Source organism: Mytilus galloprovincialis, chromosome 3 (assembly GCF_965363235.1).
Source record: "Mytilus galloprovincialis chromosome 3, xbMytGall1.hap1.1, whole genome shotgun sequence".
Classification (NCBI taxonomy): domain Eukaryota; kingdom Metazoa; phylum Mollusca; class Bivalvia; order Mytilida; family Mytilidae; genus Mytilus; species Mytilus galloprovincialis.
Genome location: NC_134840.1, coordinates 53,927,509 through 53,987,037, shown reverse-complemented (window position 1 = coordinate 53,987,037; position 59,529 = coordinate 53,927,509). Strand labels below are relative to the sequence as shown.

Here is a 59,529-nt window from a genome sequence, read left to right as displayed (position 1 = left end):
CAAAAATAAGGCTCAAAGAACTCTTTATATTAATTATATTAAAACAATAACAACGTACACACAAGTTGGCGTATGAATATACAACGTCAGAGTGGGCGTGTCGCCATATAAATTGACAACATTGAAAATAAAACTAATAATTTTAACCAATCAGAAGACAGTAAATACACCAAATTTATTTATTAACAAATAAGCTCGGCACAGGCACAGGTGTTGCTTGGGTTGAAGAAAACGTATGCTCAAAAGTTAATGCAAATTACAGAGGAATAACAACATATATCTCAAACCAATTCCACAAGTGGTTCCAGGAAAGGGAGATCCTTGCCATATAGCAATAGACTCCTGCTCGGATCTTTGATACAAGAAATCAGTTTGAGGTTGCTGATTTCCCTTCATTGGTACCTTCAGATGTTTGTGCTGAAAACTCTATTTCCGTAAAATATGATTGGATATGGAGGATAAGGTTTTTTAAATGTTGATATTGTGGTAAAAACAAATATGAATTTAATAGATATACATGTAAAAAAACAGGACAAATGCGTAATAGTCGATGCCATCCAAATCTAGTTTGTACATAAAATGTTTATTTTTAAAATATTGTGCATAAAATTAACATTTATCAAAAAGATTGTATGCGTAAAAATAGTTTTGATGACAATTTCAGTTTAATTCATATCTCAACCTAAAAACAATTACTAAAACAATACGATAAAAAAAATAATCATTATGCCATTTAATCATGTTAATATTTTAATACTAACTTCATCAACCCGCCCTTGTGGGCTCGCTTGATATTATCAATACTGATACAGTAAATATCAAAAAGGGCTCGCTTGATATTATTGCTGATAAAGTCAGTATCAAAAACAAAACATCAATTATTCAATATATATTTTGCTCATCATTTAATTATATTGTGCTTATCAATTAATTATATTGTGTTTATCATTTCAATATTTTTGTGTCTTTCATATTAATATATTATGCCTAACGTTATACAATATTAAGGGTATTAGTCTGATATGAGCCAGTCCATGAGAAAAGGTACACAAACGAAAATTTTACGAAATTCTAAAAAGTGTGCATAATTATTGGTAGTAGACTTTTGATTTATAAAACACATTTACTTTTCCTCATATCCTTAAGCTGTGAGCTACACGCACCTGCAAGTGTTGAGACCCCCTCTAGTTTTATCAAGATTTTTAATGACTTATTTCATATATTTCAATCATTTTCAAAGTACAGTTTAAATGGCTTGATTTGCCAATTGATAATGTTAACCCCGGTAGCAGTGGGGATAAGGCTCTCGCTAACGATGCAGATACCAATGCAATCAGACCGGGCAACGGTACGAGTCCCGTGCAACGACGGTTGATTTGTATAATATTAAATAACTTAATTTAACTTAACTTCGGTTGATTTATGTAATATTAAATAACTTAACTTAACTTCGGTTGATTTATATAATATTATATAACTTAACTTAACTTAACTTTCAATTTCAAAAACACAAGAGGTCATAGTTTTTGTATTTTCCCTCATGTTTTAATATTGTCTTACTTTCCTTAAACCGGTAAAACTGAAGAAAATTATTGACTTTTGTCTCTCTAGTGTCGTAAAATTTTAAGTTTCTGGTCGGTATAGCATTAGTCCGGGGAACAAATGATTTTACACTTGCTCAAATACCAAAACATTCAGATATTTCTACGTCTTTTGCTGTTTTAATTGACAAATTCGGGATAGAATTGATAATCTTATGAATGTTTACATTAATGTAATATATATATATATATTAAATAATATAAAAACATACAGGAGAAGGGGCTATAAGGGGCAAAATTGACCCCACTTCAATTGATCTCTATGACATGGAGCTTATAAAACATCAAAAATTTTATAGTTATCTCTTGCGGTTTTCTTGTTATGAGTCGTAAAAATGGTAGGCCGACTAAGCTTAGATATCAGATTTTTACGTATTTTATCCTTTTTTTATGTATTGTGTACATTTTACAATAGATTACACCTTAAATAATCAACGTGAATACATTATTACTAGTGAACCATTGTATTAATACTATAAAGAACAAAATTGATATAAAGTTTAACTATTTAATATCAGTAAAATCGTTGCTATGGTAACAACAAGTTAACATTCGTTCTATGTATGACCAATTTATAGAAATTTTTCACCAGAGGAAATCTACAGTTATTGTTTGTATAAAAAAGAAGATGTGGTAAGATTGACATTGAGACAACTGTCCACAAGAGACCAAAATAACACAGACATTAACAACTATAGGTCACCAAACGGCCTTCAACAATGAGCAAAACCCATATTGCATAGTCAGCTATAAAAGGCCCCGATATGACAATGTAAAACAATTCAAACGAGAAAACTAACGGCCTTATTTATTTTTCTTTTAACTTGAATAACCAAAAATGAGTTTGTGTGTACTTTTATGTACTCGGCTGATAAAAACACAAAAAGGTGGGACATATTACGTACTAGTATACATATAATATATGAATAAAGATCGCAATTTCATAAACTATACATTTCAACAATTACCGGCTCAACCTTAATAAAACTATCATGATAATGTGATTTTAAACGTTAAATGTAAAAAATTACGAAACGATGAAAAAACCATTGGATTTGATGAGACTCGTACGTACACCATCATGCCAATTGCGCAGCGTGTAGGCGATTTTAACCACATTGACACAGCAACTATTTGAAGTTAATAACACATATTGATCATTTTGATTCATAAACGGTAGGAACAATTTTTTTTTTTTTTTTTCATTTCGTTTCTTCTTATTCAACTAAATTGTTTATATCAATGATATGGCCATTTCATCATTGTTGATTATGCCATGGTCTAAATTAGTTTTGTTTTACCAAACAGACGTTAATTGTGCAAAATGAAAACTGAAGTTTTCGTCTGGGGCGTGTTTTATTGGTCTCTTCTGCATATCTCCAGAATGTCTTCTGGTGAAGAGTAATATAAAAATTAATGTTAATGTCGAATATAGCAGATTTTTGTTATGTTGGATGACATAAATTAAGTTTTCGATGACTTTTTTTTTTTTAAATTAAGATACGTTCCGTAGACATGCATGACTGTAAAAGTGTGCTCTGTTCGTTACAATTTTTTTTTTGTGCTTTCCTATATCTCAATTTTTCTAAACAAACCAGGCTTAACCTCCCGCTATTTGATTTTTAAGAATAATCTTAAACTGCACGAAAAATCGTCAATGTTTGTCTGGAATATGACTGATCAAAAAGTATATCTCAGTCTATACATTTTTTTTAAAAGTAACAGAACTTTTTTTTGTATAAAGCTAAGATATCTGGAAGTTCTAAAAATCGTTTTTCTATGGTGCTCCTTGAAGAACATCTTCTGGTCCTAACTATTATTTCTAATGCACAATTTTGAAAGTCAAAAACTTCGGACTACCATTTTTCTACAACCTTCCTTGTATATGGATCTATATGTAAGTATACAAGGTATACCAGACGTTTCTTAATAAATAAATCAGTTGGTTGTGTACTGACTGATACTTCATTTTGGGAGAACAAGATTTATCTCAGTACTAGTTGCAACTAGTTTTGAACACACTTCCAGTAATTGCAAATACTCTTAGTTCAATACTCTACTGTCTTAATTCTAGTTTGCTGGGGTTTTTTTTTGTGTTTGTCTCGTACCGATATTTTGAGTTAATCTAATTGCAACTGATTTGTGCAGGTTGTTTTTATATTGTACTGTTACGCTACTGTTTCAGCTTCGGGGAGGGTTGAGCGCTTACAAACATGATTTTGTGCTGTTAAACCACTGTACTAGGTTAGGGGATGGTTGGGATGGTTGGGATCCGCGGCTTACATGCTTATCCCTACCAAATTATGTATGTAAAACACTATATGCTTGTCCCAAGTCAGGAGCCTGTAAGTCAGTGGTTGTTGTGTGTTGCTGTGTTACTTACTTGTTTTTCGTTCATTATTTTGTACATTAATTAGGCTGTTAGTTTTCTTCTTAGTGATTTCGGGGCCTTTTATAGCTGAGTATGTGAAATGTTGTCTCTTTGACACATTCCCCATTTCCTTCCTCAATTTTATTATGCTTATTGTTGAAGAGCATATGGTGATCTATGGCTGTTAATTTCTGCGTCATTTAGTCTCTTGTGAGAAATTGCCTCATTGGCAATCATACCACATCTTCGTTTTAATATTAACCCCTGCCATATTCTTTATGAACCTGTCCCAAGTCAGGAGCCTGCAGTTTAGTGGTTGTCGTTGGTTCATGTCTCATTTTTGATATTTTTAAAATTGATTTGTTATGTATAATTAAACCGTTAGTTTATTCGTTTAAATTGTTTCACACTTTTCATGGACTTTTATAAACGGCTTAACAGTATCGGATATTGTCATTATTGAAGGCCTTACGGTTGCCTGTAATTGCTTACATCCACTTCATATTTGAACTCCAGTGGTTAGTTGCCACATAATCAATAATCACACATCTCTTCGTTTTTATATTATATATATCTGACGTTTAATTTCGTGTTTCCTGAATATGCATGAAATATGTGTCACTGTGCGTTAAAAATTAGCATCAATTTAAAGTTGTATTAAATAAGGGAAACTCACTGATATTTAATAACTTCGGTTGGGGTGGGGACAGGAGTATTTCGTATATATGAATATGGTTGCCTGCTAAGAGTTGAAAAATAGGCATGTTTAGCGACATATTAAAATGATCAATAATGCCCTCTTTCCTTCTTCATTCCTCATCTAATGATTTAAACTGACCACTAGCCAAATCATGAGTGTTGAAAGAAGAGTTTGTTTTGTGCCTCTGCCGTCTAAACCACCTATTTAAAAGGAAGCGGTAGAAGAAAGCCAGAAGCTCTTCCCAATGCAAAAATAAAACAACACGGAAATGGACCTTTTCTTGCTCACTACCAAAGAACAAAAAAACACGCCCCTGCTGTGCTGTGGAATTTTTTACGTGTTAAGTTACATATTAAAAGTTTTTTTAATTCTGTCTGTTAATATCAAGTATTTAACGAATGATACACTGATTTCTATTCCGCTATAAAACGTTTCCTAACAACAGAAACCAGTAAAAATCCGTGTGTCAGTTCCGTAATCACTTACAATAAATATAGACGACCAAGGCTAGGCTGTACTTGAGAGACTATGTTATACTTTAATATGAAGAAAAACACTTTATAATTTACTTTCTATAATGAAACTTTATTATTATCAACCATTGACAAAAAAAATATGTTAAAAAAATACAACTGTTCCCGGTCAACTTTAGTTCGATAACGGTATATATGAAAAACGGACGAAAATTTTGGAACTTTGATGCCGGTTTTGAGCAAGTTTTTAATTAAAATTCAGTATGAGCGCAGCTTTGCCCCACTGAAATATTTCAACATAAGACGCATTTTGTTGGTATTATTGCTCTGACAAAATATTTCGTTGGGGCAAGAATGCGCTGGTACTTTTTCCGTAAAAAAAGTTAGTGAAAATGAGTAAAAAATTGTGAAAAGCCAACAAATATAGCACGTGAAGTGTTGTCAAAACACGGCATTATGACGTCATAACTACAAAAAACATTTTTTTCATAGAGACGTTACGCACGGTAATCCGTTCGGATTAAAATTACGTTATTATATGATTTTAGAACAGCAACCATTTGCCTATAAAAAAAAACACCAACATCCATATATCTACAGAAAGGCCCGGACATTTTTTTCTTATTTTAAGTTAATTCTATAAATTTTTGCACCATACATTTATTTTATTGAACTCACAAATTTTACTTTTGCGTTAAAAATTGCTTGTCCGGCGTAACATTTCAGATTAAATCAAATGCATTTCTCTATGTTCTGTTGTAATTTTGCACATAAAATCTGCGAAATTTAGTATATCAGCTTCCTACTAGATTTATATTATAACATCATGTGACGTTGCGCACGATATTGGTGTCACTTTGGAAATATGGGTTAGAAGGCGGGTTATTCAAATTCAAGCTCTTATCCTATACAATAAATATCCATGTTATGCATATCATTCGAAAGGAAATAAACCACAGAAAACAATAACATAGATGATTTTGTGCTTTGTCTATTTTTTAATGAAAAACTTTGCTCATTTCGATGCCTATAACGTCATTTCAAGGGTGTCCCGCTGTTACAATTTTGTTTTATGTGAGTCTTTAAAATCCCAGTGCGGATTCATTAGTAAGTAGAATGGTTAAAAATTTTGCAATTGTTTTGTATACATTTAACTTAAAATGAAGTAACAGACGGTTTTAACTTTAAGAGAAGGAAGATCGTCAAAAGAGTTTAAATAAAAAAGAGAAAAAATGTCCCAATTAGCTGCTCAACCCGTAAATTTTTTTTCTGTCTTCACTATTATAAGATATAACGGACGAAAATGGATTTTAATAATATCAGAAAAATTATACATGTCCCGAAGAAGCTATTTGAAGTCATCATTAAGTAACTGCGGTCTTATTTTAAAAACATCGTCATTTTCCCCGTGTCCAATAAAATGTCCCGATGGACAAAATAACATAAAGAATAATTCAGAGGCTTTTTATCAAACGAAATTCTACTATATCTCAATTTTTTAACACCTGTTAACTGATATGAATGGAAAATACATTTAATTTCCTTTAAAATGATATGATATGTACTTTTGTTTGATTTGCAGTTAGAAAATCCGAAACGATCTAAGATGTCCAATGAAATGTCCCCGTAACCGTAATTTGACGTTCGCGTTATAATAACGTTAAACTGTATACGAATTTTCTTGCATATTTGTCATAACATAATTTTTTCTATGGTGCTCCTTGAAGAACATCTTCTGGTCCTAACTATTATTTCTAATGCACAATTTTGAAAGTCAAAAACTTCGGACTACCATTTTTCTACAACCTTCCTTGTATATGGATCTATATGTAAGTATACAAGGTATACCAGACGTTTCTTAATAAATAAATCAGTTGGTTGTGTACTGACTGATACTTCATTTTGGGAGAACAAGATTTATCTCAGTACTAGTTGCAACTAGTTTTGAACACACTTCCAGTAATTGCAAATACTCTTAGTTCAATACTCTACTGTCTTAATTCTAGTTTGCTGGGGTTTTTTTTTGTGTTTGTCTCGTACCGATATTTTGAGTTAATCTAATTGCAACTGATTTGTGCAGGTTGTTTTTATATTGTACTGTTACGCTACTGTTTCAGCTTCGGGGAGGGTTGAGCGCTTACAAACATGATTTTGTGCTGTTAAACCACTGTACTAGGTTAGGGGATGGTTGGGATGGTTGGGATCCGCGGCTTACATGCTTATCCCTACCAAATTATGTATGTAAAACACTATATGCTTGTCCCAAGTCAGGAGCCTGTAAGTCAGTGGTTGTTGTGTGTTGCTGTGTTACTTACTTGTTTTTCGTTCATTATTTTGTACATTAATTAGGCTGTTAGTTTTCTTCTTAGTGATTTCGGGGCCTTTTATAGCTGAGTATGTGAAATGTTGTCTCTTTGACACATTCCCCATTTCCTTCCTCAATTTTATTATGCTTATTGTTGAAGAGCATATGGTGATCTATGGCTGTTAATTTCTGCGTCATTTAGTCTCTTGTGAGAAATTGCCTCATTGGCAATCATACCACATCTTCGTTTTAATATTAACCCCTGCCATATTCTTTATGAACCTGTCCCAAGTCAGGAGCCTGCAGTTTAGTGGTTGTCGTTGGTTCATGTCTCATTTTTGATATTTTTAAAATTGATTTGTTATGTATAATTAAACCGTTAGTTTATTCGTTTAAATTGTTTCACACTTTTCATGGACTTTTATAAACGGCTTAACAGTATCGGATATTGTCATTATTGAAGGCCTTACGGTTGCCTGTAATTGCTTACATCCACTTCATATTTGAACTCCAGTGGTTAGTTGCCACATAATCAATAATCACACATCTCTTCGTTTTTATATTATATATATCTGACGTTTAATTTCGTGTTTCCTGAATATGCATGAAATATGTGTCACTGTGCGTTAAAAATTAGCATCAATTTAAAGTTGTATTAAATAAGGGAAACTCACTGATATTTAATAACTTCGGTTGGGGTGGGGACAGGAGTATTTCGTATATATGAATATGGTTGCCTGCTAAGAGTTGAAAAATAGGCATGTTTAGCGACATATTAAAATGATCAATAATGCCCTCTTTCCTTCTTCATTCCTCATCTAATGATTTAAACTGACCACTAGCCAAATCATGAGTGTTGAAAGAAGAGTTTGTTTTGTGCCTCTGCCGTCTAAACCACCTATTTAAAAGGAAGCGGTAGAAGAAAGCCAGAAGCTCTTCCCAATGCAAAAATAAAACAACACGGAAATGGACCTTTTCTTGCTCACTACCAAAGAACAAAAAAACACGCCCCTGCTGTGCTGTGGAATTTTTTACGTGTTAAGTTACATATTAAAAGTTTTTTTAATTCTGTCTGTTAATATCAAGTATTTAACGAATGATACACTGATTTCTATTCCGCTATAAAACGTTTCCTAACAACAGAAACCAGTAAAAATCCGTGTGTCAGTTCCGTAATCACTTACAATAAATATAGACGACCAAGGCTAGGCTGTACTTGAGAGACTATGTTATACTTTAATATGAAGAAAAACACTTTATAATTTACTTTCTATAATGAAACTTTATTATTATCAACCATTGACAAAAAAAATATGTTAAAAAAATACAACTGTTCCCGGTCAACTTTAGTTCGATAACGGTATATATGAAAAACGGACGAAAATTTTGGAACTTTGATGCCGGTTTTGAGCAAGTTTTTAATTAAAATTCAGTATGAGCGCAGCTTTGCCCCACTGAAATATTTCAACATAAGACGCATTTTGTTGGTATTATTGCTCTGACAAAATATTTCGTTGGGGCAAGAATGCGCTGGTACTTTTTCCGTAAAAAAAGTTAGTGAAAATGAGTAAAAAATTGTGAAAAGCCAACAAATATAGCACGTGAAGTGTTGTCAAAACACGGCATTATGACGTCATAACTACAAAAAACATTTTTTTCATAGAGACGTTACGCACGGTAATCCGTTCGGATTAAAATTACGTTATTATATGATTTTAGAACAGCAACCATTTGCCTATAAAAAAAATCACCAACATCCATATATCTACAGAAAGGCCCGGACATTTTTTTCTTATTTTAAGTTAATTCTATAAATTTTTGCACCATACATTTATTTTATTGAACTCACAAATTTTACTTTTGCGTTAAAAATTGCTTGTCCGGCGTAACATTTCAGATTAAATCAAATGCATTTCTCTATGTTCTGTTGTAATTTTGCACATAAAATCTGCGAAATTTAGTATATCAGCTTCCTACTAGATTTATATTATAACATCATGTGACGTTGCGCACGATATTGGTGTCACTTTGGAAATATGGGTTAGAAGGCGGGTTATTCAAATTCAAGCTCTTATCCTATACAATAAATATCCATGTTATGCATATCATTCGAAAGGAAATAAACCACAGAAAACAATAACATAGATGATTTTGTGCTTTGTCTATTTTTTAATGAAAAACTTTGCTCATTTCGATGCCTATAACGTCATTTCAAGGGTGTCCCGCTGTTACAATTTTGTTTTATGTGAGTCTTTAAAATCCCAGTGCGGATTCATTAGTAAGTAGAATGGTTAAAAATTTTGCAATTGTTTTGTATACATTTAACTTAAAATGAAGTAACAGACGGTTTTAACTTTAAGAGAAGGAAGATCGTCAAAAGAGTTTAAATAAAAAAGAGAAAAAATGTCCCAATTAGCTGCTCAACCCGTAAATTTTTTTTCTGTCTTCACTATTATAAGATATAACGGACGAAAATGGATTTTAATAATATCAGAAAAATTATACATGTCCCGAAGAAGCTATTTGAAGTCATCATTAAGTAACTGCGGTCTTATTTTAAAAACATCGTCATTTTCCCCGTGTCCAATAAAATGTCCCGATGGACAAAATAACATAAAGAATAATTCAGAGGCTTTTTATCAAACGAAATTCTACTATATCTCAATTTTTTAACACCTGTTAACTGATATGAATGGAAAATACATTTAATTTCCTTTAAAATGATATGATATGTACTTTTGTTTGATTTGCAGTTAGAAAATCCGAAACGATCTAAGATGTCCAATGAAATGTCCCCGTAACCGTAATTTGACGTTCGCGTTATAATAACGTTAAACTGTATACGAATTTTCTTGCATATTTGTCATAACATAATTTCATGATATGGTCTGATCTATATAAAATAAAGTTCTCGTTGTATTTGCATTAAAATACAGATCTGCAATAATTCATGCATATAAGATGTCGAAATATTTAACTCGGATATTTCATAAAGACAAGGCCCGGAGGCATAACAAAGAGTTAAACTTAGTTACTATAATAACAACACTCCCACTTTATAAAAGCAAGATACATTGAAAAAGAAAATGCGATCAAAAGTGAGATCTTCTTAATTATCATCCTAAGCCAGATAGTATCTGTAATTCCTAGCGTTGCTATTAAAAGATTCGAAGCTATACACATGAATGAAAATTCTCCCAAAACATTTATGAGAAAAAGTACACCTTAGTGACTCGTAAACATTTCAGTAAAACGTGCAATCAATTTTTTTTGTCGCATCGACTCATTTAACAAAACGTTTTATCAGAGAAATACTTGTATGTCATAAACATTTCAGTATAGCTAACGATAATTTTTTTATCTACTGTGAGTAGAAAAATTCCTAGTCATCTACCTACCAATATGTGTTTGAAAAATAAGGTTATTACATTTAGAAGTAGTGTGGCAGAATGAAGATTATTTCCTCGAATCTCCAACAGAATTGCCTGGTACATAGGCATTTGATGAAACTAGTATATTGAAATTGAAACTTTTCTTTTACCATAATTGAGAAAGAACGAAAGAGAGAGAGAGTGAGAGAGTAGTTGTCCGACATGTATGATGGATGGCACACAAACATGTAGCAGCTAGCTCCAAGGTATTAATTTACAGACACTCCCAACTCATCCTAGAAAAAAAAATCAACCAATCAATCTGCGGTGTAAAGTAGATTTTTTTTTATCTTCGCAGAACGCCACATAGCTTGAATTTTTAATTTTTACATCGCGATGACCGTGAGGGCATTCCGATGAATTGTTGCCATAGAGATTTGACTTTCGTTTTTGACTGGTAACCGATCGTATAAATACGCGGATATCATCGAGTGCAAAATAACATTTCTTATCGCTTGTTATAACTTCACTTCTTCAATGAATACTCATAAGAACAGAAATTTATAATACGCAAATATTATGTCGTTACAAATATTTATATGCATTAAAAATGCACACGTACAGAAAAATTGTGTTAACGCATGCGGAAGAATATCACAAGAAAGTTTTTTTGGAAAAATATGAATGTCTTCTCAAATCCAATCTATTGGAAAAATCGAATTATTATAGAAGAGTGTCCACCATGCACTTGTACTGCACTTGTATTAGAATCGTAGAATAGAATGATATACAATTGGATGAAAATTATACATACATGTAACTGCTATATACAATTATAAATATAATATATAACAACAAACAAGAGTATACGTATTTGTATCACCACAATATAATAGATATTAAAGCAGTGAAATTGAATTCCTTGTCATTTATTCATCATCCACGCACGAACTTGTCTCAGAAAAAATATATCTCTGTACATAAACCTCAGTTTTACGGTATAGCAATGTGATTTTTTTTCTGAGACAAGTGCTTGTGACCATCCACAAGAACTTGCGGTCATCCGAGGTTCAGTACTTCAGTACTTTGATTATACTTTTAAAACAATGTAAATACGAAACCAAAAAGATTGAAACCGAAAACATAAAAATAGTCAGATGAATGTCAAAGAAGATTTTGTGTAAACCGATACTCAGTTATATGTTGAAAATGGAAGCGCGGAACCAAAAATATTGTATAGTATAAAAAATGCATGATGCATTCCTGACGGTCCGTAGTTGTTCGCTTGAGAAAAAATGAACTATGCAAACATGCACGTATAGCAGTTACTTAAAAAAATCACATCTAGTAAAAAAAAAAAAGTTGTATTATTCAAAATCGGATTTCGAACTGCTTGTAATCTGTGATGTAGGTATTGGTCTGTGTAAAAGTTTTCCATACGTTGCCAAATTCTAATATTTAAAAAAAAAAATATTGATTGCCGACCCTTTTTTGAAGCTTGAGTTTGTGAAAAAATATCAAATGAAAGGATAGCTTGCAAAATATGTTTCCGAAAGCAAAAACAATACAATACAGAATCACGGTTCTCATTTTCACAATAAAGTAGAAGATGTGGCCGTATAAAACCAATTAATAATTTCTATATGCAAACAACAATGAGCAAAACCCTTACCTTAAAGTCAGCTATGAAAAGCCCCGAAATGACAAATGTAAAACAATTCAAACGAGAAAACTAACGGCCTGATTTATGTGCAAAATGTGTAAATTCCTACATAACATGAATTTTCTTAATTATTTCCCTGGTAAAACAATCCTGATTTAAAAAAATTAATCAATGAAAACGTTTTTTTTTAAATAATTTAGACCCCGACCAACTTTAAATTATTGAAAGTTGGCAACAGCAGCATGAGAGCACGTATTTTTTTTTAAAACATGATGCACATTTATAAAGTTTTTTGTTAGAGATTTTTTAAATAATGATGTAGTTAACATTTTCCATAAAATCGGGATTGATGTTAAGATTGTGGACTTACTTATACGTTAAAATAAATAATATGAATTATGATGTAATTATAAGTCACCGTTTAAGAAAAATTAAATAAAACCAAATTCTCGGACTTTTATATTAACGTTAGTATACAGTATATAGTCCCAGGATTAAAGTATTAATGAAATAAGATTATGAAAAAAATAGCTTGCGATATACTACCTACATCTTTCACATAATCAAAGACAAATCAAGAAGCATTTGAATATTAATTGAGGGAGCGAAATTACCAAATTACAACAAACATATATAAACGTGTAATTGGGGAAAAGAGACAGAAACAAGAAACGAAATATTTACAATTTCACTAGCAAAGATAGGGGACGTCTTCTGGCAGAGAGAGCATTGCTTAATTTTAAGAAATAGAAGAAACTGATTGTTGAAGGCCGTACAGTGACCTATAGTTGTTAATTTCTGTGTCATTTTGATCTCTTGTGGAGAATTGTCTCATTGACAATCATACCACATCGTCTATTTATATATTTAAATCATTTTACAAGACATCAAATTGTCATTTTGTGCTATTGTTGCAGACAATTCTTCGCAAATTAAAAATTGTTCATGTATCAGTATCTAAAATTTTGTTTTAATTCAATGGAATTTTGCATTTGCACCGGCTTGAAAAAATAAAACCATATAAAGAAGCAACTTCGAACATCTCTTTACTTTAAGCGGCATTTTCACATGAGTAGAATATAAGGTCAACGTTTGAAACTTTCCGTGGTACAACGTCAAAATCATTGTTTTATTAGGAACGTCGTGTAACGCTGAGTGGCACCAATACCGTGCGTAACGTCTACCCGTTTTTTGGTATTGGCTGAACTTTGAACCAAGACTTCAACGAAATATTCAGCTGAGGAATCTGTCTTAATGAGTTTTGAGGAAAGTTTATCAAAATTTCAGTTTTATTATTATCCCTATAAAATAATCAAATCATATTAAAACTATACTGAATAGAAAGTTCAGAAAAAGATAAACATTTTCAAAGTTTCAAATGTAAAAAAAAACTTTTTCTTGAAGCAAATTTTTTAAAAATTGAATGTCTAGCCACTATGTCCAAACGTTATTTTTGTCCATTCCTTAGGTGAAACATGTTGTATAAATACTAAATGTGCATTTATAATACAAAACTAACATATTTATAAGATACAAACTATAAGTTCATACAAAAGATTAAATGAGTCGGGTGTTTTCACTAACATTATGACCTTAGATTTTTTTTCGGAAAGTATTCCCGATGTCTAGCCATTAAGTCCAAGGGTGTAGTTTTGACGTTTCTGCACAGTGGCGTCTTTTATACAAATACACACTATTTACGAACTGTTGAGGCAGTTAAATGATGCCGGGTAATGTTCATTCCAAAATGGTCTGCTAAATCAAAATAACACTCAGATTAGAAAAACTTACACACATAAGGATTAAACCCTTTATAGACACAGGGGAAAAGGGGGGATGGGCCGAGGGATAATTTGTTATGGACAAAAGTTTTCACGCAAATCTAAAACACCTTTATAGATTACAAACCGATTAGAATCCGAGTTACAAAGGTCTTATAAATTTTAAACAACTATAAAAAGATCGAGAAATAGTCTCAAAACTCGAACAGATATTGGACAAAATTAAATTGTAATGAGTTCAATCTAAAAAAAAAATCATTTCAACTAAAATCATTATAAAAAGTAATATTGCTGAATTATTATATGACCGATTTTTATGAAATAAATACTATAAATTTTTATGTTCAATTTGTCAAAAAAATGTTCAGGCTAAATTTATCTTCTCATGTATCCCTCCGGAAGCAAGATTTTTTCTAAAGGTTGCTATGTATTCTATCGAAAATAAAATTGGAAAAATTTGTATTTGTTTTCATCTAATCACAGATCAGAAAATAAAAACTATCCTTACGTAATTAATTGCCTTATACATGATAAATTTTGAAACATTTCTTCAGCTTATGGTATTTATTTGATAAAAGTCGATCGAGTATGTACTCCGCTCTTGATAACAAAATGTCAAAGTTAGTATATGGCGTTAAATTTGTCAATTATACATGTTACGTCTTGCGACGCAATACCGTGCGTAACGTCAAAATGAATATGTCCAACGGAAAAAGAAATCCATACACATACGAATAAGTAGAATTTGATAAATTCTCGAAATTGAGGCCAATTTTGCCCCTTATAGCCCCTTCTGTCAAATTTTAGAAAGACACCTTATTATTACTAAACAAACAACCCAATAATTAACAAAAATGAAAAATTTAAAAAGTTGGATAAATGGGAAGACACCGTTATATATTTTAGTATCATTTCAGTTATTCTGTATAATCCCTGACGTTTTTTCTATTGATTATACATAATCCCTGAAAATTGTAGTGATTATATATAATCCCTAAACTAACCAGTGATTATACATAATCCCTGAAAATTTTAGGGATTCTACATAATCCCTGATTATACAAATTCACTGTAACATATATATATGTCAGAGGTGAAATCGAAGGTAACATTTTTTAAAATCTTTAAACAGCAATAAATATATATATATATATATATAGTGATTTTGTTGCCATTGCTGGAAAAATAGAAAATATGTCATTTTCATTAGATAAAGGAAGCCAAATTAAAAACTGTTTTGTTTACACATATCTGAGACTACTATAACACAGTGTTATATAGTAGTCTCAGCACATATGCAATTTGAATATCAAGTTTATAAGTTGACTTTTTTTCAAAAGCAAATTTTATACATTTTTTTATGTTTGAAGCTAAATGATTGTCACAACTAATCACTTTTTATACGACCGCAAAAATTAAAAATGTTTTGGTCGTATATTGGTATCACGTTGTCAGCGCACGGTCCGAAGACGCGGATGGTTTCCGGATAATAAGTTTAGTATAAGTGAATAGAATTCAATAAAAGTTTAACACTATGTTTATGACCACAAAAGAAAGCTTGGGATTGATTTTGGGGGTTATGATCCCAACAGTTTAGAAATTAGGGGCACAAATGGGCCTAAAACAAGTATTTATCTATTTTCAGGACAAAAAGTTGTGTATAAGTATTTTAGTTGCTCTGAAATTATACCACAATGTTCATACCATTAAGTAGAAGGTTGGGATTTATTTTAAGGGTTATGGGGCAAACAGTCTAGGAATTAAGGGACAAAAAGGGGCCAAAAACAATCATTTTTGTAGTTTCAGGACAATAACTTATGTATAACTATATCCATCTGTCTGACATTGTACCACAAGGTTCCATATAACAAAGGCTTGGATTCAGTTTGGGGTTATTATCCTTCAACAGATAGGAATAACGGGCCAAAAAAGGGTAAAAAAGAAGCATTTTTCTAGTTTACAGACAATTACTTTTGTTCAAGTGTATGGATCTCTCTGAAATTATACTAGGTTCTATAAGGTTTCTTACTACAAAGGAAAGGCTGGAATTGAATTTTTGGGTTCTTGCTTCAAGGGTGGAAGTTTCAAGAAGTGAGAGGCAAAAAAAGGGGCCCAAATAAGCATTTTTGTAGTTTTCAGTCAATAACTTGTGTTTAAGTGTATGAATTTCTCTGGAATTATACCACAAGCACAAGTTTGCATACCATGAAGGGATGGTTAGTATTGACCTTTATTTTGGTGGTTGGGAAAGGGGGGGGGGGTAATGGCTCAAACAATTTGGAATTAGGGGCAAAAAAAGGGGAAAAACTAGGTTTTTCTGGGCAATGGACAAATAAGACAATTTAAAAGCAGTGTAAGGGAGGTAACTCAAAAACATTTAACATACAATGTTGGGTATGTGTGGATTTACCTCCCTTACACTGCTTGTAAATTATGTATAAAGAAATGTCAGGTTTTGGAATTATTGCAAAAAAGGGGGGTGGTAGTAGTTTTCATTTTTTTTTCCTCCATATTTCTCAAATTCTACATTTTTTGAAAGTTTGAAGAAGAAATCTTTAATTGCACAACATTGTGCAATAGATTTGTAACATCTTGACTTTTGTTTTGTGTCAGAAACTCATATTATGTCGGACCATATGAGTGTAAAACTCGTTTGGTTATTAAAGGGCCGGACCATATGAGTATTTGGACCATATAGAATGAAATTCAAAACAGTGTGGCTGTGGCCATTGATTGACACATTAAATTCATCCATTGACTGGGACAATTTACGTGAACGTTTGTCTGTAACGACCACTGTTCACGACGTACCTACGATAGACATTTAAACTGTGGGGTCACCAAAGGTTTCTTAACGCCTTTAATTATAAAATAATTCGAAAAATTAATCAGGAATGACCTTTATGTTTTGATTTATATAATTGATATAAATCAAAACATCGTGTTATTTCTGATTAATTTTTCGAATTACTTTATTAAGGTGTTGAGAACCTTTGGTGACCCCATAGTTTAAGTGTCTTTAAAAAGTACATAGTGAGCAGAGGTCGTTACATACAAACGTTCACCTAAATCCCAGTCAATGGATGAATTTAATGTGTCAATCAATGGCCACAGCCACACTGTTTTGAATTTCATTCTAGGTATTTTTTAAAATTACATTATAAAAGTTTCAATAATACAAAAACTTTATCTTACAAACCAATCATGATTACATGACAATGCATTATTTTATAATTCGAATACTACGTAAAAATTAAATATTGTCCGGAACATACACACTGTATACTAGAAAACTTCATATGTAGCACAGTAAGCGACATTTTACACAAATACTGCATAGCATAGACTAGTTTATTTTTTTCCAAAAAACAGGGCCCATAAACAGCATACATACAAGTTTGATACTATAATTTAAGTAATTCAGCCAACTATAAGACTACAAATACCTCGTCCATGTTCATATCCTTTTTCATGTTGACTCAACAAAATATTTAGGACTAAACATCTCGGAAAAAAACTTATCTTAGAACACCTACACTGGTGCTGTAACTAAGAAGGCAAACGACACCCTGGATTTCCTAAGAAGAAACTTCGGACATTGCCTACGAATAAGAATTTTACACCTTCGTCAGACCAGCTGTAGAGTTTGATATCACCTCGAGTTATTATTTGATATCAATATGAAAATCAACGAGCCTATGGCGAGTTTTTTTTATTACTATTACTAAAAAAAGTTTGTTTTTTTACGACTGAAAGGATTGTTTGATGATCGTGCCCATTCAAAACAAAATTAGACAACTATCCAAAATAAAGGGGATTATGACAGTAGTAGGTGACTGTTCGGCCTTCTACATGCATTGAGAAAAAAACATATCATAAAGCCAGCTATGAAAAGGCCCCGACCTGACAAATGTTGAAACAATAAAAATATGAAAAAAAACTGACCAATTAATGAGAAACCGTGAATGAACATGAAAACACAGGTATAACAAACATCATCCAACATCATCCACTGAATTACAAGTTATCAAAGTAATGATGCCCACTAACAATACTATGTATTTTGCTCATAATCCAGCCATTGTACCTGATGTTCATTAGTTTTCGTTTGTTGATATGGTTCATAAGTGTTTCTTTTTCTCGTTTTTATTTAGATTAGACTGTTGGTTTTCCCGTTTGAAGGGTTTAACTCTCGTCATTTTTGGGACCCTTCAAATCTAACTGTTCGTTGTGAGCCAATTTGATAAGGCTCCGTGTTGAAGGCCGTACTTTGACATGTAATGTTTTACTTTTATAAATTGTGACTTGGATGGAGAGTAGACTCATTGGCACTCATACCACATCTTCTAATATCTATATAGTAGGCTTATTAGCCGTATTAACAGGAAATACCGAAAGGTGAAGCTATGAGACACATAAGACAGAATAATAATAATGAGACGATAAAAGATACTGAGTTTTAAACCCAAAAGAGATCATTAATACACGCAATAACAGGATTTTAGAAATGATAGTAATAACAACTTGCATCATCGCGGCATGTTTATGTGAGTGAGGGAGGTCATCAACCGACAAGACATTAAGGTTGACATTTGCTGAATCATGCTTATATCTGTATCAACATATGGATCTTGTAGAAAGTCATTGTATCGGAGTTTAGTTTGACGTCCATTATCACTGAACTAGTATACATATTTGTTTAGGGGCTAGCTGAAGGACGCCTCCGGGTGCGGGAGTTTCTCGCTACATTGAAGACCCATTGGTGGACTTCGGCTGTTGTCTGCTCTAGGGTCCGGGTTTGTTGTCGCTTTGACACGTTCCCCATTTCCATTCTCAATGTTATATACTTATGTCATTTACAATTGATTGTCCTTCATATGAATATCATTTCATTTATAAAACAACGATACAAACAAAATTATCTCATAGTTTTATATTTCAGAGATACGGTATTTTACAAATAGTGGCGTGGTTTAGTATCCAAGAAATGAGAGTGCATGGCTGATTAAATACTTTCCTTTAATCAAAATTAACGTCAACAAAAAAGAAATACGCCCTAAATCGAAGTATAACCAGCAGTCACGTATAGTTTTCCCCATAAAACATAAAACAAACCAGTGCTTGCTTAGACGAGACTGTGAGCGAACAATTTAGAGAACATATCTTTTGGACTATCAACTTAAAGTTACGTTACTTTACGTATCAAGATTTCCATACATTTCCAACAGGCCAAAAGGATATCAAGATCTATAAAGGCTATTACCTCAGTTTATATGTTCTTCGTTTTTTTTTCTATGGTTGCTAGTTTACTGATATACATACAGTTACATACATAAGTATACAGGTGGGTGGGGCAACACATTCTTGCACCGCCGTTTAAACGTCCTCAGTTTTTTTATTGATGTTTTCAAGATAAGGAATTAAAAAAAAAATAGCAAAAAGCAACAAAACAAACAAAACAAACAAAACAACCAGAAACGTATTATCCTTTTGTTTGTTTTGTAACAACAAAATTTATATAGTTGCTACATAATGAAAATAAAGGTTAAATCATATATATATATAATACATTATACGACTTTGTTTAAATCAATATATGTCAGATTTTGTATTCATTCTTTGAGATTAAGTATCGTTATAACCACATGAGACATCTCTCCCAACGCAACAAGTCATTACGTGTATTTATTAGAATTATGTTTCTAAAAGATTCGCAAAAATAAAGTTCACTACAAACATAAAACGTAGGTGTCTGTTTTTATAAAAAAAACCAAATGATATTGATACTATTAAAGAAAACAAAGGGTATAAGGGTATCCATCCACAATTTATAACTGTCTAAAAGGTTATTACAACTTTTTTGTATAAACAAACTGTTCAATTTCGAATAAGCCTGACATAACACTACTTTAGGCAATTTTAAACATGAATGCAGCCGTCCAATGCTCCTGCTTACATAAAGAAAGTGATATAACAGCACTGTTAAATCATTAGAACAATCAATAATCAAAGTACTGAAGAACTGAAAATCAGATGACCGCACATTCTGGAGGATGCTCATATTATCTGTACTTGAAAGTAGGGTTAAGATACATACATATATTTTTTCTGAGACAAGTTTATTAAACGTCTGGTCAAGATCCTGTGAATCGTGGATGGAAATTCAAATTTTAATTAAAATTTGTAAAAAAAAATAATTTGATCACGACAACAATCAGATAGTGTTCAGGAAGCGTCGATATTCAACCGTTTCCAAGCGAATATGTCCCGATAATCCCGTTGTGAATCCGCTTCTCATCCGATTCGTATTTTTCGCCAGGTAAAATCCGACCGAGTCTGTCACGACTGCGTCCCGACTCTACCGAATTTTATCCGACAGAAATCAGTGACCAGACAGTGAACCGACGCTGACGGAAGTTATCCGTTCGAAAACTGTCGGCATATTCGGGATGATCAGGTACTGTCGGAACGTAATCCTATCAAGGTCCGCACTATCGCATTCACGCGGCAAACGGCTTTGTCTGGTCTCAGTCGTATTGTTTTCTGTAATTGTTGGGACTCTGACGTGGGTATCATTGACGAATTTCGTATTAATAACGGGACTGTTTCGGAACGGTTTCGGCAAAAACGGTTCGTAATCGACAAGATCTGGATGCAATCTGGACTCAATCGACAGAAAAACAGCTATGAAAAATTACTCCAGATCATTCCCGTTCCACAGGACACCGTCCAGAATACACAAAACATTGTTCGGAATTCGATCCGATACAGCAGAAACTGTCACGACATGGCCACGATTGTAATCCGACTAGACAAGATCGGCTGAGTTGCCCCGAATGTTACGGGACGCACCTAACTGTCGGGGTGCTTTGCCGAACTATTCAGACCCTTCCCGACCCGTAGGAATCTGTTACGAACTAAAACGACTGCGTTCAGACAATGATAGGACATTCCAGATAATTGAGGATACTAATCCGACTTTTTCACTTTTCGTGTCGTATTGCTGTCTGATCTCAAACGGGAGCAATAATCGGCAATGTGTGAACCCCGCATTAAAGACTAAAACTCAATAGGTTATTGTCCGTCAGTTTAAAAACATCGACGGATTTGACGGGTGTGAAGATGCTTAGCAATATATTTAGATGGATTTTAATTTAATGATTTCAAAATCAATATTTATACTGAGGTAAAACAATATTTAAAGAACCAATTACAGTGCATGAGTAGTCATTCATATTTGTACCTTTTAATCCCACGACCAAACCTAAAATTAACATTTGTTTATGAGTAATGCACCCATTTCTGATTTCTTGTATGATGGAATAAACTGAAACGAATATCATGTATTCTAATATGTTCTTATTTTCTAATGGCATTCCAAACTTCTCCGACCCTTCATCCCTGAAGGCCCTTCCATTGTAATAATTATTCAGTTATGTGTTCTTGTCCTGGCTATTGTAATATATTTGTCACTTGACGTAAAGCAAACAACAATCCATTAATCGTATTAAGAAGATACGTACGTATGTCAGAATATTGGATATATGGTAATATTGCAAATGAGGCAGCTGTCTCTCAGAAAACAAAAGGACAAAGATAACTGAATATACTTTAAAAATAAAACATATGTAACAATTAAAAAAACATACATTTTGATGGTGTCAGTTTTAGAAAGTTCAAGACACTAACAACAATAGCAAACACATCAGTTTAATACCAATAAAAACCATTAAATCGAAATATACGATAACTTGACAGTAATACGGCTTTGTAATGAAATGTATCTTGTCTATTTAATATCGTTATGTTTTGACAGTATGAATAAGGTTGGTCGAGTGTCTTCCGCCGCCTTGGATCGGTAAAAATAGCAGAAAGCAAAAGGTCTAGATCTTTTATGAAATGTACAAATTTTGAGAGAGGAATTTCATGCATTGTAAGACTTTTCACGTAAAATAACAAAAATGTATGTAACATAAAAATATTGTCCCCCATGAAATATTGTCTGTCGGACACAATTTCATATAAAATATTGTCCACTGACAGTATTTCATAATGAAATATTGTCCTTGTCCATGAAATTTTGTCACCTCCTTCTGGACAATATTTCACTATGAAATTCTGTTCATGACAATACGTACTTCACTATAAAATACTGACTTTGAAAATATTTTTTAATCTAATTATTACACAATTAGAAATAGTATACAAGCATGCAGCATGCAAATTTTAAGATTTATAATTGAAATTGTTTGTATAGTTAGGATTTTGTATTCGATTACAAATAGTGAGTTTCAAATTTGCATAGATACATGTACATTACAAATTGTTAATTATAAATTAAAGAATTGTCTAATATATGTCAAATTTATAACATTATACTGTACAAATATAAGTAAAGTACTGTCGATCGTTTGTTTTGTAAATATATACACAGGCACGTGTTGCAAAAAAAATAAAAATCCTATATACCTTCTCTTACATGAATATATGTTGATTACCTCCCCTTCATGAGACAAAGTTCCATGACAATCTGTCTATGAAAAATTGTCTCAATACTCACAAAATATAACCAAATTATAACCTCCCTTTAATAGGACACAATTTCATAATATTTATCTGTGAAATATTGTCTCAATTCACACAAAAAATAACCTCCCTTTAACAAGACAAAATTCCATAGTATTCATCTGTGAAATATTGTCTATGTATCAAGGAATTGTATAGTCTGAGACTACTATATAACACAAATCTCTGTGTTATAGTAGTCTCAGGTATACTATACTAATCCTTGTCTTTACAGACAAAATTTCACTATGAAAATTTGTCCTTCTCTTGACATTTTTCCATAGACGCGGACAATTTTTCATGATACGTAGTTATGAAATATTGTCTTGTGGTACAATGATTCATAGGACAATATTTTGTTTACGCCCTGACCCTAGTTTTGCGGTTTCTTCTCTGGGGGCACTATATTAGAGCTATCTTCTCATATTTGTTAGAAAAATTCAACAGGCTAGAAATCCCACATGTAAATGTGTGTTGGTTTTTTTTTTATGTTTAATCAATACAAATTCTGCACAAATGTATTGATTAAAAAAGAGCCCCTGATAAATACTTTTAACAGAGACATATAGTGCAGTGAATTTGTATTATTTGTCTTTTATTCAGAATTCTTTTGAGGGGGAAACTTCATATATATTTCAACATTTTGACCAAATTTAGGGTATTTTCAGAAACAATATCATGCAGTCTGAGTATTGTGGCCGCCATACCAAGGATTTGTATATACATTTGTATCTCAATATATGGCCAAACGTAGTCTTTTTGTGTTGTCGGAACTAATTGCTTGCTGTACCGGTATACAATCTAATTTTAGAGTTCATGATAGAGTTGTCGCCCTTCTGTTATTATTTGACGAAATTTCATGTGATTATTATTGGCTTTTTGTTTTTCTGTTTTGCGAATATGATATGACTGTCATGTAGATTAAATACAAACCCCATTGAGCAAAACACACAGAAACTCGGAATGTCGTGTTATGGATGTGGAACAACTTTCAGTTTATTTAAAAAAGAGGTATAACAGAAAACACATACATTCATTTGACATTTAAAATACATGTAGCTTCATTTAATACATTACTGCCAACCTTTAAAACCTTCAAAAAGGGAGATAGATCTCCCCCTAAGCTATGACATTTTATTGTGAGTCTCATACTAAGCATGCTTTCAAACATCGTATAGAAAATCAGAAGAAATCGAATATGTGAATGAACATGATGTGCAAAAAGATTAATTCTCGAATCATTGTCAAAGGAACTTGATGTTGCCGTTGGTGGTAAAAATTGAAAATATTTCATTCTAATCTGCTTGACTTTTCGATTTGCAGTTTATTTTTTATTTTTTACACTGCCACTTTGTCCAGACAAAGATCTCTTTCTTGTTGGAGATGACAAGCATAACTGAATTTCTATTTTATACTCTCATGCCGAGCAGACCTGAGTGCCAAGCTGGAGATTTATAGACTTCATTACTTAATTTAGAAGTTGTGTTCCTCAAATCTATATATTACCATAAATACAGGTTCAAGTCAAATAGACACCCAGTCAAATAATGTACTAAAATTGAATTCATATAAATCAATAGATCACTAAATGCCACTTTCACAATATTTCTCAAAATAGGGTGAGAATTACATAGGACAGATATGACAACAATTACATTAAGGATTGACATTTAACATAGATGTTTATATCGTAATGCATCAACACCCAAAATTCTGTTTAGTGAACATATTGAGAAATTGATTGAGTCCTTATATTTTTGTGATAATCAACATTCATGAAACTATATCCTATTTAGTGTGATTATGTCCCTAATTGCTAAGCTTTATTGGATACATATGATCAATATGATAAATATGAATATGATGTATAAAAGTTATTATATGTCATAGCATGGCCTTCACCACAGAGCCTAGGTTCATCCTGAAAACTGCAAGCTATAAAGGCCCCAAAATGACTAGTGTAAAACAAATCAAAACAATGTTATAATCTAAAGTAAATACAAAAAAAAAAGAAGAAAAAAAACACCTATGAACCACAATAACAAACAACAACCACTGAATAACAGGCTCCTGACTTAGGACAGGTGCATAACATGCTGAGGGTTTAAATGATTTAACAGGTTCAAAGCAATTTATGAAGCGCAATAACATATATGAAAAAAGTATAATATATAACATATATGAAAATAGTTTTATATATAACATATATGAGAATAGTTTAATATCTTTAAGTTATTGCCAGTAAAACAGTTTTCACATTGTTTAAATTTCAGCATGGCTGTAAAAATTGTGGATTTGCCTTCTGTAATTCCTGTCTAAACAAGAAGATAGCTGTCCCCAAACTGAAGAATGAAAAACACCATGTGTGCAATAAGTGTTTCAACATCTTAACAGGGTTTGTGCTTCTTTCATGTAATTTTAGTTTTGTTAAGGTAGTACATGTAGTTAGTACAAAGTGAAATATGTGGTAACTTTTAAAGTATTAAAAGTCAACCATATTTAAAGTTGTAGTCACATGAATGGGAACTGGAAATTTAGTGCATACTAGAACACACCTGTGATATCGCGGGTCCGTGACTGAATTAAAGTATATAACTATGCTCATGCCTTATTTTAGTATTGATATTGTCATCTGATAAAGTCATGCCGATTATAAGATGCACAGTTTTCTCTGCTTTCAAAATCTTTCTGTTTGAACCCGTCGACCTGGAACCTATCAATTATTGGTAATATTAATAATTTGGAAAAACAAAAGGGCCTGGAATAGAGTATTTTTTACTCAACAGTATACAGCAAAATTCTAAATACACCGTTTGGTGGTGCGCCTGTCAGATGCGGAACGTACAGATAAGGTAATAGGTAACAGGTGAATATACTATTGGTATCGGTGTCGGACTCGATACGAACTTCTTAATTATTAGCAATATTAATAACGTAGAAAACAAATGGGCTTTGACTGGTGTAATTTTTAATCAACACTATTGTACTATATTAGTTATATAAAAAGTTGAATTCTTTGATTCATCGTTTTTCACGTGATGACAGCTGGCAAATTGGACCTCGTTATTTTAGTGTTATAGATGCTTGTTAAGGTCTGAACATTTCAAGATATTTACTAAACTAGGGATGACTCATGATCAGAATTTGAAGTTCACAAAAACATGGAAGTGCAATAGTGTCTAACTGTCAATGAGACATTGTGTCCTATTGACACATGCTTTTGTTATATTTTGATTTTTACAGAAATTAAAAAAAATATTGGTTTTTATTTCACTTGTAACATTCTATACCATGTATATTTAAATAATTATCAATCTGTCAAAATTCTATACTGAGGTATTGCTTTCCTAAAAGTTATGTCCTTATAGAAACACATGCAATAGATCTAAAACAATTATACTGTCACTCTACCAGTTTGTGCTATATAGTATATTGCATTTACCTGATCTATCTGTTCATCCCTCCATCCTTTGTTTTCGTCTGCACAACAAATATTTCCGTCACACTTTTCTCAGGTCCTACTGAACAGAATGACTTCCGATTGGTCAAAAGCTTGACCATGATGAGTTGTAACCTTTGACTACTTTTCATATCTGTCTGACATGTCCTTTCTGTTTTATACTCTTTTTTTTAAATATATTAAATGAAACTAAATTTTTTGTCACTCTTTTCTCAAGATATGCGTAAAACAGAATTACTCTATTTTCACAATAGGAAGAAAAGAGTATTGTTGACACAATTTTTGAAAAAATTCTTATTTTTTTGTAGAAAAATAAAACCTCAGGATGATTCTGGAAGATATTCTCCTCCTGAGGCATACAAAAAGTGAGTTTTAGTAACTGAGTAATATACTGGTGACGGTATATAATTTTGATAATCTTCAATCTTTTAAACACTTTCATACAAAAAATATATAATATTTTAATCATCATTTCAATATATGTAAGGGCTATTCCAGAAAAAAATGTATGGGGGGGTTGGAAGGCACATTGTATAAATAATACATGGGTGATGGGTATCAGAGCAACTTTTCACACTATAATGCACTATAATTCTAAATTACAATTGTCTGGGTGGCAGGTGCTGACAAAAACTGCCTTCCAACCCCCCCATACATTTTTTTCTGGAATAGCCCTAAAACATTTCTATGAGGCTTCAGAGTTATTTAATGTTTTTTTGTGTCAACTGGAGAATTTAAGAATTCTTTTGAAGCGTCTTGTTCTGTAATTTTTAACAATTCTCAATACTACATATTCCAGTATTCATCAAAAGTTAAAAAATCAATTTTAGTTAAGGGGAGATAACTGTTAATTTTCATTATTTTGGAGTGTTGTTGATATATACCAGTAAATCCTTTAATGAATTTAAAACCTTATAATTCGTAGTTTTAAGCCTTCAATAAAAAAAAAAAAATAAAAGATAATTATTTACTTATACAGTGTAACCTGTGTAATTCAACACACTGGGGGAGTATTGAATACTCAAGTGTCGGATTAGGCAGATTACAGTGTACTTTCCATCAAAATATCAAGTATTTTGTATTGAGGTTTTTGTAAGAGGATTGGTAATAAACAGAACAATTTTCAAATTTTGCCTTGGTTAAAATCTGTAGTTCATCATACAGTGTACAAATATTTATATATTGTTATATTCAAGAGCAGACTATTCAAGATTTTATATTTTTTTAAAATTTTTATTATTTATAACTTCCAATTTGCAACATAATATACACAAATATAATAGCAATATATAATATATAAATCTAGATATTATCTTATCAATACATCTTTCTATTAGAAACTTTTTTTTTTTAATATATACAAATATAAGATAAAGAGTAAAGCAGTTTAATTTGAACACCGGAGAGAGAGAGAGAGAGAGAGATAGAAAGGGGCAGAGAGTGAGAGAGAATAGTGTGGTGAGTTTTCAATATAATTCAATTCATCTATCAAGATTTTATATTGATTTCTGATTAGGCGTGTGGCAGCATTAGAAGAGAGAGAAAAGGGTGGTGGCAGTCATGGTAGTAAGCCACATCATACAAAACCAGCTGGCAAACCAGAATATAAACACCTTGCAAAACCTGAGAGGGAAATACAAGAAAGATTAGATAAGTTAAAGGAAGATAGAATACAAAAAGGTATAAAACAGTTTTTAAAATAACTCTTAAGAGAAACATTTTTGCAGAAATGTTAATAAAGTTCAAATAATATATGTTGAAATTATTTAATTGAATTGCAAACCCTAACGCACAATTATAAAAATTGTTAAATTTAGAAACATGCATTAGTTTTATGCTGATAGGACAAATATTGCTTTATTTAAATGATTGCAAGTTTCAAACAAATAGATAATGGCCCTTCTTTAATGTAATTAACTCATCTATTTAAAATAAAAATCTTTATTTCAGAAAAAAACAGTCCATCACAAAAAAATATAGAAGAAAGACTTTCAAAGTTAAAAGGAGAAAATGCAGCCACAGCAGCAGTATCTAAGAAACCAGTACGATGATTTTAAAGTAGATAGACCTTATTACAGTGGTCTCTATTATGTTCACTTAATTTACCACAGTCGAAACAGAGGATACTGTCATTACATGCAGAAAGTTATTAAAACAATGATAAAATGCATGCCATTCAGGAGAAAATGCATTATTTTTGTTACCTACCGTAACTTATTCATGTAATTAGTAATGATGAAATCAGAACATGGAAAAAGCATACCGTAGTTGTATCAGCGACTTATAAAAAAAGCATACCGTAGTTGTATCAGCGACTTATAAAAAAAACATACCATAGTTGTATCACGGACTTATAAAAATAAGGACAAGCGGTGTAATGTACCATTATTCACCAGAGACCAAAGGAAAAGGCTGCTAACAACAATATAGCACTTAACAACTTTCAACAATGAGCAAAACCCATACCATATACAGAACAGACAGCAACCAAAAACAAAGCATGTATTCAGGGCAATTAAATAAATATATATTGAATAATAGTATGTTCTTTTATACATTTTAATTAACTTTCACACTATTTCAAAAACAAAACAATTTTTGAGAAAGAGGAGATAATCATGACGTATCATATAATACATCTGGCTTTGTCATCTTCAAAAAACAACCTAATTTTCCTTTTCTTTAGGCATACCATGCTCCAGACAGAAGAACACAACAGGATCAAATTAATGACTTATTGGATGAAATTGGAGAGGAAATAGAAATAGATTCACATAGACCTGACCCTGTAAAGGACATTGAAAATAGACTAGCTGGTCTGAAAGGAAATCCAGGTATAGAGAATACTTATGTTTTTATACGACCGCAAAAATTTAAATTTTTCGTCGTATATTGTATCACGTTGGTGTCGTCGTCTGCGTCGTCGTCGTTCGAATACTTTTAGTTTTCGCACTCTAACTTTAGTAAAAGTGAACAGAAATCTATGAAATTTTAACACAAGGTTTATGACCACAAAAGGAAGGTTGGGATTGATTTTAGGAGTTTTGGTCCCAACATTTTAGGAATTAGGGGCCAAAAAGGGCCCAAATAAGCATTTTTCTTGGTTTTCGCACCATAACGTTAGTATAAGTAAATAGAAATCTATGAAATTTAAACACAAGGTTTATGACCATAAAAGGAAGGTTGGTATTGATATGGGAGTTTTGGTCCAAACAGAATAAGGGGCTCAAAGGGTCCAAAATTAAACTTTGTTTGCACTATAACTTTAGTTTGTAAATTGAAATCTATGAAATTTTGACACAAGGTTTATGACCACAAAAGGAAGGTTGGGATTGATTTTGGGAGTTTTGGTTCCAACAGTTTAGGAATTAGGGGCCAAAAAAGGGCCAAAATAAGCATTATTCTTGGTTTTCGTACAATAACTTTAGTATAAGAAAATAGAAATCAATGAAATTTAAACACAAGGTTTATGACCACAAAAGGAAGGTTTGGATTGATTTTGGACGTTTTGGTCCCAACAGTTTAGGAATTAGGGGCCAAAAAGGGGCCCAAATAAGCATTATTTTTGGTTTTCGCACCATAACTTTAGTATAAGTGAATAGAAATCTATGAAATTTAAACACAAGGTTTATGACCATAAAAGGAAGGTTGAGTTTGATTTTGGGAGGTTTGGTCCCAACAGTTTAGGAATAAGGGGCCCAAAGGGTCCAAAATTGAACTTTGTTTGATTTTATCAAAAATTGAATAATTGGGGTTCTTTGATATGCTGAATCTAAAAATGTACTTAGATTTTTGATTATTGGCCCAGTTTTCAAGTTGGTCCAAATCGGGGTCCAAAATAAAATTTGTTTGATTTCATCAAAAATTGAATAATTGGGGTTCTTTGATATGCCAAATCTAACTGTGTATGTAGATTCTAAATTTTTGGTCCCGTTTTCAAATTGGTCTACATTAAGGTCCAAAGGGTCCAAAATCAAACTTAGTTTGATTTTAACAAAAATTGAATCATTGGGGTTCTTTGATATGCTGAATCTAAAAATGTACTTAGATTTTTGATTATTGGCCCAGTTTTCAAGTTGGTCCAAATCGGGGTCCAAAATAAAATTTGTTTGATTTCATCAAAAATTGAATAATTGGGGTTCTTTGATATGCCAAATCTAACTGTGTATGTAGAAATATCTAATTGCACAATGATGTGAAATAGCAATCAATTTTCAATTGGAGTTATCTTTCTTTGTCCAGAATAGATATTTGTGCTATAGCAAGATATTTTCAATATTCTTTGAAAATTTGAGTTATCTTTCTTTGTCCAGAATAGTAGTTGAATCAACTTAAATCATTGTTTTATACAATATACAATGTATTTTCACTTTTCTACCAACTGATAAATTAAAACAATCTTTACCATTCAGTGATAAAAAGCACTTTTTTTTACATTTTAATATTTTATGATGTATTTAAATGAGCAGTTATTGTTGCAAACTCCATTAGAAATTTGAATTGAGATCAGTTTTGGAATAAGGGAAAGGGGGATGTGAAAACAAAATTAGGGGGGGGGGGCAATTTTTCTCATTTCATATTTCATAAATAAAAAGAAAATTTCTTCAAACATTTTTTTGAGAGGATTAATATTCAACAGCATAGTGAAATTTTTTTTTTAAAGTTCATTAGACCACATTCATTCTGTGTCAGAAACCTATGCTGTGTCAACTATTTAATCACAATCCAAATTTAGAGCTGAATCCAGCTTGAATGTTGTGTCCATACTTTGCCCAAATGTTCAGGGTTCAACCTCTGCGGTCGTATAAAGCTGCGCCCTGCGGAGCATCTGGTTTAATGCTTTTGTTAATGTGTTTGTAACAAATCATAATACAAGTTTGGACTATAAATAGATAATATAAGTTTAGCCTTATAAGAAATAAAAGAAGAATGCATCAAGATGATATACATGTATGTCTTGAATAATGATGTAAAATATATTTTATAACTTACAACTCTCCACCCAAGACACAATGTGTAAAAAGTAAATAGTTGTAGGTCAAAGTATGACTTTTAATACTGAGCCTTGGTTCACAGCAAAAAACAAGCTATAAAGGGCCAGTAAATGACTAGTGTGAAACAAATCAAACAGGAAAACCAACAGTCAAATCTATATAAAAAACGAGAAACACTTATGAACCACACCAAGCAACGACAACCACTGAACAACACGCTCCTGACAGGTGCATACAAAAGAAGAGAGTTTAAACGTTTTACCAGTGGCCAACCTTTGCCTGAACCTGTAACTGAGTTTAACAGTACATGTACAACATAAAAAGACACATTATAAAATATCAATTGAAATGGCATAACCATTTATGAGATTTTAGTCAAATTGTTCTCTATGTATTAGAGTACTGATATTTGGTATCAACATATATGTAAGCATCACATACTTTGGATGCATTTCCATATCCTTTGCTCTTCAAATTCATATTTACAAAAAGTGTGCAATAGCTCAAAATGTTTATACTTACTGGTATAATGTTTTTTTAATTTCCTTCACAGAATCTGACAAACCAAGTAATGGAGAATCTAAAAAACCCAGTAACAATCTAAACAGGGAAGACTCACAAGAAACAGTGCCATATACAAAGAATATAGATAACACACAAACAACAGACACACGAACAAATGATGAGATTCCATTAGAAGAAATGCAGAGGTTGATAGCAGAGGCATCAAAAGAGTTAGATGTTGATGCACATAAAGCATTAGAAGATCTACAGAAAGACAAAGATATCATGAAAAGACTACAGGAAGTGAAAAATAAAAAGAAAGAGGATGTGAATAAAGGTACAAAATTTAATAATGGACAATCACAAAAAATCACAAACGTAATTTTAGACTTCTGAGATGAAATGTATTTGAGAGGACAAGCTCATGAGGTAGTCGAGACCATAATCAAGGTTTGTCTCTAATGTTTATGAATTATTTGGCCCTGAAGGACTAACAATAAGGAAGACATTGTTTTTACTATACTGATGTTAGTATCATATTTGAATAACCACCTGAGTTTCAAGCACATAAATACATGTCTGAAACCACAGTTCTTTGTTCAGAAGATATGCCTTTAAGCTTTCACTGTTTGGCTCAAAAGTTCAAATTAATTCTAAACCCAAATTGGTCTCCAGAATCTTTTATCAGCAGAATATGAATACTGCTAAGTGAAAGTGTAGTGATGTCAAAACTATGAATACTGCTAAGTGAAAGTGTAGTGATGTCAAAACTATGAATACTGCTAAGTGAAAGTGTAGTGATGTCAAAACCTTTTTCGTAGGTATACTGTCAATTAAATAATTTAAAAGAAGTCAAAATGGCAAAATTTGGGTGATATGTCTGCTCATACTTTCAGATGAAAATGTTTTTCATCTGGTTTCTATAAAATTATCTGTTATGTGTGACTCGAAAATAATCTACCTTTTATTCATATAAAACAATAATAAATTATATACCGACTTTATTGTATAGTAAGAGTGAATAAAGGAGATGAATTCATTCTTTAACAGATACTGATGAAAAGAGTGCAGATGAAATATCAGACAGTGACAATGAGAATGAAGAAACACTAACAAAGAATCTCATTAAACAAGTATGTACAGACATTAATTAATTGATTGCTTATGTTAAAAATATGTGTTTTACAATGCATTTATAATTTGCAGGATATAAAAGTGCTGAAAAAAATTATGGGTATGTTCTTTCAAGTATTAAAGTTTTAAATTGACAGCAGTTCAAAAGGTTATATATAAAAGAAACTTTCTCAACTTTGAATTGTTTAATATTTGTCATTTCAGGGCCTTTTATAGCTGACTATGTGGTATGGGCTTTTCTCATTATTAAAGGCTGTACAGAGACGTATAGTTGTTAATTTCTGTGTCATTTGGTCTCTTGTGAAGAGTTGTCTCATTGGCAAACATAACACATCTTTTTTATATTTATAATTTAAGAAATAATTGATGCAAGCTATACTTTATTATAGTTTTAACATGGGTAGGCAGTATATTTTAATTGTTTTTGCCCGAGCGATAGTGAGGGCTAAAACAACACGAATATAATGCCTACCCATGTTAAGACTACAATAAAGTATAGCTTGCGTCAATTTTTTCAATTCTGATTAGGACAATTAAGGTAATTCCTATGTCCGATGTGTATAAGAGTAAAGCAATTGTGTAGGCTTCCAAGAACCTCCCTTTTTTGTTTATCATGAAGCAAACGGCTGGCACTGATTTTTCAGAGGGAGGAGTTTTTGAACAGCCAGCATGAACTAGGTCAAATATGTCAATTTCAGAATGCAACACATTACAGTCATAATAAATGAATAAGTAACAACATGTGCATCTTTTAAGAGTTTGGAAGTGTTTTAAGTTAATGAAATATATTAAATGCATGCCAATTTGATAAAATTCGTTATTCTGCAGTAGTCAATATACGCATGTGCAAAAAAAAAATATTGGATTTAGAGCATGGGTTTATTCATAAAGCAAAAGAAGCATGTCATACTAGAATAATTTTTTTTTTTTTTTTTCAGATATTAGAAGAAAACAAATTAGATGAAGCAGCAGCTAAGGATGGGGTAAACACTTCAGAGACAAGCTCTTCAAGGGAAGAAAAAAATAGAATATCTTCAAAGGATTCAAAGAAAAGTAAAGAAAAATCGAAGAAAGACAAGAAATCTAAGAAAGTACTGAATACAGAGCCAAAAAGACAACAGGTAAAATATGATATAACACATGGGTGTGTAATCCCTGTATTGTTTTACCATGAGAATAATTATGGAAGATAAAACAATTAAATAGTATCAGAACATTTATATAAATGAAATTTTTTCATAGAACAGTACACAAGAACTTTTTTGTGATGATTTTTTTTTACATACTTAGCGAATGCATAAAATGTGTAAAAATATTCCCTGTGAAAATAGTATGTAGAAAGCCAAATGATATTAATATGTAAGGCATTATTGTCCAATTTTTCTGAAGAACAACAAATCACGACTTACTGAAATTTGCTTTCAGACTTCATGTAAGAATGGTGTATGATGTAATGTCATGTCTAATGAATTATGCCTACAATGAATGGCCATGTATGACATTTTTGTTTTAGCTTGAAATTTGGTATCAAACTTCCTGTGAGCATACAATATCCTGTGAGGCTTTTTCACATCCATCGCTCATCAGTGTCCTGTTTAAGGAACATTTATATGTTCACCTTGCTGACTTTAGGTTATCATCAATTACATATGTAAGAAAACATAATGTTCACTTTCCAATATAACTGTGACTTGCTTTTGTGTTGCTCTTCAGCTATTACAGATAATTCAAGTTTTCGACCCAATTGCATATTGGTACATATTGTTATTATAAAGAGTCAACTCACAGTTATATCATTTATGTCTGTGTTTATAGGGCTTCCGTGCTTGTCAGACACCTTTACTAGAATTATTACATAATCTTTTCTGTTCTTATTTAGGTGGAGGAAAACAATAGTGATGTTGAAGATGATGATGAGTTACCATATTGTGTGATGTGTACAGAAGATGCTTCCATTCGTTGCCATGGTTGTGACCTTGACCTATATTGTGAAAGATGTTGGAAGTAAGATTTTTTTTATAACCAAGTAAAAAATAAAATTCTGAAAACAGTTATTAATATTTTGATGGAACTTGTTACACATGACTCTCAAATTTTAGTATTAATTATGGCATTGGTCTACTAGCAGTGTCTAGCTGATCATTTAATATATTTTAGATATAGAATCCTTTAAGATATGGGAAAGTTTTCAAGTGTAAGTCCATTTTCTCAGAAAACAATGATGTGGATTGAGTAATTGAAGGTAATTTGACCTGTGCTTAGTCTCATTTTCATGACAGGCATTGGTGTTTTATTGTTCTGCCTGTGACGATTGTGCCAAAATGGTAATCAAGCAGTGGTGGACTGCAACATTTTTCTGTTGTCCTTGACCTCATTTCATGGTTCAGTACTGTGTAAGTAATTTCCTTACAAAAAATTGGGGTGCTAAGTTGTGGTGGCTGTGACTTCTCTAGCTCCATGTTTGATATCTTATATTTGAAAGAGTAGAAGCAACAGATATTTCATATCTTGTATGCAGATACCTTGATTAATTTGCTTCTATTTCAAGAATTTGTGACATCAATTAAAACTCATAAATACCTGTAAAAACTCTTTTTTTTTTCTTTTTTAGAGAGAGTCATGTCCAGTTTGAAATGGATGATCATGTGACCTCCAAATATCTACAGAAAAAAGGAAGGACTTAGCAAGGATATACTCATTTATATATTATCTACCATGGCATTTTAATTATGCAAATCTTTACATTTGCTTGTTTACAAATGTGTAATAGCATAAGATTTCAATGATACGATGTGTTTCTCAGATATCATTGCTGACCTGTATTTAACAAGCACACAGAATAGTCTATGTGAATTATATGTTGATATGCAAAGGGAGATAACTTAAATTCTTAATTCTAAATTTTTATAAATTCAGAAGATTACAAAATACAATTGTTTTTCTCTTGGCTATAATAGTATCTGTTTTAGAGATACAGACTTCAAGAAGTAATCTTGTTATAAATAAAGAAAACTTTTTGGCAAATATTATTCTAAATCCCAAATTTAGGTTCTCATTGCTTTTCTTGAAATATTTTTTTAGTTAGTTATCTCCCTTGTCTTTCAATACTGTCAACGTTTTAGATAAATTCTTAGTATATTATTGGGCAAAGTAATTGATTAAGAGAATAGATTTGCCTTTGTTCAATGGAGTAGTCAACAAGCTATCTTGTAATGATAAATGTAAGATGCACTTCAAATCCAATTATAATAAGTCTTACTCTCATTTCTTATAAATTGCACATAATCTTTATATCAATGGCTGTGGCCATGTTACACAATAGTTTATTGTAACCTAAGCGTTGATTAAATGATGGCTTCCATTTCTAGTTGTGTTTTTCAGTTTTCATATAATATATTTTACATCCTAAACTATATCAATTTAGACCATACTACAAATTATATGATCATAGTGTGTTTTTACCAGTTAACCATTTGTCAACATTGTGGCCCTGAAAGCTTCTTAATGTGTTTAAAATTATTTTAACTCACACTGTTTAAGATCCTTTTTCATAGAAAAGTTGAAACTGGGGTTTTGCTAACCTTATCCAAAAAGGGCAGCGTTAGCTATTTTGGCAACTGTTGTCTATCAAAGTATGAAACTCAGTATTTAAACTTTTAAAAAATTTTCGTCTGAATCCAGAGTCCCTTTAAGCCAACTTATTCATAATCATCTTAAGATTGTGTACTTTCAGAGTTTAGCATGTGTTTCCCATCTGATTCATCTAAAACATGGCTGCTGTTACTGAAAATAGAACATAATAAAACATAAAACTGGTAAAACCATGTTTTTATGGCTTTCTGTTAAGATATATAGCTAAGATTAGTTTATAGATTTTGTTATGAGTATCAGCAAAGTTAACAAGAATTCTATTTTAAATTATTTGAATTTTGATTTACCTTATTATGATTGCCATTCAATTTAAATAATTTAAGGAAAATAATGTATTTCTTATCTATGTCAGTACTTTTTAGAAGATATTGTGCTGACGTTTGGTTTTTGATTGTATAACTATCATTTACAAATCACCTACATAGTACATTCTTTTAACAGATCGCCTATCTTTTGATCTTAACATTTGAATTACCAGTAATAAATTGTATGAGATTTTGAATATCAGTTTTTATCTTACAAATATTAAGGTTTGTTTGACTTATTCTTTTAATCTTTTATACCTCTAGGACTAGGAAAACTGCATGAAATGATGGATTTCAAAACACCGAGGATTGGATATGCTGAAATTCAACTGTTATTATTTGATTTGAATATCATAATAAGTTACCTTTGCTTAGTATAATTATTTAAATTAAATGATTAGAATTGCTATTAGAGCAATATCCAATGATTGTCTAGAATACTAAGTATGTTGATAAGTCTTAACAGTCATAAAGATACTGATAGCCTTTACCAAAATATCAGATATTCATTTTTCTTGGCTCAGCATTTTTATGATTTATCAGATATCCTATAATCAAGGAAAATTATATACAAGAATGTGATGTAGAAATAATGGAATTAGGTATTTTATATTTTTAGCTCACCTGGCCCGAAGGGCCAAGTGAGCTTTTCCCATCACTTTGCGTCCGGCGTCCGTCGTCTGTCGTCCGTCGTCCGTCGTCCGGCGTCGTTAACTTTTACAAAAATCTTCTCCTCTGAAACTACTGCGCCAAATTGAACCAAACTTGGCCACAATCATCATTGGGGTATCTAGTTTAAAAAATGTGTGGCGTGACCCGGTCAACCAACCAAGATGGCCGCCACGGCTAAAAATAGAACATAGGAGTAAAATGCAGTTTTTGGCTTATAACTCAAAAACCAAAGCATTTAGAGGAAATCTGACATGGGGTAAATATGTTTATCAGGTCAAGATCTATCTGCCCTGAAATTTTCAGATGAATCGGTCAACCCGTTGTTGGGTTGCTGCCCCTGAATTGGTCATTTTGAGGAAATTTTGCTGTTTTTGGTTATTATCTTGAATATTATTATAGATAGAGATAAATTGTAAACAGCAATAATGTTCGGCAAAGTTAGATTTACAAATAAGTCAACATGACCGAAATGGTCAGTTGACCCCTTTAGGAGTTATTGCCCTTTATAGTCAATTTTTAACCATTTTTCATAAATATAAGTAATCTTTTACAAAAATCTTCTCCTCTGAAACTACTGGGCCAAATTAATCCAAACTTGGCCACAATCATCTTTGAGGTATCTAGTTTTAAAAATGTGTGGCGTGACCCGGTCAACCAACCAAGATGGCCGCCACGGCTAAAAATAGAACATAGGGGTAAAATGCAGTTTTTGGCTTATAACTCAAAAACCAAAACATTTAGAGGAAATCTGACATGAGTAAAAATGTTTATCAGGTCAAGATCTATCTGCCCTGAAATTTTCAGATGAATTGGTCAACCTGTTGTTGGGTTGCTGCCCCTGAATTGGTAATTTTGAGGAAATTTTGCTGTTTTTGGTTATTATCTTGAATATTATTATAGATAGAGATAAACTGTAAACAGCAATAATGTTCATCAAAGTAAGATTTACAAATAAGTCAACATGACCGAAATGGTCAGTTGACCCCTTTAGGAGTTATTGCCCTTTATAGTCAATTTTTAACCATTTTTCGTAAATCTTAGTTATCTTTTACAAAAATCTTCTCCTCTGAAACTACTGGGCCAAATTAATTCAAACTTGGCCACAATCATCTTTCAGGTACCTTGTTTGAAAAATGTGTCCGATGACCTGGCCATCCAACCAAGATGGCCACCACGGCTAAAAATAGAACAGGGGTAACATGTAGTTTTTTGCTTATAACTCTGAAACCCAAATCATTTAGAGGAAATCTGACAAGGAGTTAAATTGTTAATCAAGTCAATATATATCTGCCCTGAAATATTCAAATGAATTGGACAACCGGTTGTTGGGTTGCTGCCCTCCAATTGGTAATTTTTAAAGAAATTTTGCTGTTTTTGGTTATCATCTTGAATACTATTATAGATAGCGATAAACTGTAAACAGCGATAATGTTCATCAAAGTAAGATCTACAAATAAGTCCACATGACCTAAATGGTCAATTGACCCCTTAAGGAGTTATTGCCCTTTATAGTCAATTTTTAACAATTTTCATTAATTTGGTAAATTTATGTAAATTTTTACCAAATATTTTTCTCTGTTACTAATGGGCAAAGTTCATTATAGATATAATTGTAAGAAGCAAGAATGTTCAGTAAAGTAAGAACTTCAAACACATCACCATCACCAAAATACAATTTTGTCATGAATCCATTTGTGTCCTTTGTTTAATATGCACATAGACCAAGGTGAGCGACACAGGCTCTTTAGAGCCTCTAGTTTGTTATTATTTATTAAATCTCAGTTTTATTCTACTGTTATTACTTTTGTTAAACTATAAAATCCAGTCTTTAGTTGTATGCAGTAAACATTATATCTGTTTTGTATGTATTTTGTATGATTTATAAATATGAGAAAAGATTGACTTGAGATTTTAATAGTATTATTTATTTATACCCAGCTGACATATCCTCCTTTGTGTTTTAATATAAATAAAGGTCAAGCTTAGGTTTTTCAGAACAAAGGTGGATCCTATCAGTTATATTTTCATGCATCAAAGGTGTCATAAAAGCGAGACTTATATGTGCTGTTTCCAACAGCAGTGTCTGTGGCGACAACAATATATGATTTTAAGTTAAGTCAATGTCAAGGTCTTGGTCAAGTTTATGAGGATTCACTTGTTGCAGATCAATTATATTTGGTATGCAGTTGTATAAGCATTAACACATCTAATTTCCATATAGATCATTTGACCTTGTCCCATCATGGTCTATTGATTTTGCTTTGTTTACATGTTTATGTGAGTTTGTGTGATTAGGTCAGTTTAAAAGGACCATCTTGTTAGGTCAAGTAGCTCTGCTATATTTAGTATGCAGATGTATAAGCATTGGCACATTTCATCTCCATGGAGATTATTTCCCCAGCCCCTTCAGTCATGGTCTCATATCTTTAAAACTTTAGCTTAGTTTACATGTATAAGTTTGTGATATGACCAGTTTAAAGAAAATTATTAATGTAGGTCAATAATCTTTGGTATGAAGATGTATTAGCACATCTCATTCCCATGGAGATTGTTGGACCCCTCAGTCATGGTTCACTGACTGAATATTTTCCATTAATCACATGTTAAAATTTGTGAATAGATCAGTTTAAGATGAACAACTAATGTTAAGTCAATTTTAATTGGTAGGCAGTTGTATTTGCATTTGCAATTTCATTTCCATGTACCCAGTAGAATATATGCCCCCCCCCCTTCATCATGGTTCGTCTAGCTTAGTTTAATAAGAACCACTTATGATCAGTCAATGGTATTTTGTATGATGTTTTAAACTTATATGCATTGGTACATCTCATTTCCATGGAGGTTATGTGTTATTTGCCCTCAACCTTCATGTTTATATATTAAATTAAATATTTTAATTGCAACATTTGCATTATACCATCAATATAACATAACAGGAGACATATGTCAACAGTTTATTGAAAGAAGGCTTACTTCACAAAGAGATGAATGTGGACTGCGGTCTAGATACGTCTATATTTCTTATGGTTTTGTTACAAGTTTATATAAGGAAGTAAAACTTTCTGTCTTGATTCAATGATGTTTTGGTTGACTTGTATTTATACAATGTATGCATTGTTGATAACAGAGCTAGAACTGCATATTAAACTGATGTACTTTTGCTCACTTATTGCATTTTGAAAGGGATTTGCTTTGCCTTTTGTTTGGTTTCTTTGTTGTGGTGTTAATTTTCTAGCTGACCTGGTCAGGGAAATTTTTCTCATCACTTTTAGTTCTGGTTCCTCTTTGGTATACAAAACATTCTCCTTATACAATGGAGCCAATCGAAGTGGCGGATCCAGGGAGAGGGTTCCGGGGGTTGGAACCCCCCTTTTTTTTTGGCCGATCAATGCATTTAAATAGAGACATATGGTTGGAACCCCCCCCCCCTTTTATCCTTTTTAAAATGGCTTGATCCGCCCCTGAATCGGAACAAAATTTTACCACAATCATCATTGGGGTATGTAGTTTTAAAAATTGTTTTGTACTTGTCGACAACTGAAAAATAGATTGTCCCCCCCCCCCCCCCCCGAAAATCAAATGGTTGCTGCCTAAGGAGGAAAAGACTTTGGTCATACTAATTTATAATTCTTGACTCGTTGATCATTTTTGCTATTTGAAATTGATTTTCAAGATAATAGGAAAAAATAAAAAAAAAAAAAAAAAATACGAAAATCGTTATTCAAGGGCAATAACTTCAATTAGATGTCGACTATTTCAGCTAGGAAAAAAGTTTGTTTATGCAATTTATACGTGGTTCTTGTTTCTCGTTTTTTTTTTAATTGTATATAGATTAGACCGTTCGTTTTCCTGTTTGAATGGTTATACACTAGTTATTTTGGGGCCCTTTATATCTTGTTGTTCGGTGTGATCTAAGGCTCCGTGTTGAAATCCGTACATTGACCTTAAATGGTTTACATTTTTTAAATTGTTATTTGGATGGAGAGTTGTCTCATTGGCACTCACACCACATCTTCCTATATCTTATCTATATAGTTGAAGATCTTGTTTTGCTGGTAATTTTTGTTAGTTTACGTTTTTATGTTTTTGTTATGATTTCGTATTTCTTATGACAAAGAATATCAACTGAGGACTATTGAAGTATTTAGTGGCCATCTTGAATGGTGGCCATTTTGGAAACGTAAATTTCCAATATATCATTATTCGATATCCTAAATTGTTTTTTGAATTAATACTAAGTTTTATTTGCATTTACAACTAGTTTTGCTAATCATTTATTTATGACTGTTAATATAGGATATATTCTCAAATAAGCCATGCGCATGTAAAACATGGTTAACACATAAATGTATGAAAAGAAATACGTTAATTCTTTCAATTGCAGTTAAGCATATAGGGCTTAGTTACATTTTTACCACCAAAAATTGTGTATATACAATATGAGTTATGACCACTATATGTTGAAAAAGAAAAATGCGTAGCTATTAAAATCACTGGAGCTGAAAAAAATATTAAAAAAAATAGACTGGAAAGAATTCCGTAACGCGAAGAGAGGACACGTGTGGCTTTACAATGCCAGGCTAATACAAAAAGAGCAGACATACACATTTGAGCTGGTAATCAGTCATTTGTTGTAAGCATACAACTGTTCCAAGTTGATGAAGGTCATGTAATGGGAGAATCACAAGGCAAAAGGTATTAATCCTTTCAAGGCAAATCTTAAGATCAAAATATATTTTGTCAGGAAAAACGAAAAAAGTCAAGATGAGTCACGAATTGAAAAAAAAAAAAACAGTAAAATAACCAGACACAGATATGATGAATCAACAAGAACAATGATTGCACGGAGTTTTTTTTTTCTTTCTTTTTGATGAGGTATCTGACTATCATTCAACATGAAGCATCGACAATTATGTTTGACAATAGTGTATGTTACTGTCTCTTGAACTACTAACCATTGTTCTTTTAGCCAGACTCAGTGCTGGAGATTAATATTTCAGGAGTAGATAACATGCTAAATGTTTGTTTAAACTGCACGACTAGACAATTAGACAGAATTCGAAACACAGAAAGAAAGTCAAGAACCTGTTATCCATGGAATGGACCTCGCCAAAATGATAGAAAACAGTGACGGCTCACAGTCGAGAATTGTTTTAAGATTTGAAATTGATGATATCAGTAAATTGTACAGTAAATGTTCTTAGTAATATGAGTTGTCATGAAAGAAATGATTAATACAACACTTCTAAAAATTGAAAACTAGCTGCATTAGATGATATGCAAGCACACATGAATGGTTGCATCTTCTCCGGATTCTCAACGAATATGTTGGGGAAGTTCTGAAACAGGTCATGTCTTTTAGTTGTGATGGTGAAGGCCTCTTCATAGTCAAAGTTACTAGAATAGTTTGAAGAGTTAGGCTTGCTACTATAAAAAGGTTTACAGGGACATTCAATGTAGGCTTTCAAAATGAATCAGTTCCACAATCTTTGAGACATCTTACTCTCTATCTGAGGACTGATAAGTTGCAGTTGTATCCTTTCGAATACGAGTTGCACGATTGAACTATTATAGCTGAGAAATGGTATGTTTGTCTGCCACTCAACGATATAACTGGACTGTTTCGCGATGTTTAGCCATCATGTATCATTCTTACTGAGAAAACTTGTGTCTGTTGAACTGATTCGTGTCAACAGCGTTTACTGAGTGTCCCTGTAAAGTTATTTTTAGTATCAAGCACATATATTTTGCCTGCTATGGCTATGGTGATGCCTTTATGTTTACCCTTTTTATTATGAGGTCTGTTTTAGAGCGTCACGAATACCTTTGTTGAAAATCAAGAGAACTAATTTATATTGCTTGTATGCTTGCTATGGCAGCTACATTCCAATTTTGTTAACAGCCTTGTGTCAGTTCTTCCTTCCATGATAACTCCAAGTTGTTCCAGGCGTTAACTGTAAAATGTAGCGTGATCTGCAAGCTTGGAGATTAGTAATATACCTCTTCCAGACCGTGTGCCATCAATGTATTTTTATTATTTTTGAAAGTACAGCTCCAAGGATAAAAGATTCCTGGCTTTCTTTCTGTGTCTTGTACTCTCTGATTTGCTATAATGTCAAGTTTTATCAATCATCAAGTCGGATATTAGTGAGTTGACATCTTCAGCTCTTACTTTGGCTAGGGGAATATGTCTTGTAGTACAGGTGCACAGTCGTGCCCTATTTTTGTCGATTTGAAAATGTCGATGTATCATGGAGATCTTCAGATACATCACCACAGAATAAATACACTGCAGTCATTGATTTTGTTGATCCAGTATCACCTTACAGTGTCTGGTTACTTATTGTTTTCTTTCAATTGGCAACTTATCTAGCATGTTTTCCCTTTTACTGATGAATTATTTTGAGATCTGAACATTTGTTTGACAAGAATTGTGCCATAATGCCTTGTGATTCTGTGGTGCTTCTGCAGTTCCATAACCCTCATTCAACTGTTTCGAATTGAGCGAAAGGAAAATCATTCAAACCCAACATCTTCGTATGTTTCCATCAAAAGAGTGATTGCCAGCTCAAATGTCTATGTATGTTCCATTTGTATCTGCTTGGCATTGCAAACCCTCACATGTCCTCTCTTGCCGTTTCACACATTCCTTCCAGTCTAATCGCCCATAATGTTTTTCTGATATCTAGCCCCAGGGTTTTCGAACAATACAATTTTGATCTTTTCAAAAAAAAACTTTCGGTCATAAATTATATCATAAATACGTAATTTCTGTTTTAAAAAGTTACTTAGGCAAACATGTACTTAACAAAAATTCTGATACTGATATCTTTATTTTGTAAACATGTGCATGCCTTATCTGACTTCTTTGTGAATATCAAATAAAGTTTGTTAAAAAATGTATGAATGCAAACAGTGAATTAATAAGATTAGCGAATAATGATATATTGGAAAATCATGTTTTCAAAATGGCCATCATTCAAGATGGCTACCCCCAAAAAATCAATATATATGAAGTTCTCAGATGACAGGCCTTGTCATCTGTGATGAATATACCATATGACTATATAATAACTTCCTGCAGTAAGCGCTCAACTTATACATGTTATAAGTCAAAGTGAACACGGTTACTAAGGAAATGCAAATGTGTAAAGGCAGTATTAAGTAGTACTACGATATGTACATGTCAATGACAATGTGATCGATTTGATAGACAGAGTGTGGTTTGGCAAAACATGTGCATATCATTTATTGTAAGATATTTTTAACGTCAATTGAAAACATTTGAGTAATTGATGTTCTTTTAACATTACTTGCATGATATGAAATTCATTATGTCTGCAAATAAGGTTTTTGAAAGTTGTTTCAAATGAACAATATCAACAAAACGAATTATCCTGTAATCAGACAATTATTATAAACGACAGGTATACACATATTTTCTTGCTTTATTTTTACTTGTACAATAAAATTCTACTTTTATTCTATGTTGAAAAAGCGGTGGAACGAATATTGCTTTTAGAGTAATAGTTAATTTTATGATCCTCTTCATGGTTCGCGTTTTAATGCTGTTATACCCGATACGAAACAGAAGAATAACTCGGGGAGGGGGGTATGCTCACCTTTTTCCCTGTTTATATAGCTCTAATAAATACATTTGTATATCTTCGACAATGCATTTTTTTTTTTTATCGAAAAATGACTACATATTTTGGCTTAAAAAATCAACATTTTTCAAGATGGCTGCCATTCAATATGGATAATATTTCCAAAACTTTTGTTCAACAAGACAATTGAAATCAGCACTGTTGTTCTATTTACTAGGTTTCATGTCAATATCTTTTCTAATATCATTTTCATGATTTTTTTTTATTAATCTACAGAGATCAAACGGCCGCCATTTTAAAATGGCCGCCTCGTCCACAAATTTCGACTTTCAGAGTGGGTCCATAGCTTAAAATGTTGTCCATGACATATACTACTATTATGCCAAATTTCATGCTTTTACCACAATCTGAGCAATTTTGTCAAAAATCTGCACAAATCGACTGGACTAGATGAAAATATAACAATAATGAGAACTGCAGCAAAATAGAAAAGAAAAGAAGAACAACTATCGATGCAGTATGAATAATATATTAACACGAGAGATAAAAGAAATCTCATTAGTGTACCCTCTGATACTTTTTAGTTGGAGAGAAGACGAACACCTTTATGCAGTTTATGTTTTAAATAACCTTCAAACAGATCACATTCTGAATTTGCATATTATGTTTTAAGATATACAAGCAGTATTGTTTAAGCAGAATCTTGTCAGCTGTTAACAGGGATCATACAAAATAGTGGTTTATAGACAATGATTGGCCTTTACTTAAGTATCAGATTTATCTGATAAGTAGACTATTCTGTAATATGTGGCACGACATTTTTTACATAAAAATTCTGTTTCTGATGTATACAATTAAATCAAATAGTTTAGACCATAATCTAGAAGGTATCCGAATTTGTAGTTTCAGCAGTTTTATTAAATTTTACTAATAGATCATAGGTATATGTTTCCCAATATAGAATTTTCTTATACTTTGTCAAAATGAAGATTTTACCATGCTCTTTTAAAGAATTTAATAAAAAAAAAAAGATAGGTCACCGTGCTATTTTTAAGCTATGAGTCGTTCAAAAATTGCTTGAAATTGGTTAGAATGATCATGAAAAAACACATTTTTGTGCATAGAAAGAAATCTATGAGATAGAATTTTGAAGTAAATTGTGAGAAGATAGGTTTTATAATATGTTTTAAGAAAATAAAAAGAAAAAATGGTGTCACCGAACTTGTTTTCTTGCTACAAGTAAAAATTTCAAAATTTCCTATCAGACCAGTATATTTTTTTTACTAACAGAGTTATCTCCCCTTAAATGGCTCAGTTGAAAAGAAATGATTCTATAACACAAATGATTGGTATATGTTTCAATATTTTAAATAATGTAATAAATTAGCAAGTTTTCTTCATATAAATAACAGTCTAACCAATAAAATTGCACATCTGTCTACAAATTTGCAGATTTGGGCAAATAACAAGACTTATTGTGTACCGCGATAGTACAATCCAAGATGGCGGTATACCATGAATCTACCTTTTTAAATAGTTCAATTACTTGATTGAAGTGAGTCGCACGCTTTCGACAGATTAGATAATACCATGATACGTCACAGTCAAAACAGTTACGTTGCAGAATCTACTGGGCAACGTTTCTTTTGCAATGGTGAAGATATGGGAAATCAACTGTCATCGTGCAAAACGACAAAGACAAAGGATGTTCTTATACCTAAATCAGAACTTTTAAACGGCAGCAACGATGAAAAATCAATAGAACAGAAAAAACAAACAATTAGATTAATCAGACCAAGGAGACGATTGAATTGCTCTACTACCGAATATGTTGAGAGTCCATTTCATCCAAAATCAAAACCGATAAGATTCGGCCATTTGATTGTCAGTGATATAGATAGACGGATCCAAAAAGGATTGGAGAATTTGAAGTTAGATCGGGAACATGATGGTGAAGCATTCAACATTCCACATTTCCTTCGATATTATGCCAACAGTCTGCGTGGCATGAAAATATATTTAAAATATCAATCATCGAATATTTCGGAAAATCTATTCGAAAGATTTCCAGAGGCGTCATATCTTATCGAACATGTCAAATATCTAAAGGTATTTTTGATTTGTCACCCGGCGAAAAGGGGAGATCCTTTCGTCATGATTCAGGAAAGCCAAGGAAATTATATCAAGAAAATGTTACGAAAGTCAAGGCAGAGAGAATTGTATTCCAGGATTCAAATCGTCAATGGGAAATCGTACACTATGTTCATGGGTAAGTTGGACGATGCATGAAATTAAATGTTTAGTCTAAAGTTCAGCTTGAACCATTCATGATCTTAACTAATGATTATGTCCCCTAATAGTTAGTTAAGATGGTAATCCTCTGTACATGGTGGATCGGAGAAAACAAATACCCATCCGTCTAAACCTTAATACGTTATTAAGAAAAGCAGTTTTTATGTAAGAATTTGTTAATGGTGAGATACCAAATTATAATATTGTACATGTACTCACTAATATAAAAAAAAATATTGTACTCTACGCGAAACCATCACATTGGAATGAGTTCATCAACTCTGATTCCCTGTTTCGTTTAAGTTTTGTGCTTTTTCTACAGTCCGATATTTTTTTATGGTAATAAATGTAATAAAACGGGGAACATCACATTCCTTCAGATATTTGAACAACACTAGATAATATTACAAGGTGAACTGATGTTTCAATAAATAAAACTCTTCCAAATACGGAGGTGACGATGTGTCATGGAATAGAAATTCATTTATAAAACTGAATTTAAATGTAAGGAATATTTTGGAATATTATTTACAGTGAAAAGAAATGTTAGACTACATTGTTTGTTCCCTTTGCAAATCATTTTTGTTCCAGGAGGAGAACATACTATAGCATTTCACTTAAAACTTACTTTCCAGAGGAAGTTCACAACTTGGTAAACGTTGACAAATTATTGTTACTTTCAAGTTGACCTTGGTATATCACATCATGATAAAAATCAACTTACATTTCCAAGGTAGAATGTTTCAAATTTGAAGAGAAGATGTAGATTCTTTTTTTTTATATTTTTATTTAGGCAAAGATTTCATGTTAATGTTGCATCCTCCACCAAGAGAGACATGCCCTAGTGATTTTGTAGAAGGTAATGGAGAAAGGCCTACAGCGATGGGATATTATACCAGAATGTTGGATACAAACCCACAAGTTATACTGGAGTGGGAGGCTTACGTATACCACTGGTACAATGCAGTCCCAGGACCTCCATTTTTGGTTGAAGAACTGATGGAGTTTGGTTATCCAGAGGTTATAATCTAATCAAGACGATTCCTCATTTAAAGTTGATATCTGATAGTTTGTACTTTTTGTTCTCTAAAAATTATATATTATATTGTATGAAGTATTTTGATAACAAAAATTAAATGCATTTGTTAAATAAATATAGCTGCAAGTCTTTTTTGAAAAAGTTGGTTGTTTGTGTATACGTGGGTTTCAAACAATCATTAAACACACATGATGGATTTGATCTCATGTTTACAATGGTCGCCTATATGTTTTAAAAAAAAGAAAGAAACAAGCTAGAAATGCGTTATTGACTGTGCGTTTAAACAGTAAATAAAATACAAAAATCAAAATTATGAAATGTTATAGTCTGCTTAATAATGCTTTGTAACTCTTCTTCTTTTCAAAATGATAGTCAAATCAGCAAATGAACTCAAGAAAGCAGCCTAACAATGAAAGTTTCTATCATGAAATAGACATTTATAGACTGAGTAAAAGTAATCCAATCAAATGCAATCAAATAAAGCATGTGTACTAAATAAGGGTTTCAAACCCATTACATCGTAAGTTTACCTCTGAAAGACGAAGCTTGTTTTGTTAAGAGTTATGTCTGGAAAAAAATGTTTTGGTGTTTTTTGCTTCTTGTTTTGCCTTTGCACTGTTTTGGTTTAAATTATTTTTTGAAGAAAAGGGGGATGCATTGAAGTAGATTTTTCAAATGAACATCTTCTATCAATTGCGAAATATTGTTTAGTAAAGTAAGCAACAACTTGTTGACACATAAAACCTTCATATAGACCAAAGGAGATGCAGTGTATACATCAATCAAACAGCAAGCCAACGACACAAAATTGCACGGTATGATATTCGCAGTTTTTGTTTGTTGGATTATTTAAGAAGAATCTCAGTGTTAAAATATACACTTCTGTTTACGTGCAAGTGGTGGAGTTTAAAAAAAAAAGGAGTCTGACTATTGTAAAGTTTACATTGAGGTTCTACAAAAAGAAATCACTAATTCACCAACATTCCAACTGACTCCATTTTCAGAAAACGACATCTGTAACAAACATAAACTTTTAGCTACAATGAAAGTCCCAACTATGTATTGGCTTCCGAAACTACACAAAACACCTTACAAATATAGATTTATTTCGTCTTCAAGCCATTGTTCCACTAGTATACACTCGGTACAATCAAAAACCTGATAATAAATTGTTCAAATAAAGCCTTCGAAAATATTGGAGTTAATCACTTTTGGAGTGTCAAAAACTCGTTGGAAGTACTTAATAAATTGCATGCTTATATTGGTGATTTTGAATCTGTTCAAAGGTGTTTTGATTTTTCTACCCTATATACCACATTGCCTCACATTCTTATTAAGAAAAAAATCACACACCTAATTAAATGGGCATTTAAAAAGTCAGAATGTGAATATATATGTTCAAACTCTTTTAGGTCATTTTTAGTAGCAATAAACATAAAAACTATGTCAATTGGACATGCTTTGATACTATATTTGCTCTTGAATTTTTACTAGATAACATTTTTGTTCGCTTTGGAGATTCCGTATATCGTCAGGTTATCGGAATTCCAATGGGGACTAACTGTGCACCACTTATTGCGGACCTGTTTTTGTATTGCTATGAGTTACAATTTATGACAAAAATCAGCAAAGACCCATCGAAACAACATCTGATACACAAATATAATATTACTTTTAGATTGGATGATATTTTAGCTCTCAATAATGACGACTTCAGTATGTATATTAAAGAAATTTCTCCTGCTCAACTTACTTTGAATAAAGCTAATACTAACAATGACCACTACCCTTTCCTCGATCTTGATATATATATATATCATAAACGGAAAGCTTAATACTAAAATTTATGATAAAAGAGATGATTTCTCATTTCCTATCGTTAATTATCCATTTTTAGATGGTGACGTTCCCTTGTCACCATCTTACGGAGTTTATATATCTCAACTTGTACGATTCGCTCGTGTATGTAACAATGTTTTAGATTTTGACGAGAGAAATTTATGTATTACTGAAAAATTATTACACCAGGGTTTTCGATATCACATAACTAGTCAAAACATTTACTAAATTTTATCATTGGTATAAGGACATCATTCGTAAATATAGCTCAACATGCAGACTTCTTATACGTTCAGGTATTTCACATCCAATATTTTATGGAAATATTCTTTATAAAGCACAAAAATGTCAGTATTCACCTCAGAAGCTAACAAAACCTTTAAATAGACTTATTAAGAAGGGATATAGTTACGATACTGTTGTCAGTTCATTAAAGATTGCATATTTTGGCGTTAATATTGAGTCACTTATAGGGTCTTTGCATCGGAACTAAACACATTTATTCTTAATAAACCAGTTGTTGGCATGACACGGGTTATGTTCTTCTCATATATGTTATGATGGTATGATACTAAACCCCTCACGGGGAGGATTGTGCCTGATATTCATATGATGAAGACATAATTTTTCAATCAGTTTAATTGAGGTCCGGAGCTGGCATGTCAGTTAACTGCTAGTAGTCTGATGTTATTTATGTATTATTGTCATTTTGTTTATTTTCTTTGGTTACATCTTCTGACATCAGACTCGGACTTCTCTTGAACTGAATTTTAATGTGCGTATTGTTATTCGTTTACTTTTCTGCATTGGCTAGAGGTATAGGGGAGGGTTGAGATTTCACAAACATGTTTAACCCCGCCGCATTTTTGCGCCTGTCCCAAGTCAGGAGCCTCTGGACTTTGTTAGTCTTGTTTCATTTAACTTTTAGTTTCTTGTGTACAATTTGGAGTTTAGTATGGTGTTCATTATCACTGAACCAGTATATATTTGTTTAGGGGTCAGCTGAAGGACGCTTCCGGGTGCGAGAATTCTCGTTGCATTGAAGACCTGTTGGTGACCTTCTGCTGTTGTCTGCTCTATGGTCGGGTTGTTGTCTCTTTGGCACATTCCCCACTTCCATTTTCAATTTTATTTTTATTGATATGAAAAAAAGAAATAACCAAGAAAGCCGTGATGGAATTTTTTATATTTTCTTTTCTGTTTGGTCATTTTCCTCTTCGTTTAGTTTTTGCTTATTTGTATGTGTCTGCAGAAAACTAGTAAGACTTACGTAGGTAGAGCTGCGCTAATTTTTCAAAATTGTGTGTGCGTTAATTCCTTTGTGTTTTGTTTCGCTTGGCACGACCAAGAAGGTAAATAGATTATTTCGGGCCAGGGATCATAAGAAAGTAGTACATATTTTAGACAAAAAGTAGTTCCTACGAGTAGCTGTAACTTTGTGCAAACGTAAAAGAAAATGGGTAATGAATTGATATCAATTGAAAAAGGCTCCACGTCACAGGGGGACGGTAGAACCCGTGACGGAAGTTTCTCGTGAATGATATAATAGATATATGAAAGTATGATGGGGCCAATGTTTGCCTTGTTGCCCAGATCGGAAGTATCTGTTCTTATACTATCCACTTTTCTGGAACCAGTGTGTTCTACTATGAAATATGTTGCTTCTTTTTTCATCACAGTCAAGTCGGGAGCAGATAATTTGGCTATGAAATAACTGCCACTTTTTTCTAACTTTAGTCGAAATAGCCATCAATGCTTAAAATGCAAAGTGGATTTATTCCAGAAAACACATTTGAAGCAAGTGCGTGTCTGCAATCCTATATCATTCTGGGTTTTTTCTCTCTTTTCTCTCTCCTTCTCTCAGAAAAATATCAATAAAAGCTAATGTTTAAGTAGACTTGAGGTGAATTTCTAACACAATGGCTTTAATTTGCATGGAATATTTGCCACTATACGTTAAGCAAAAACAATCAAATCAACCACTACACTTGATGCAAAGAAACACTGGCAGTGCTTAGTCAATCCGATTTATATGAAATTATTTGTCAGCAATAAGTGCCCATGGAAAGTTAAGTACTGCGTGAATAAAAGGAGATGAGAGGTAATTGTCAATGAGGCAGCGACCCAACTACAGAAAAAAAAATCTAGAGGGAGACGTGTAATTTGCAACAATAGACATGTGTCCTAACAATATATCACATGAGTTCTGTCAGATTTATATTTATTTCAACCAGCAGTATTCACGTAATATTAAAGCGTTAAATAAAAGGAGAATCGGATGTAGGTTATACGTTAACTGAACATCAGCCCAACGACAGAAAAAGAAACGACATCTTTGATGCTGACTTTAAGTCTACGACGACAAATAGACAGGTCGACACATTGTCGGTATGTCTCGCTCTGAACTATCTCGATTTTATGACAGATATATATATATAAATTCAATAGAAACAATCAAAGATCTGCTATCAATACTCAATTCTCTAAATAAAGGGAAAAAAAAGGGGGGGCATAACCATTAAGATATGATAAACGACCTTTCACGACAACATACCTGACGTGGGACACACACACGCATTTAAACAAAATGTAAATGGGCTGTTATTTTAAAGCTTATTTCTTTATACGATATTTTAAACATCCCCCTTTTATCGTTCTTCCTAAATAGATCAGAGAAAGGACTACTAGCAACTAAGATTTAAATCATTCGCCTCATCGTACGTTCGGGTATTATTCCGTCCCGTTAGGGGCTATGATCCCATCAGACCTAGACGTGGTTACTAGACTGTGGTTTGATAACATAGCATGCAGTGCAAACTTAACTGTATAGAATATTCAATGATAAAGGTGTACTATATCGAATTTTTGCAAAATTTTTGTTTGTTATTACGAAAAAGCCCCGACAAAGACTCAATTTATGATTGAGTCGTTGTTTTAAATTTTTAGGGATTATTAGATTTTTATTTATGCAGAGCACAACTTCAAAATACAAGAAAAATGCCACAAGCCACAAATGTATACTATACGTATATAACCAGCCAGATTTTTGCCAATACCTTCTCTGAGGAAACTTTGCAAATTGGGTACTATATAAGGGTTTCAAACCCATTACATCGTATGCTTACCTCTGAGATACGAAACTTGTTTTGTTACGAGTTATGTCTGGAAAACAATTTTTTTGTGTTTTTTGCTTTTTGTTTTCAAATTGCTTTTGCATTGTTTGGTATAAATTATTTTATGAAGAAAAGGGGGATACCTTGAAATAGATTTTTCAAATGATAAACATCAGCTATAAAATGCGAAATACCTTCATTGTTTAGTAAATAAGCAACAACTTGTTGACACATAAAACAGTCATATGAATCATATAGGAGATGCAGTGTATAATACATCAATCAAACAGCAAGCCAACAACACAAAACTGAACGGTATGAAATTCGCTGTTTTTTGTTTGTTGTATTATTTTAGAAGAATCTCAGTGTTAAAATATACACTTCTGTTCACGTGCAAGCGGTGGAGTTTCAAAAAAAAGAAGAGTCTGACTATTGTTGATATGGAAAAAAAAAGAAATAATCAAGAAAGCCGTGACGGAATCATTTATATTTTCTTTTCTGTTTGGTCATTTTCCTCTTCGTTTAGTTTTTGCTTATTTGTATGTGTCTGCAGAAAACTAGTAAGACTTACGTAGGTAGAGCTTCGCTAATTTTTCAAAATTGTGTGTGCGTTAATTCCTTTGTGTTTTGTTTCGCTTGACGCCACCAAGAAGGTATATAGATTATTTCGGGCCCGGTCACAAAGAACATACAAGACAGAAGTACATCTTTTAGACAAAATGTAGTTCCTACGAGTAGCTGTAACTTTGTGCAAACGTAAAAGAAAATGGGTAATGAATTGATATCAATTGAAAAAGGCTCCACGTCACAGGGGGACGGTAGAACCCGTGACGGAAGTTTCTCGTGAATGATATAATAGATATATGAAATTATGATGGGGCCAATGTTTGTCTTGTTGCCCAGATCGGAAGTACCTGTTCTTATACTATCTACTTTTCTGGAACCAGTGTGCTCTACTATGTAATATGTTGCTTTTTTTCATCACAGTCAAGTCGGTAGCAGATAATTTGGCTATGAAATAACTGCCACTGTATTCTAACTTAAGTCGAAATAACCATCAATGCTTAAAATTGCATAGTGGTTTTATTCCAGAAAACACATTTGAAGCAAGTGCGTGTCTGCAATTCTATATCATTCTGGGTTTTTTCTTCTCCTTTCTCTCTCCATCTCTCAAAAAAATATCAATAAAAGCTAAAGTTTAAGTAGACTTGAGGTGAATTTCTAACACAATGGCTTTAATTTGCATGGAATATTTGCCACTATACGTTAAGCAAAAACAATCAAATCAACCACTACACTTGATGCAAAGAAACACTGGCAGTGCTTAGTCAATCCGATTTTTATGAAATTATTTGTCAGCAATAAGTGCCCATGGATAGTTAAGTACTGCGTGAATAAAAGGAGATGCGAGGTAATTGTCAATCAGGCAGCAACCACACTACAGAAAAAAAAATCTAGAGGGAGACGTGTAATTTGCAACAATAGACATGTGTCCTAACAATATATCACATGAGTTCTGTCAGATTTATATTTTTTTCAACCAGCAGTATTCAAGTAATATTAAAGCGTGAAATAAAAGGAGAATCGGATGTAGGTTATACGTTAACTGAACATCAGCCCAACGACAGAAAAAGAAACGACATCTTTGATGCTGACATTAAGTCTACGACGACAAATAGACAGGTCGACACATTGTCGATATGTCTCGCTCTGAACTATCTCGATTTTATGACAGATATATATATATATAAATTCAATAGAAACAATCAAAGATCTGCTATCAATACTCAATTCTCTAAATAAAGGGAAAAAAAGGGGGGGCATAACCATTAAGATATGATAAACGACCTTTCACGACAACATACCTGACGTGGGACACACACACGCTTTTAAACAAAATGTAAATGGGCTGTTATTTTAAAGCTTATTTTTTGAAACGATATTTTAAACATCCCCCTTTTAAATAAATAAATAAATAAATAAATAAATAATATCGTTCTAATAGATAAGAGAAAGGACTACTAGCAACTAAGATTTAAATCATTCGCCTCATCGTACGTTCGGGTATTATTCCGTCCCGTCGAGGGCTATGTTCCCATCAGACCTAGACATGGTTACTAGACTGTGGTTTGATAACTAAACATGCAGTGCAAACTTAACTGTATAGATTATTCAATGAAAAAGGTGTACTATATCGAATTTTTGCAAAATTTTTGATTGTTATTACGAAAAAGCCCCGACAAAGACTCAATTTATGATTGAGTCGTTGTTTTAAATTTTTAGGGATTATTAGATTTTTATTTATGCAGAGCACAACTTCAAAATACAAGAAAAAAGAAAAGGTCTTCCGAATAGAGGTACCACTAAAAATAACCCCTGGTTTTCTGGAAATCTTAAATTAGTATACTATGGAGTGCATTAATCTTCAATTTTGAATGCAAACTCATAAACAAGTAAATGTTAGCTCAAAATGGTCTTAATATATTTCTCTTTCACCAAAAGTTTCTTTTCTGCCAATTTGTTGGTTAGTTTAAGTAAACAATGACATCAAATGCACTATTTTTTGTCCGAGTAGGAATGTTAACGCTCAAAAACGCATTGATGATCGTGACGTTACAAACGTCCTGTCGGATATAGTTTGTTTTTGGCAAATACCACGGCAGAGAGGGTAAAAAAGAAATATCCTTTTTGCATATACCATATACTATCTCGATTCCATGACAGATATAAATATAAATTCAACAGCAACAATCAAAGATCTGCTATCAATACTCTCACGACAACGTACCTGACGAGGGACACACATACGCTTAACAAAATGTAAATGGGCTGTTATTATAAAGCTTATTTTTTGAAACGATATTTTAAACATCGGATTCCCCCTTTTATCGTTCTTCCTAAATAGATTAGAGAAAGGACTACTAGCAACTAAGATTTATATCATTCGCCTCATCGTACGTTCGGGTATTATTCCGTCCCGTCGAGGGCTATGTTCCCATCAGACCTAGACATGATTACTAGACTGCGGTTTGTTAACATAGCATGCAGTGCAAACTTAACTTTGCCAATATTTTTTTTAAGGAAATTGTACTAATTGTAAGTACTGATAAACCTACTGATAATGTCATACACACTTCCTATTTTGAAATATTTTTTTTTATATCTCTCGCCATTATTATCGATTATAGACATACAAGTTATCTCTCGTTCAGCGTGATCTTTTCTGAAATATTTTTTCGAAGGATATATATAAAGAATCATCAGACAGAGTTATATTAGTATAAGTAAAATCTGATTTTATAATATTAGTTCATTTGTTTCCTATTAGATGTATACTTAGTAGTAAGTAGTTGCCAGTGTGTATAATTTTTAGTGACACACGTACATTACTACAATATATTCAAAACATGAATTATGAATAGCATAACGATATAATCGCACTAATTATGTAAGCCCAATGGCTTTTGGAAATAATTACACTGCTATGATCAATATCAGCATGCTAATGTATTAAGCACACTTGTAATTAGAAACCAACAATGTTTAGACTTTTTCATCTATATGTAATATACATATGATCTTAGCCTTTTTCAGTTATCAGAGTGTAAAACTATTTAGATATATTTAAAAGCAGGAACACAAATGTTTCTTAACTTAGGCTGTATTTTGTGACGGCAAAAATAACACAATGATCTACCAGGGACCAAAAGACAAGAATATGATTAACTAGTATATAAACGTTTTAAACGCTAACAAGAACCAAACCTTGCAATGTACCTTTGAGTAAAATGGGGTGTTTTCAAGACCGTATCAATTTCAATAATATTTACCGTAAGTAAAGTTTTTTCTTGAGTAAAATGAAATGCAAAAATAAGAGTATACAACAGTCTTCACCATAGACCAAATGAAGAAGGTTGTCAACTGTAGCCCACCTTACGATGAGCAAAATCCATACTGATTAGCAGGCTATATATAAGGCTTCGACATAACAAACGCCATACAGTTCGTACAAGAAATTTTGTGTTAAAAATAACAATAACGAAAAACAAATGAAAAAAGAAAAAAAAAAACGACAACCACTGAATTACAGGTTCCTGACGTCGGACAGACACATACATACATACAGAATGTGACAGGGTTTCACTAGTTTGACGGACTCGCCAACCATCATTAACCCGAGATAGTGGTGTTAAAACGCAACATTAGAACAAACATTAAAAAATATTTGAAAAAAAGGATGAACTCATGACATCATTATAAAGCAGAAAACAACAAACAAATAACAATAACACAATGGACACAAAGAACAGATCTGAGAGTATTCGCAGTAAAAACTTTTCTACAAGTACAGCAAAACTTCCACACTAAAGCATTGTATAATGAAATAATTAAGTAAAGGTTTTAAGACATGCACCTGTCAGGAATCTGATGGTCATTGGTTGTTATTTGTTAATGTGGTTCATAATTGTTTCTCGTTTCTCGTTTTTTATATAGATTAGTTTGATTGTTTCCCCGTCTGAATGATTTTACACTAGTCATTTTTGAAGCCTTGCATAGCTGTTTCCCCGTCTGAATGGTTTTACACTAGTCATTTTTGAAGCCTTTCATAGCTTCATAGCTTACTGTTCGGTGTGAGCCAAGGTCGCGTGTTGAAGACCGTACTTTGATCTATAATGATTTACTTTTACAAATTGTGACTTGGGTGGAGAGTAGTCTCATTGGCACTCATACCACATCTTCTCATATCTATGATAACGAAATCCTTGATAACTAAATATAACTCTTTGATTTTATATCGTTTCATAATGTAAATTTATTTTCTAAAATGTTCTTGTAATCAATAATTTCTTTATTAAATTGCAGTTTATTAGAGACATTTAAACATGCCCTAATTATTTGAAAGATTTTTTCACATATTATACATAATGAATTAGTCTGCTTCTAAGTAAGACATGTAATACTGTCTGCTTTCCATAAAGACAAACTTTTGATTAATGATATTAACTGATAGAACATAATGAAAGGTTATCAATTATTCCAGCTTAGGAAACGAAAATTATCATGCGGACTCGCATAGAACGCTTAAAGTGCACGATAATTTCGACATTTTTATTCTCAAAATCAATGAGCCTGTATACTATATAGTAGGTATAATGTCAATAACCTTTTGAAAATGCATATGCTTAAAACTTTTCTTTTCCGAACCATTTTGGCCTGTTCAAGCAAAACTGACTTCACATATCGACAGTGATACTTCCAATGATAGTTGTCTTCCAATAGATCACATGTACGACTCATGCAAAACTTTTTTCCTCGGTCAAGGTCAATTTGGATGCTGAGCAAGGTTATCATATGTATAATCTACAGTGGCGGATGCAGGAATTTTCGAAAGGGGGGGGGGGTGCTAGCCCAGGGCAAAGGGGGGGGGGGTGCAAAACATATGTCCCGATTTAAATGCATTGATCGGCCAAAATAAAGGGGGGTGCGCACCCCCGGAACCCCCCTCTGGATCCGCCACTGATCTAATGTCCTTTTGAAGATAGACAGTTTCTGTATTTGGAACTCGCAACCTGCAGAAAGGTAGAGAAGTTTTAATACGGCAATCATCATGGTTGTTACGAGTAGCTGCATCATTTGCTCCAATTTCGTTTCTTTGTAAATACAATAACAACAAAAATCTACGTATTCATTATCATCGCAATTCGTAGTCTGAGGTTTTATAACAGAGAGTTCCACTCAAGCTGATGCAAGGTGTCGCCTTGAACTCAAATTGACCTGTAAGCATAGTTCCATGTAGAAGGCCAGCAGCAATGACAGATATGTTTGCCTTTACATTGGAATTGGTTCGATTCCCATTTGAGATGAAAATTTCAGGAACTCAATTTTCGGCTCTCCCTTGGCACCATCTGCGAGTATGGTCTTGAGGAAACGATGATAGTCCGTCGGAAGGGGCCGATAAATGGCTGACCCGTGTTAAGAGAGAGCCATATCTCTTGCACGTTAAAGACACCCTTGTAGATTTCGAAAAAGAGTAGGCTAATGCCGCTACAAGGCAGCACCCGCACCTGCAAAGTGGAAAGGGATTAATA

The 59,529-nt window shown here is 32.5% G+C and overlaps 2 protein-coding genes across 2 annotated transcripts; both read left to right on the top strand.

Annotated features, from left to right (window-relative positions):
* Window positions 1-23,646: 23,646 nt before the first annotated feature.
* Window positions 23,647-35,755, top strand: LOC143068328 (abscission/NoCut checkpoint regulator-like). The gene is made up of 11 exons (XM_076242277.1): window positions 23,647-23,841; window positions 25,104-25,225; window positions 26,599-26,655; window positions 27,807-27,970; window positions 28,241-28,332; window positions 28,977-29,124; window positions 31,838-32,125; window positions 32,839-32,921; window positions 33,861-34,043; window positions 34,802-34,926; window positions 35,534-35,755. The coding sequence occupies exons 1-11, from the start codon at window positions 23,794-23,796 to the stop codon at window positions 35,604-35,606; spliced, it is 1,383 nt and encodes a 460-aa protein (XP_076098392.1). The 5' UTR covers window positions 23,647-23,793; the 3' UTR covers window positions 35,607-35,755.
* Window positions 35,756-46,779: 11,024 nt separating this feature from the next.
* LOC143068317 (uncharacterized) lies at window positions 46,780-48,603 on the top strand. The gene is made up of 2 exons (XM_076242262.1): window positions 46,780-47,426; window positions 48,243-48,603. The coding sequence occupies exons 1-2, from the start codon at window positions 46,820-46,822 to the stop codon at window positions 48,479-48,481; spliced, it is 846 nt and encodes a 281-aa protein (XP_076098377.1). The 5' UTR covers window positions 46,780-46,819; the 3' UTR covers window positions 48,482-48,603.
* Window positions 48,604-59,529: the final 10,926 nt, after the last annotated feature.

Coding starts and splice junctions, on each gene's coding strand:
- LOC143068317 (XM_076242262.1), top strand. CDS start 46,820: ATGGGAAATCAACTGTCATCGTGCAAAACGACAAAGACAAAGGATGTT. Junction 47,427..48,242: donor ATCGTACACTATGTTCATGG/GTAAGTTGGACG, acceptor ATTTTTATTTAG/GCAAAGATTTCATGTTAATG.
- LOC143068328 (XM_076242277.1), top strand. CDS start 23,794: ATGTCGTGTTATGGATGTGGAACAACTTTCAGTTTATTTAAAAAAGAG. Junction 26,656..27,806: donor CCTCCTGAGGCATACAAAAA/GTGAGTTTTAGT, acceptor ATTTCTGATTAG/GCGTGTGGCAGCATTAGAAG. Junction 34,927..35,533: donor TATTGTGAAAGATGTTGGAA/GTAAGATTTTTT, acceptor TTTCTTTTTTAG/AGAGAGTCATGTCCAGTTTG.